General features: G+C 43.1%; 2 protein-coding genes across 2 annotated transcripts; both read right to left on the bottom strand.

The window, feature by feature from the left end:
• Positions 1-5,887: 5,887 nt before the first annotated feature.
• Positions 5,888-6,858, bottom strand: LOC122620690. The gene is made up of 2 exons (XM_043798285.1): positions 6,269-6,858; positions 5,888-6,201 (listed from the first exon to the last, which is right to left on the bottom strand). The coding sequence occupies exon 1, from the start codon at positions 6,788-6,790 to the stop codon at positions 6,494-6,496; it is 297 nt and encodes a 98-aa protein (XP_043654220.1). The 5' UTR covers positions 6,791-6,858; the 3' UTR covers positions 5,888-6,201; positions 6,269-6,493.
• Positions 6,859-24,447: 17,589 nt separating this feature from the next.
• Positions 24,448-55,794, bottom strand: LOC122621105 (Down syndrome cell adhesion molecule-like protein Dscam2). The gene is made up of 34 exons (XM_043798858.1): positions 55,711-55,794; positions 49,828-50,122; positions 48,928-49,147; positions 45,592-45,734; positions 43,964-44,125; positions 43,546-43,695; positions 43,211-43,331; positions 41,725-41,842; positions 41,002-41,225; positions 39,260-39,387; positions 39,054-39,154; positions 38,471-38,675; positions 36,462-36,593; positions 36,240-36,389; positions 36,000-36,145; positions 35,428-35,563; positions 34,989-35,108; positions 34,457-34,609; positions 33,869-34,391; positions 33,310-33,520; positions 32,899-33,154; positions 32,666-32,809; positions 31,645-31,953; positions 31,413-31,568; positions 30,883-31,062; positions 30,235-30,609; positions 29,710-29,835; positions 28,719-29,034; positions 28,043-28,206; positions 27,051-27,299; positions 26,637-26,864; positions 26,229-26,502; positions 25,657-25,920; positions 24,448-25,498 (listed from the first exon to the last, which is right to left on the bottom strand). Exons 2-34 carry the CDS (start codon positions 49,865-49,867, stop codon positions 25,447-25,449), a joined length of 6,276 nt encoding a protein of 2,091 aa, XP_043654793.1. The 5' UTR covers positions 49,868-50,122; positions 55,711-55,794; the 3' UTR covers positions 24,448-25,446.
• Between the last annotated feature and the right edge of the window lie 4,914 nt (positions 55,795-60,708).

The raw sequence follows: 60,708 nt of genomic DNA, 5'->3' as shown, positions 1-60,708 counted from the left end.
GTGGGCGTGGCACACCACCGAACGCGCCGTCGAAGAGCAAAAACTTTTATTAGTTGCAGCGTTTTCCCCTTCCCAGTTTCGCCTTTTTCCCCTTTCCCCTTTTTCAAACTGAACAGCAGAGCGAGTAAATCAGTAAGCGATTTTCTTTATAGCGCTGCATTTTCGAAAGCAATTTCTCCACTCTTTTCCGGCGACGGCAAGAAACTTTTATTTTAAACCAAGCCAAAAGTCGAGATTTTCGGACGCTTTATTTATGAACTCTGCCCGCAGAGTCGATGCGCCTCACATATCCCTTTCATACATTGCAATCGCATCCTTTGTGCCTCGGTAGATATTTCAGGCACGTAAGCATTAAATTTTTTAGCCACACAATATGCTCATTGTGCCACTGATTTTAGCTCCCAGATATACGACTATATATGTTGCCAGCTTCTGCCGGGCATGACAAAAGAGCAATGAAGCCTATTTTGTAGCTGCAAAGTTTGCCAGGTCGAACAAAAAACTTTATTTAAATATATACCTACAGTGGTGATGGAAATAATAGCAATGATGGACCTGCCGGTTTTCCTTCAGCCAACAATTTTATGAAAACGCCTTATTACTAAGCATTAAACTACTACTTATGTATGTTTCTCATATATACTAACATGCTTTAGTACTGAGTAATTCATTTAAAGTTAAGGATTGCTAGTGGAAGTAGTGAAGCTGTGTATCTGTTCAGTCCACAGTCCTGCTTAATAGAGGCCATCAGCATTTAATATACTCTCACTTGTTTATAATATACTTTAAAGTATTTTTAGCCGTCCCCGAAAATAAAGGCTAGCCATGAGTATAATTAGTGTAGTAAGCCTTTTCACACGGCTCGCTGCACACGGGGGCAAACTAAAGAACTAAAGGCCTCCCGCCCGGCATCGTGTCGTATGCGTAATGGAGCTTGGGTTCCTGAAGTTGCCGCTGCTCCCTCCTGTTCGCCACCGGCATGTGAAAAACGTGTTAATCCACGAACTAATTTGATGTTAATGTGCAGGGCTGGTGGGTCGACAGGTCGGGGGATTGTGGGACTGGGCTTCTGTGGGCGGGCTTCTCAGCTGACTTAATTGTTTTTCAGCTCACTTTACACTCAACCGTCGTTTTTGTGGGGCTTTAAGAGCCATTCCAAGTGGCCGGGTCATTAGAGCGTAAACAAATTATTGTTGTACAGAGAAAAATATAAAAACGTTGGTGTCACTGCTGCAATAGTAAATACTATATATTTCATTTTCGAATTTTGCATACAGGAGATGCTATTTTAGTAGATAAGACTCTATGGATTAAGGCCATCAGAATTTGTTAGTAACTGGGCTAATAAATACGAATTTAAATAATATTTTACTGATGCTACATGCTTAACAATTGAAAAGCAAAACAAAACTTAAATTCTACTACAAAATATTTAGAAATTTTTTTAGTCATACATTTTACTATTTCTTTTAAATAATACTTTAATTGTTTTTATTTGGATGTCTGATAAATTTATTTGTCTCGGAAGATGTACGTCTTTCGCGCAGTGTGTCGCCAAGACAACAACCTGGACAGAATTAACCGAGCTGCGAATTAGTTGCGTCCCAAGATCCTCCGTTCTGCATATACAGCAGGTTCGAATGGCGTCGGGATTACGGAGTGACTTTCTCCAGAGTTTCTTATTTTCCGGCCGGGAAGGCGACCGCCCGTCGCGCTCGATGTGCTCAAAATGAAATCAGTGAAATGGTGGAAATTAAAAAATAACGAGATAATTAAAAGCTACCCCCGCAGTTATTTGCGTGTGTGTCTCTTGGCTCACGTAGCGCTGCTTAAGTGGCGGCATTGAGACTGGATCCTCGGTGGGTGGTTCGGTGGCTGGCCATGCAATTGCTGGTGGGTGGCTCTTCGGTTGGGGAGTGGTCATGGAAACCCACACGAGCACACAAATATACACCCACACACGGCAGGGGACAGAATGAGCCGTTTTAATCCTGCATTTACTTTGTGCCACAATGCTCGTTCATGTTTAATGTCCTTTCATTTTGTGTTTGACTCGAAGCTGCTTTTGTTTTTTTGTTTTTTTGATTTCCTGTTTTCGTTTTTGTTTCTGTTCGGAATTGTGTGTCCTGCCTTCAATTCAGCTCATGCTGTGCCAAAGATGCCTTGCTTTGCTTTATTTCATAATTGCTTTTTGAGGTTTTTGTCAAGTTTGTTGGCAGGTCTTCTGAAAAACAAACTAATTAGGCGGGAGATAAGATTTTCAAATAAAATTCTAAACAATATTGCAACATATCTCACCTTGATTTTAAGCCTAGTAGAATTGCCTAGTTTGAGTTCGACTCATAATCCACATAGATTAATAGGTCACTGCTTTAGTATCTAAACACGCGAATTAGTATTGAATTTCGGTTTCACAAGTTCAACAGCAAACTGATTAATTAGAGCAAATGCATGTTAATTAAATGAATTAGTGCCTATAAGGACTCCTCAACATTACACTCAAAAAAATTGTCATAAACGAAATAAGACGACTTCAAGATTACTCCTCAGAGTTAGGCAAAAACATGAAGAAAATTCATTGACACATTTTTAAAATATCATATTAGAAAACATCGCTTAATGATTATATAAATAAGAGTATACTAATACCTCAACTAATGAGCATTAATTACTATGTATTTGGAAAATAATGCAATAATAGAGTGTAATTTAGTTTTACACTTATCCAGCTTCAATGTCAGGAGAGGGAAACGACAGTCCGGTAATTTACAACCAGTAGTTATTGCAGTAAATGTCCATAATTTATATTTATGTGAATTTAAACGCTTTAATTTGTATGATTTTTTGCTGCGAGCTTCCGGCAGAAAACTGCCTTTCCACGGCTAAAACGATGAAATAATTTCAAAATAATTAAACTCCCTTCATTGTGTTATTCAACTACTGCCGCTCAAAGGCTTGTAATGAATTTTGAAATTTAAATCAGCTCGCATTACTACAAAGCGCCAATAACCTGCGGGCTCACAAAGAATAACCTTCTACAGCCATGAAATCAACGAGCTGCGGCATTATTAAATGTAATCATTTTTAAACTTTTTGCGCACACTTTACTTAACAATTTTTTATACGAATAGTGCTTAATGCTAACTGTTTAAATAGAGCATTTTACCGCTGCCTGTGAAGTGGACTATCCGTGTCACTTCATTACGTCGCGGTGTAATTAGTCAGTTTGGCCCACAAAAAACCGCCACTGGCCGGCAATGAGACCAAACGTTTGTTAATTAGCAAACGCAAATATACACGTGCGTTTGCCGGGATGTGTGACATAAATCGAACTGACGGATGGCTCAACTGGGCCGTGAAAAGTGGGCGGACGACGAGGTGGGCGTGCCTACATTGGGAACCCAGCCCTGACATGCACATGGCCAAAATGCACAGCTCGACAAAATGTCAGCTAGCCGAGCATCCTTCTCCCCTCCCCTTCCCTTTCCTTTCCCTCCCCCTTTCTCTAGGTTCGGAAATGTGTTGAGCTCTGCCGTGTTGCGATACGAGGAAAATTGGGTCGCATTTCAAAAATTTTTCGACTCCTGCTGTCCGCTGAAATGCAGGTCGACAGTGCTGAACGCAGGTTGGCCAAAAAACCCATTAAGTCGGCAAAAACAAAGTTTAAAAAGAATACGTAAATAGAGTGGGTCAAAGTATCGTTTGAATTCGCTAAACTTATTTTTCTTCTAGTGGATATTAAAGGTGTATTTTTAAATACCTAAAAAAATGTTCATTTGAAAGTGTATATACATATATATTCTAGACGGTGGATTTATTCTAAAAAGTCGCATTTTCAAGGCTCCCGTTGTTTTCAACGTTAAATAAAAATAGTGATTTTAAGAAAACATTTTCTGTTATTTTTAGGCCACAAAATCGCTGTGATGTCCAAAAAAATGACAACACAATCACGGTAGTCGGAAAAGTGCACAATTCGCATATTGCTCGATGAATGTGTGTGTCATAGTATGTGTATCTGTGTGACTCTGCGTTGACATTTCAACTTTGCTCCGAACAGGCTAATGCAATGAAAACTTCCAGTTTGCCGTAGTTTGCAGCTCTTTTCCGTTGCTCTTTGCGATTTTTCCCGGTGCCTTTAAGTCCAGACAAGCCAGATGAAGCCGAAATTGCAATTAGACGTACAGAGTTTCATAATCGGAGTTCGACAAACTGTGGTCCAGCAAATCGACCAAACGGATGGCTATAAATGTCCAGCTGCCGGCCATTCGCAATCAAAATTTTCGCTGACTTCAAAGAGCTGATGTCGCAAAAATAAATCCTTGCATAGCCTAAGGCGCAACGTTAATGCTTCAAAGGCTCACAACAAACTGCTGCAAATGCCCCCATTATTTTGCAGAAAATCCTTCTTATTTTTCGCTCAAAATAAAACAAAGTTAAAATAGCGTTTAGCGTTCACAAGATCCGTCGAGTTAGTCACTTAGCATGTATTACTCCAATAAACCAATGTATGCCTGTAATGCCTAAAAAAATTCCTTTTTTGCATTTTGTTACTATCTTTATTAAAATCTCAATCATTATTATTCTTAAAAACATTACATTTTTTAGGTGTAATATTGTATATATAAACAAACTACATTTTGCCCCTTAATTTAAATCCTTTTATGAATTACTTTTAGCTCGGATTATTCCGAGTAATAAATCATTTTAAAAACTTTGTTTAATTCTTTTGTCAGTCGATAAGTCGATTTACTGTGCGGAAATTACCTTTAAGGTCTGCAAACCGTTGGTTCATTGAATCTGAGGCAGCTTGAAGTTTTCCGATGCCCGAAAATAGCCCGACCTCGAGTTCCTTTCGCATTGTAAAAGTTTGCTCCTTTTTCGGGGTGCCCTGCCATTTTTATTTGAGTTTTCACTTACCTGGCCCTTAAGTGTTTCTTCTACCAGGCCATTTGCCATTTGTTTCGTCGATGTGAAAAGTTTTTGCGAGAGACTTGTGTGCGGGCTACTTTTATGATTATTGCCAGCCGCCTGCCGGCTCAACCTTGGCGAGAAAGTATCTGCTCTGTGAAGTATCTCGTATCTTGTATCTCGTGCCTCGTATCTGTGCGCAGTGGGTCCACGGCATACTTAAGCCTTAATGTTAATTTTAAGCAGCTTGCCCATAAGCTTGTGATTTAAGGCAGCCACAAGGACGCCTATACTCGCTTTTTTCTCGATTGAGCTCCAGATTCCTTGGCGTGCTGCCATACCACAAAGTACACACCCGACATGGACGTGGACATGGCAGAACACTTGCCATTGCCATTGCCATTGCAGCTGGAATTGCAATTGCAATTGCACCCGCAAACCCAATCCCGATCCCATCCCCATCCCCAACCACCAGCCCATGTGCATCTGCTGCCCGTGTGGAAGTGCACTTCACTTTGTCTAATTGTAAAATAAATAAATGAGATAAAAACGCAAAGTGGCAGGGGCGCGTAAAAAATGCAGAGGGAAATGAAAAACTGCGCTCGGGTTGCGTTCTTCCCAGAAACAGGATTCACTGAGCGAAAAATATGCTTCATATTGTTTTACATATTTACAAAGAAAAAATTGGGAAACCTACCAACCTATAAAACTCAGTAAAAATAACTATTTTATTTTAACAAAGTTGTGCCTTTTCGTTTATGTTTGTAATAAAATAGTAAATAAGAATTCAAAGCAACGACATGAACGAGCCATTTTGAACGGGAGATTATACTCTTTAATGATTTAAAAAAAAAACTATTTGAGTCCCAAAATTCTGTAATAAAATAAATATATAATAAATACATAAGAAATTATAATACAGAAATAAAAAACAAAAAATATTTTAAGCTTGAATACTCGTATAATGTTAGTCCCTGAAACTCACGTCAAGTATCTTTGTTTACGTGAAATATACTGTGTTAGAACCATTTTTTGCTTCTGGTGTATTTTTCTGTTGCTGCTTAGACTCACAAGTCCTGTAAGCGGAGTTCCGTGGGGAGGGCTGTCGAAAATAATAAATCAAAGTGACACATTGAGAATGCAAAGGGCCGTGCCAAGGGCCCCCATTCTATTCCATCTTCGCCCCACCTGGCCAAAAGATAAAGCGAGCGGAGCTTTCAATTTCAACGCTCCACAACGCCAAGACTGACGTTTGACAGACACAAGACGTTGCAGCAGCAACAAGGAGTGCACCTTTGGAAAAAAATGTAAAAAGAATGGAAAAGGGGAAAATGATGTGGACTGGGTGCAGACACTTTACTTTGCGGGTAGGGCTGGCATTCACATCAACCCTTTCGTCATTGTCAGAAGAAGGCGGGCGAAGTTGTTCAAGTACTTTGCGGATAGAATAGCTTGCTGTCGCAATTTAGATAAATTTTAATTTTAATAAAGTGTTTGCTCAGCTCTTCTCGGCCACTAGAGCGGATACTCTCGGCATTATGAATTAATTATGGCAACAGTCATTCCCCGTCTTTGGTTGCGCTGTTTAGCATTTCCGACGTCTGGCGGGCGTACGAGGCGGTTTCGGTGGTTTAGGTGGCCTAGGTGGTTTTGGCGGTATCTCGTAGAAGAGTCCACCCACTTGGCGAATGGTCTTGCAGGCCATGGCCTCCTCGAGGGCCTCCGCGATAACCTTAAAGCAGACTTCGCCCGGAAATCCCGTCTTGCGCGTCACAAAGGTGGCCAGATCGCGCAGGGAAGTACCTGTGGTGGCGTCCTTCAATCCCGCCAGGATGAGCTCCTGCGGCGAGTTAATCGTGCGATCGAAGTATACGAGAGGCATGTTCGACTAGGGGGAACGTAAATTTTGAGCTCTCTCTAAATACAGTTGGTTGTCAGGTCTCGAAATATAACATCTAATATTCTGAAACAATTATTCCTAAAATAGAAAAGCAGTCTGTTCATTTAAATAAGGTATTATTTTAAAAAGCTGTGCGTTGAAGTGAGCTGTATAAACTTAACTTAACTCTGGTTAGGTTTATTAAAATGTACCGTACATGAGCTTTCAATGCGATTTTTAATTATCTTTCCCAGTGACTGGAAGCTATAGTATCTCCCTGCCGTTGGCCAAGTTTAGGGAATTCAATCGCAGGCTTGGCACATGATGCGTTAAGTTGCTAACGCTGTTATTTTTTTGGCCAACGGCGACAACTCTTAACCCCTTGACGCCCCACACTTTCGCTATTTTCCACACATGCCCATGCACCCAGACGTTGCCTGTCAAATTAACGCCGCATTTTATGCGCCCCGTGGCGCTCCGACTTAACTTTTTTCGTTTTTCGGCTTTCGCCTTGCGTTTATTTCGCTGCCTTCAGTGAAATTGAAATTAAAGCAGCAGGCCGTAGTTCGGCTTAACTGGCTACAAGCTTGGCGATTTACAGACTCAATAATACAACGGTGGCGAGTGCCAAAAGGTTCAAAAGGCGACCAAAACTTTTGCATTTCTCTCTCTACTTCCCTCGGCGAACAATTTGAATGAAGCGCGCAAATTGAATAAAAGGCCATTGCCACAGTTCAAGCTGAAAAACTGCTGGCTGTGATAAAATCATCAGTTTTCGTCCTGGCTCCCCGTCTTCATTTTCATTTTTTCACTGCTGAAGTTTTTTACGGTTCAGTCTAGGTGGAATGAGCCGGATTGGGTATGCTGGTAATAAATTTTTATTGCCTGAACGAAATCAATGAAACGAGCCAAGGAGGAAGAATTGAGCTAGAGATGAAATCGCCGGGGCTTTGTGCTTCTTAATTAAATAATTTTTTGCCTTGTATGGATTTGAAAATATGTGTTCTCCGATAGAGGCCTTGCAAATTTAGAAATTTCACAGCCCGTGCATTCTAAGCCCAAAATGGATATTCATTTAATGCACCAATTTTTAATTGGAAAGGCGCCCCACTCTATACGCGTAAGCTTTTCAATTAAAATATATTTTAATGTTTCCCTCTAAGAAGGAGCATTTGTTCATCATTATGGCGTAGAATATACAATGCTATATTGTAGTGCCGTTTGATTCAAGCTCATAGTGGAAGAGCCGAATTAAAAACCAATATTTCCATTCCCAAACTGAAAGTTGAAACGATTTTATTGAAGCTGGCACATTTTTATCAATTTGTCGACACATTAGTGAGACATTCGTACAGCTTAGAAAAGCGCTTTGCCGTTGATTACCGACAATTATCCAATCAGCCACGTCTGAGTGTGATTTGCATAACCCGATCTCACCGAGGCATTCATATCGATATGCAGCCAGCATTAAATGCAATTTATGCAAATTTCTGCCATCATTTGCTCTAAGCTAAAAATAGTCACTGCATTGGAAGGGGATGGGCCACGTTGGGAATTACATTAAATCAAAATTGAATGCATTCGGAAAACTCAAAAAGGATGGGCGAGTGTGTCTATGTGAATTGAATTTAATTTTATGCATTTGCCGTATCAACGCATAAATTATGATAAAAGGCATAAAATATGCACGCTGGGGTTTGAGTGAGCCAGAACGGAAGTCCGAGTAAATTATGCTGATGGCGGAGAGCGGAGAGCGGAAATGCGAGGAATAGAATTGAATAAAAGCTATCTGTGGCACAGCCTTCCCTCATTCCCAATTTATGCCATAGTACGTACATTCGTACATTCGTATGCAGCGCCATGTCAAAGATCCGCTCGACACAGATGCTCACTGAACTAGCCAGCGCAAATATTTATGACCATCCCAAAGGCAGTAATGGCACGAACACTTTACGTAAATGTTTGCCAGCCACCTGTTCGCAGTTGTCAGCGCCCCTAAAATGCAGCAAAAAGGTGAAAAAACAGAGCAGTTGCAGATTGTAGCAAAAAGCAGCTAATCCGACTGAGCGCCAATTTGGGGCACATGTAGACAGTTTGTGCAGTTGGCAGTCGCTAGTTGCTAGTTGCCAGTTGCCAGTTGCTGGCATTCCACTCCCCGTTTACCTTTGAAACTCATTTGGCGCAAAGCTGACAAGTCCTGGAAGGATTGGATAGTCCGACGCTCGTCGTTCAATTAGCAGACGGTCGCAGGACATTCCCATGGCCGTCTGTCTTTTATTAATATGTCCCGGGCCTTTTTGCCCTCTGCGCAAATACAAGAGGAAGTAACCAAGCATACAGACTATTAGATACCGTGTCCATTCTAGTAGTGAAGCCCAAACAAACCATAGAAATAAATAAAGGAGATTGCGTGACCTCTCCATAAAAAATTATATTCATAAGTTTAGCCCTGTAGAAAACTATACCTCACTTTACCATTGTATTGCTATGTTGAATTTCCAACTACTTAATAAGACACAACCCTTTTTTGCATACAATTTTATTCAACCTTTTTACCATCAAATACCGGGCACAAAAAGAAGACCGCTGCAAGAAACCAAGTGAAGGAGTGAAGGAAACGACAAGCGAAATGCAAACTAATTGAAAACACTTCAAAGGACATCAATATCAAAAGCATAGACGTTGACAGAGGGCAGAATAGAGATAGTCGTAGTCAACCCGTCCTTCAGTCATCCGGCAAATGTCAGCTGAACAAAGCGAAAAATTGTCTCCAGCCCGCAGAATGTACAAAAAAATGGACGGACATTCTCAGGACGAACAGCAAGACTCGCCTCGACGAGGCACAATCAAATCAGAGCTATGCCAAAATTAAAAATATTTCCACACAGGAGATCAGTCATTCATGCAACCTTCGGACCGCCTTTCCTCGACCCGAATTTGTAATGTAATATATAAACAGCTGGAGTCATGAAGATATCAACTTCTTTTGTAAATTAAAAGTATAATCGCCTAGTTATTTAGCGTGGATAAAAATTAGCTGAGACTCCCATAAGCATTTTCAGTGAAGTTGCAACATTTTAAGAGAACAAGTGAAATAACATCATTCGTATTCCCCAATCATACGACTGCGACCTTAGCTGTATGCACGAAGCTGGGCAGTTGGGCAGTTGTGCAAACGAACTTGTGTAGTTTTCATTTCAGGTGGTGGCCAGGCACGACCCCTGGCAACAATAAGTGGATAAAATCCTTTTCATTTTCCCTCAGTGTGTCCGGCTTTGCTACAAAATCAATTTACAACGGAAGCTTACTTACATAACCCCCCGAGACACATAATCCTGTTTATACGAGTGTGCCTGTGTGTCTAGATGGTAACCGCCCACCCAATCTCCAGTCTCCAAGCTCCCATCTCCCATCTCCAATCGCCCAATGGCCGATGCATATTGGGGCTGTCTCGGTTTGGTCCTGTGTTTTCCTTTGGAATTTCACAAAATATCACAGGTAACTGTCTCTGGACAATGTCAGCACATCCTTTCGTTCAACTTTGCCGCTGCTGTGGTCGGAACTTTTGCATATCGGTCACATTGTCCTCGAGGCGGCACGTGTCCTGCCCTCTCTGCGAATCGTATTTTCCCGAAGTCCTCTAACATCTCCTCATTCTCGCCCATCACCCTTTGTATGTATGCGTAAGGGATTCGATTGCAGTTCATAATACGGCTGTGCCTGCAAGCATTTATTTGCCTTAGTTAGATTTTGTTTGTTGTGAAAATTTCATAAATATTTACGTGCTGTCAGCTGCAGTTTCACTTATTGTTTATGGCCCCTTTAATACCTAACTGAATAAAAATCCCACTCGTGTGTGACGTGTGCAAGTGTGCGCTGAAAGCAGATTTTACTGTGCATTAGGGCACTTAATTACGACTCCCTGCTGGGGCAACAGTGCGTATACGCAACATATGCAATCATCTCGTCGTGTGACTTGCGTGATATCGAGGCCAAAAGGATTAATGAATATCGACAGATGTCCGAAGGGAATTATTTCCATTTCGAATAAAGCTGCTTAAAAGCGCCTTTCATTTATATTTCGAAACACCGTTTGTTTAACTTTGCGCACTTACTTGAGCTGCAAATGAAAATGGCAAGGTTTGCTTTTCCCATGGTGATTATGATTTTTCTTAGTAGACAAATATTTTTAGTCAGCCTTGTGAAAAATTACTTAATCCTTAATCCCTATGCTAACGTAATCAAAGAGTTCCAAGTTATTTTGTTTACCTTAACGCATCTATCGCTTAGTTTAAACATATCTTCTGTTTTAGAAGTACAACCTTTAGTTACTGAAATCCTAATTACTTCGCAATAAATTGAAAATATATTTTTAATGTGGGTTTTCAGATGTCAGCAGATGAGACTAAAGCCTTGATACAAATTTGGTCTTAGATACAGAAAAGAACACCGGCGAATGTGCTTTTAGAAGGTAAAAGCATATTACAAATTTGGCGACTTAGAGTAGGCTTCTGGGTTAGCAAATTCAGACCTTTCAAAAGCCAAAGAGACTGCCCAACTTTTATGGCTTAACGAAACCTAAGTGCTGGCCAAAAGGGGGAAAACCAAATTGTTAAATCAAATGAGAGCCAGCAAAATGCATTTCAAATGCAAATAGCACATCGAGCAACTTTGATTTGAGTTTCAATGTAAACCATGGCCCATAAGTTCCCGCCCGTTGAATATGCGGAATGATTATGTCTGTATGTCTGTATGTCTGTCTGCCTGAACTGAAGTAGATTAAAGTCACCCAAAAGCCACTCGAAGCCAACTGGAGGGCTTGGGCGAGCTGAGTGAGTGAATAAAGTCGGATGGGCACTAGAAAAGTTTTTAAAGTTTGTGCGCAACAATGGGATCCTTGTGCTGCAGCTGCTTTGCTCCTTTTCCTGCTGCTGCACCTTTTATCCTGATTTTGCAGTCAAAGTTGCTTGGCAACATTGCGCCAATTCAATTGATTTGCTCTTCGAGCGCAGTGCGTTTTTAAGCGCAGTGCAAATAAAACTAATGCAATGTGCGCTCTGAATAGTTCAATGGTTACAGAGTAATCCAGGCCTTAATTAAACTGATTGGATCTCGGTTTTGCCGTGGCCGGGTGCAGCTTTGTATGTTTTCATTAGACTAATAGTTGGGTTTTGCACCAAATTTAATCCAGGCTTAGTATTTTATAAATAATTTATGAATACACTAAATGTCAGTTTGAGAATACAAAGTGTTATCGAATGAAAATACAATACCTATTGATTTTTGTAGAATAAAAACAAAGTTATCTGCCGTCTTAAATCGCATTTGTTCTCTTTTTCTTGGACAAGTGTAATTCCTCCTTGAAATCGCCGCCAAAAAACTCCCAGTTGAATTTGGCAACCGGGGGTGGAGTTCAATAATTTATTAGCCTCTGTTTTTCGCAACGCATTTTTTATTGGCATTTTCAGTTTGCGTAACAAGTTTGGCTAATTTATTACACCCGACGACTCGTAAATTGTGCGGAGAAGTCTCTCGGTTCCCCATCCATTATTTCCGCTGCCAAAATCCATGATACTCGTATTCCTGGCTTGTGTCCGGCAGCCATTCGCTGGGCAATGAGCCTGTTAATGCTGGAATTTACGCTCGGCAAACAACTCACGAATTTCATTTATTTTCGAGCAGAGCGTTTTCAACGAGCCGGCTGCATAATCCCGCTTAATTAGCTTCAATTGTCGCTGTCATAAAGCGCATCCTCCCAGGACACTTAAGTGCCCAATTTGCAAATAAGTCAGTCTGTTTCGCAGGTGTCCTGGTCCGGGTCCGTCCTGCCTCCTTGGCATAACCTTAAGATCATTGGCAAATTAATTAGCTGTCAATTTGCTGGAAAGTTTACTTCGGCTGCTTCGCTTGGCCCAAGTTTAATTGCGTTTTTGTGCTTGAAGTGTTGGGACCTGGGCGCCTCATTATGACCAACTTTGAGGAGTTTTATTTGCACTGACAGCGAGAGCGGGATGGGAATTCCCCCATCGAACAGACGCCACATGAATCAAACCATTAAACTAACAAGACCCGAAAAACACACGCAACCCACGACATTTGCTAACGAGAAACCAGGAAAACCTTCGGTGGCAGCGGGGCATTTGGGTTTATTGAAGCGTTATGAAATCTTGAAAGGCGGAAAATGTTATTTGTCTTCCAGGATGAGCTACAACAATGGCAACAACCACGACTACAAGCGACATGCTCCTGGCATGAAGGTGTCGGGTTTTACAAATCGGTGCGATATGGGATATGGGAATAGGCATCTGTTTTCATGCGGGTTACAAGGATATACACCACTGGGAGTAGAGAAGTAACCCAGGGACTTGAGCATCAATAAAACCAAATGGATGCTGAAATGTTCCCACACAATTTGTACTTTTATTTTTAAAAAGCCCCTAGGGCCTCGAAGCAAAGTTTGCGAAATAGTATCAACCACTATAATTAGAAAGAAAGGAAAATATGTATTGCAAATGGTTAGTGCGAATATACAAAAAGTGTTAATTCAACAAATTTAAGAGTATCGGAACAGCTCCACTTTAAATGTTATATATGTTTCGATTAAATAAAAATAAGGTAATACCTAAATACTTGCCCTGGGAAAACTTCCTTTGATCAGAGTAAATGTTTGCTTAATAAGGACTCAATCGAATCCTTTCGGAGCACAAACTTTTACCATCAGCTGCTCTACGTGCATTTGAACGATGTTTTTCAATTAAACTTTGGCCCAGAACGTGTCACATATTCGCCTGGAAAGCGAACCGATTTAAGTGCTGTGGCCCACATAAATATGCACATACTAATGCTCGTTTTTGTTGGGTATATAAACGTATTTACGACACGTGCTAACTTTGATTGTCTTTGCAGCAAACACTCGTACTTCTGTATAGATTCTGTCAATGCCGAGTGGCAAGTATCTCACGTTTTGTTCGTAGACGATAAATCAGACGTCCTTGCAGTCCGACTTTCCTGCCGTTTTCTTCTAGGCAACTTAAGTAACGCAATCAGCGTGAGTGCTTTTTCCAATTTTCCCCGGGTGCCTTTGGGTGCCTTTGGCCACTTGGTCCTTAGTAGGTCCTGTCCTGCTCGCTTTGCAGTACTGCATTTAAATAAAATACAAATCCAATTCATTGACCAGCTCTAAAAGCAAATTGAGTTATTTAATTTGCTTGGCAATTACTGAACTGACTTCACCGAACAATGGGCTGCAATTTGTTGCGTTGCACAGCGCTTTTATTCCATTGTAACAATAATTCATATCCACCATTGTTGCAGCTAATGCGATTTTGTTCATTAGGAGGCAATGAAGCGAAAAAATTTAACTTCGCCTGATGTCTTTTGTAGGCATTTTGAAAGTGTGCACTTAAATGTTATTTAAGTAGTGAGTTATGCCCAATTTAATGATGACTGCCGTTGTTAGTTTACACTTTTAAATATTTACCAAAAGCTCTTTATAGACCAGAATGGCCTTTATTCCCCAAATCCGCTATAAATAGACGAAAGTTAGATGGGCCAAATGCCCCGCTGCACAATTGGCGTTGCATAAATAATGGCAACGAATTTCGCCGACTCCCAGCCACTTCCACTGCCACACCCACATCCACTCCTACACCCACATCCGCATCCACTTCCGCTGCTCCAGCGACAGCTTCCGCTGCAGAAACGCAAGTGTGCATTTCCGTTTGTTGCTTATTGCTAAAAGCATATCACTCCTCGATTGACAATAAGAAATGAAATTTGCTGACAGCACACTGGCACACAAGCTCCGGCACAAAGCTCCATTTGCAATGCCATCAAAAATGTATGAATTTGTTGATTTGACGGAAGCAAATATTTGGCAAGCGGATGTGTGTCGTGCTGGATCGTCCTGCTCCTTTTGGCCAGGAGCATCTGGAAAATGTATTTCATTTAGCTCGGCAAGACGCAAGCATTCCGCATGCATAAAGCAATCGACTGCCAGCCCTTTGGCTCTTATTGATCGTCGGCCAAATGCCCATTTATCCAACCTCGCATGCAATTAGTTTGCACTGCCAGCAAAATGCATTGGCTTCACTAACGCCAGTATACATAAGTGTAAATCTATTTTTCGTAAATATATCTAAGCGTTATCGCCGCCGGCGGTCGTGGCCAAAAATATTCGAACGCATATGCATAGTTGGATGATTTTGCCATCCTCAACGAAATGCAATTTGCGGCGCAGCGCGTGCCCAATCTTTAATGTGGCATATTCCAATCGAACATTCAACCCATATGCTCGCTGAGAGCTGACAAAACGAGAACTCTAAATAAAATACCAACAGGATCGAAACGAGCGGAGGAGACGTTACATTGAGAGACTGTGTCCTTGTAGTTTCATGCGATGGTGACCCCGATGCATTCCTCTAATGAGGCTAATGTAGCGTCGTGTTTGTGCGTTTCTTAGGAATGGGTAGCCTCGGGGATATGTGTATAAAGATCTGGAAAGAGTCCCTTACTATTCTCTAAAATATGAATCTGTACGAATCTGGTCAGATGCTACTGGAAACTCTATTTCATTTTGTATCATGATCATTTATTTTATTGCATTTATTTATTTACCTAAAATGTTGCAATATCTCGGTTTCCATTATAAGTCTGGGTATCTGATAGTCGTGTTGCCCTCCACCGGTTAGCCTATGCTTTTTGGTTTGTGTGTCTGCGACTCGCACGCACACACTCTCAAAATGGCTGCTGCACACTGCTCAACTAAGCATATCGACGTCAATAAATCATCCAATAATGCGCTGATGCTGATGCAGTGCATGGCGCAAATGGCGCTGGAAACTCTCTGCTGTCTGCGGGATAGAAAAATGGGTGACATGCACTAGGGAGTTGGGAGTTGGGAGTTGTCGGTTACGAGGTGGGGCAAGGGCACCCAGATGCCGATCCCGATGCCGATGCCGAATGCTGGGACTATGTCTTTGGCCATTTCCGAGTAGTTACATACGAGATGCTCCTGCACGCGTTGAGTGCTTTTTAACTTCATGGTACAACTGATGCTGATGCTGATGCGGATGATGGTGCTGCTGCTGATGCTGATGCTAAGGCTGAAGCGACTGGCTGGCTGTGCTGCACTTATGTTTGCAGATTGTCAGCAGAAAATGCAAGAGCGCAGAGCATTCCACAGATTGAATTTTATTCGGTTGCGGTTATTGCAGCCATTACGACTGCTCCCTACGCACAGAGAAAAACTACGACATATTGGAGAGAAGCCCGGGAAATATGATTTAAAATCTGTAGATAATTCAATTATTTGAGATCATTTAAAAATATTGTAAAGATGCGTTTACAGTACACTATAAATATAAATTTATTATCGTATTAATATTAATTGGGGAATACAATGTATGAAAGAAGTCTACCCTTTTGCGGGTACGTGCAAGTATGTGAAATTCATCGTTATTTTTATAGAATCTCAGATAAGTTGTCAATTTTGTTTACTTACTCGCAGTTTTCTTATTTTTTTATGTTGGTTCTTACTTAGAGTGTACGCGTGCTCTATGCTTTTGAAACTCGCTGGTGGGTCGAGTTCTTGCATCAATTTACTGGATGGAGCTTATGTGCTGCCACTGCAAAGTGCCTGCCATTTGTTCGGATGAATTTCGCTGGCGTCAATTTTGTTTAGCCAGCAGCCACAACCCAGCCACTCAGCCACAGCCCCAACCCAACCCAACCCTATCACCACCCCAACCGAACAACCGCCCTCCCTCCGCCAAAGTTCATTAAGTTTCATTTGTTTTTTTCTGTGCAAACGCCCAGCTACTTAACAACTTGTCTTCTCCAACGACCCACATTGATGACTGCGAAAGGGGTGGTTGGCTGGCTGGTTGGCTGGCTGGTTGGCTGGGTGGTTGGGTGGTTGGGTGGCTGGGGGACTCGCTGGTTGAGTGGTTTGGTGGTTGGGTGGTGCGGCGAGGTGCTGCGGCAGCTAATCATTTTATCGTTAACGCCCCGCTGCATCGACTTGGCCCCATTGGGTTAGTCGCGTGAAAAATAGTTGCGTTATGGCAGACTGACTGACAATCTTCACAGATTTGCTGGCGCCATTAATGCGATTTTAATGCTGCGATTTGATTGAGGCCAATTGACAGTTTGCTAGCGCGCTCCTTGCATCCTGCTTCCTGGCAGGGAAATCCAATGGAATAAATAAGTGGCAATCGTAAGCTGTCTTGAAGCAGTTGGCTATATATGATTAGCTCAGGTAGGCACACCTCGGAAATGGGTCATAAGCTTTAAGTTATTACCTTGAACTGAAAGGCTACTGAAAATGGTGCAATTTTAACTAGAATTACAAGTATGCGAAAAAAGCCTTGCCTTTCTTTTCCTTATAATTTAAAGAAGTACAAAAAAGTATGCAAACAGGTATAGCATTTCTACCTTTGCACACCGCTCATTGTTGAAGAACGGAGTGAATTGTAAATGCATAACAGTATGCTTATGCGACTCTTGCTGCATCCTCAATTAAGACGTGCACCCAATATTTTCCAGTTGCATGCGCATTCCGCACAGCTTTGCACCTTCGGCCGTGCACTTGCTGACCGCAGCCTCTCGACCAGGTGGGTCGAACGTTTAATTAGACTAATTAAAGCCCGGCAGGGGAGCTGCATTAATCAGCTGCACTCTGCAGCTGAACCGGCCAACCGCATTGACCTGCAAATCTCCGCTCGACGGAGCCAGGACGGTTATGCAAATCAAGACAACGTCTCTGGGTCTGAATGACAGCGTGTGGCAGTGACTGTGGCCAGTGCCTTTCGGTTGCAGCCAGAAGTTGTCAATTTGAGATGCGAAATTCAGGGTGAGCTTTGGCAATTAACGGAATAATTGTCCTCCGGCTTTTGCATCCCACTTAAGCGTTTTTGTTTTTGTACAGCCCGACTTGGCTTGCGAATAATGCTTGAGTAATTGCATGCATATTTCATGCATATTATTAGCATGTAATGAAATGAGGACTCTTCAGAACGTTGGGGATAATCGGAGCCTGCAGAAGGGGCAGTCCCTTGAAGAACATTTTGTACAAAGGCCTTCTGCATTTAGCTTTTTCAGCTTTTAAAAACATTGCGACTCGTTCTCAATTTCTTGGAATTTGCATTTCTGCCTTTGACAACACTTTTTTTTCACTTTTGCCTCCGTTGTATTTCTTTGGCAGTCGCTATCTATTGACATGGGACTTTGCCCCTCCATCCCTCCGTCCCTCCGTCCGTCCGTCCGTCCGTCCCTCCGTCCGTCCGTCCGTCCGTCCGTCCGTCTGTGCGACCGACCTTCCCTAGGTCCACTCGTCCGGCGGAGTAAGTAGCCGGAGTCCTGGGCCCGGCTGTGAATTTCCGTTTCCGGTGGCCTGCGACACGCTTTGCAACAGCACTCAAGCGCAAAAAGTGCCTTTCAAGTTATTTTCCTGTTTCCACTGCGCCATCTTTATTCGATGGTCTTCTTCGGGGATCTCCGCTTTTCCCTCGGAGTGAGTGAGTGTCCCTTTGTTTCGCATTTTTTTCTGATTAGATTTTTATTCCCATGAATTTTCATTTCCGTTCGTGAATTTTTTATGCGGACATACGTCCATCGCTTTATCTGCTGTTGCTAAATTCGTTCACAGCAAAAAACAGCGACTATCTTGTTGATTTTTGATTTGTGAACTATATATTAGCAGGAAAGCATCATCATCCAATTAGCAATGGGGGCAACATAAATGAATTCTAGTATTCAAAATTTAATCTCATATAAATCTTTGGATAAAAGACGAAGGGAAAGGGATGGAGGAAAAGTTTTTCTGAGTGCCTTCGATTCCTGTTGATAAAAACAAGATGTGCTAGGCCAAGTAAATAAATAAGAAATGTTCGCTGGAAAGTGTATCTGCCGGATATCCCTCTTATCGATAACTGACTACGTATTTGTATCTGCTACTGCGTGTGTATCTGTATCTTTAGCCGCATTCAGTCGCTCCGTTTGCTTTATTCCCCGGCGTCCGACTTAATGCACATTTCAAATTACCGGGCAGTTGTTGACCTGATTACAAAGCCGTTCCCTCCGGCGCCACTTACCTCTTACATTTTGCTGCTGCAGCTGCTGCTGCTGCTGCAACCGTCTATTAATTTAGTGCTGCTTTAATTAAACAGGTTCAATTTTTTTCGATAATGATTTTGTGGGCAATATTATAATAACATTGATTGCAAAAGCGCCGCAGGATAGGGTCGATATGGAAGGGGCAAGCTGGCGTTTACAAAACATTCCACCCATTGTGCAGCTTGTTTATCGAACCGAAATTAATTAGGGATTTTAAAGGGCAAGGTAAAAGCATAGTTCGCCAGACCGTTCATGAAATTTAAGTTAATGGAGTGGATAGGAGGATAAAAGGGCCCGGCATGGGACTCTTGCCAAGAGTTCTTATTTTTGGAATCTATCTTTAAACGTCTATCTTTAAATATACCTAAAGTAAGTAAGTACCTAAAGTAACCCAAGCCTTTTGCCCTTTTCTAATAAACTTGGAGTACTGTGAACAATTCTTGGGGATAACTAAACCCATAGTCATTCATGAACCGTTTCTAAGCTGCCGTCATAAATGTTTTCAAGTTGAATTAGTCGCTGTACAGTCAATTGGCTTTACTCCCAGTTGAATCGATTTCCATGCGCCACAGGCAATCGAGACGACTCCCAGATGCGGCATCATCGATGACAACTGCACACAAGACGAACCCACATGCAACTGGGAGCTGGAAGCTGGGAACCGATCAACGTTCGAATGAGCAAGAACAATGGTCTCAGTGGAGGGGTGAAAAGTGCAGGACATAAAGGGAAAAGTTCAGGGACGTAAAAAATCTGGAACAAATTACCAATTCCTAGTTTGGGGGTGACAAGAGAGTTCCACTGAAAAAGTACACGCATGTGAACAATGGTAGTATGCGCAAGTGATTCAAGGTATTGCAAAACTTCAAATTATAAATTGATGTACTTTATATATTTAATATTTTTTATTAAACAGGGGTAAACATTTATTTTGTGCTTACGTTAATCAATATAATATAATTTATTATATTTCGGTTACCTCAGAAAACAATTCATTCCTGCATCTGATGCTGTTTGGTCATGATGTACGCACCAACTTTGAAGCACTCCAAAGCAGTTTCACTCCGAACGCCCCTGGGTCGCATCCCCATTTTTTCTGTGCCACTTGCAACAGTTTAATTCCATTGAATGCTTAAACGAGGACCAAACCAGTGCGACAAAGGCTTTTGTGTTAAATAGTTGAACGGTGGCAGGAATTATAATGAATCCAACACCGCACATGTTGCTCGCTGTGGGTGGATAAACCTGTGATAATTCAAATAATCAGGGAGCGGCAGCATCCGGCATTCCCATTCGCATTCGCTTTTGCCTCGCACTCGCATTCGTATCCGCATCCGCATCCGCATCCCGACAGCCAGTCAGCCAGTCAGGCAGTGAGGCAGTCGGCAGTCAGGCAGGCAATGCAAAAGCACTTTATTTAAGTGAGTCCCACATGAATTGCACTTGGCTGTGCGTCCCTCTAACCGCCGTCTGTATGTTTGTCTGGTCGTCTGGCTCCCCTGACTGTTTGTATTTGTAACACTTCTTTGCATTTTTTATGCCCTGTCTTTGTAAAGGATGCACACAGGCAGTCAACTCTTTGGTTCGTGGTGCTCCATCTCCACCAGCTCCACCAGCAGCACCACTGCCATCCCATATCCCCAGAATGCACCATCAAGTGCCTTTGGCAGCAGCTGTTTGGCATTTCTGTGGCGGCGGTTGTGGCGGTCTCTGTGGCGGGAGCTTCTGATTCTGAATCCGAATCCGGTTCTGATTCTCATTTCGCACCATGTCCCGATCCCACGGTCCACGTCGGCTCATTACGTTGGGTTAGCTTTGGCTGGACGACTGGGCGCTGCTGGCTGCCTTGAAAGGGACTCATTTGCTGTCCAGCGAATGGAAATGCATTCAACAATGGTTCAGCAACAAAGTTAACAGTAACAATATTAACCGCTTTAAGGGACCAAAATTAACTTGAACAATTGCGGCAAATGCTACCATTCAAACCGCTTGGGAATTCGTACTACTCGGTGTTACTAATGCAATTAAAAAAACATTGTGGCCCTTTCAGATTACTACTTTCAAATAGTTTTTTGCACTAAACATGCTTAAATTCATTATGCAATTACCATGGAATGCGTTTGAATGCCTGCATTTGCTCTGAGTGAATTCCATTTCGACGGCTGGGGGGCACATTGAATATGTTCGAAGCTCGAATAATATTTATGGTTAGTCAGCAGACAGTCAGTGCTGTCGTATGGCTATGTATTTTGCAATTTCTTTCGGGCATAAATCAACAGGATGTCGTCGGCCAGCCACATGCTACGAAATGCCCTGTCATTTCGTATTAAAACAGTTGCAGCAATTTATGACAAGACGTGCACTGGGTTTACCTTTAGTAATTTGAGAATTTTAATTAAAGGCACTGGTCAACAGCAGGCCGCATTTCAATCTACGCACTCGATGGGGAGTGGGGATTAAAGGAGCGATGGTAGGGGTCACACAGTTGGGCGTCATGTGCAAATGCATCAAAGGACATTTGCATTTGCCCGGCATTTGTAGATAATGCCCTGCGTCCAGAAGGACAGCCGAACTGGACTATCTCGGGCATACACACAACAAAAAACCAACCTACTATGTGTGCACTTACAAATTTATGAAAACTGTCAATGGGCTTTATTTTTAAAGTGTTCAGGTGGATTTATATTTATTTTACTTCGATTATCGAAAATCCCGTTCAAAACAACACTCCCGTGTTTTCTGAGTGCCGAAGACCGAAGGCCGGGCTATCGAGGTCATTATTAAATGCAAGTGCATCAGGAGTACGGTTGCCTAGCATCCTGCTTTTGTGTGCCCAGCTTGGGTCCTGTACACTGAACCAAAACAGAACATAATTTGAATGCCATGAAGAAAGCAGTTCAAAAGTTTTAGATACACAAAACTATTAAATGCAAGAACCATTTTTAAAGTCTGAAATAATGTTTTAAGTTAATTTGATGCGGATTGGTAATGGAAATGTTTCTCCAAGTGCATGTGTATCCGGCGAGTGCGTTGCAGTGTGGGTGCTTCCTGTGTGCATTACAACTACATGGGAGCAAGTGGGCCGCTTGTACTACTAACCTCTTGCAATTTTCGGTTTTGAATTTGCTTAAATTGCATTATTGTCCTTGTTGTTGCTGCTGCTGGTGTATCTGCTCTGTGTGCTATCGTTGTTGTTGTGGTCTTGTGGGTTGATGATGGTGGCGCCCCCACAATCTGATTGCCTTCCATTGTGTTTGCTGCTCAAATTTATCCCCTTGCAATTTTGTGCTTATTTGTTGTAGACTTGCCAGGCTTGCAGCTTTAACTAATTGAAATCGATTTTGGCCAAGTCCTCAGCCAGCGACGCATAAGGACACGGCCAGAAGGTTTCCGAGTTCGCTCGACGGGAATCGAGAATCATGTCAGCGTTAAGCCTAAATACGACAAACGCAAAGTGACTCTCAGGATTGCGGTTGCCAAATCGATTTTTGGGGATTTTCGCATTCGGTTGCAAATGAAGCAAGAGCGTAATAAAACTTGCATGTGCCTTAAGTGCACTTCAACTTTCAACTAGCAGAGTGGAATACCGCTCTACACGTAAAACAAAATCGAGCTTTGATAAAAGTACTGCATTTAATAGAATACATAAGGTTATAGAAAAAGGTGCCCAATTTAAATGTTCCTAACTAGGGACGTTGAATATTTGAATATTCTGCTTGCACAAGAATAGGGATTTCTAGAAATACTATAGTCTTTGAAATATTTTAAAAGTTTTAAAAATGTGCGTTTATTTTATTACACTTCCTTATGCTTTTATCAAATATAAAATGTCAAACATCCTGTTTCCAGTATAAATTAGAATATTCTAGATTGCACTCAGAGTGTACTCCTTACTGCAGAGCCGTGTGTTTTCATGCGTAATTAGATGGCAATCGAAGCCACAGAGCGTAGGGCCTTGCCATAATTAATAGCAACAGAGCAGAAAAGCAGGATTGCACAATGGCACAACATGCACTCCATTTCTGCTTTGATTACGAAAGTTCTTGTAAGGCATGGGGAGCTCCGAAAACTTTGCCTATCCAAATACACACGCCTCCAAAATGTGTGGACTCTATAACCAGTTCGATACGTGAACTGCAAGCTTTGGGATTGGCCGTATGCTAATTAGCAGAAGTTTTGCGCTTGGCTTAGATTTAACAATCTAGGCATCGAGTTAATTGGTTGGATTTCGTTGGGGAACAAATATCACTGGCATGAATAGAACCGTTCCTATTTAAACTCGGCTGTTCGGTAACTTCAACAATGAGCATTTGCCTGGCAACCCATTCCTGAATGCTATTAAAGCCTATTTGTCAAATTTTTCAATTTGCATTGATTCCTAAGCTGTAATAATTAAATGCCTATATCCATTTCTCATATTTAAAATGTTTACTATTATGTAAGAAGAGTGTTGTAAAGTGTTGTAAAGTGTTGAGTGTTGTAAACTGATACTTAGCTAAGCCCAGAGCTTTCCCTAAACTAATTTGAATGGCCTGCGCCTGAAAGTCTCGTTTTCATTGTTAAGTACCACCGATGCGTATACGCAACATCCGATGCAAGCATTGATGTTTCACCTCTGTATCATGTGCCCCGAACTATCTCGTATTTCCATGACACACCCACAGTCACACATCTTGGATGTTACCTTACTGACATGACTTCAAAAAAGTTTGAAAACATTTGTGAAAATTGACAAAGTTTCAGGTCGGCAACAAACAGATGGTAAACAGTGCAGCAGCCTGCCATGCATGTTTAATATCTCTCTGAGTGAGTGTGTGCACCGTAAAAAACGAGCCAGACCTCTTGTCGATTATTAGTCTTAAAAGTTCAGAAATTATTCTATCATATATGTTCTTCACTTAAAAAAATCGAGATCTATCTTCCGTACTTACTTTATTTCTGAAAAAACAATAGAAAGTTTTCTTTTCTAATAGTTTTCTGTCGTCCATGATCGAGTGTGGCCACAGCTTAATTGAGTGTCCTTTTATGCAAGCCTTTTTTGCAGTGCATCTGTGTGCGCGCTGGGCGGTATTGGTGTGTCTGTGTGTCAAAGGCATCTTGTGGTTGAGTTTACCTAGTGAAATTGAAGCCACATTGCGGCGGCCAGCGCCAACTCCAACTTCCACTGATTGCCTAAATGACGTGCGTTCTCCCTCGCCAGCCGTGTATATTGCATCTCCCAGTGGGGCTTGGGGCGGGATGGAATGGAATAGAGTGGAGTGGAATAGAATGGAATGGATTGGAATGGCGGAGTTTGTCTGGATGGCGACCACTGGCTTGTGGTTGGACTGCACTGTATTTGATTGATTTGGTTTGCTCTCATTTGCTTGCATAAATATTTGCACAGCTCTGAACCGGGGAGAGGAAATAGAATACTGACCAGATAAGTGGAGCATTTTTGCCCAACAGCCGGCTGGCATTGGCAAATTTGGTTTTTAATGAAATTACCACAGTTTGATTTTGTTTATTTTTACACTTCTTTTATTTAATTAATTTGCGTACTGGTTTTCGCTCTCTGCCGCACTTCATCTCCGCATGTATATTAATTTAGGTGTATTTCGTATGTATATATTTTACCTATGGTAGCAATACAATTTAATTGTTGATTATCTACTTTTAATTAAATTCCATAATTATTACTTTTCCAATAAATGCAGTAATAGATTTTTGTCAATTGTACAAATGAATGAAAAGGTCTCTCGAAAAAACCAAACGACATCGATTAAATAGCCGGCATTTATGAGTGCTGCGAAAGTGTAAATCAAGTTATGCAGTTCATTAACCTGACATGTTTTTTGCATCAACGCGTACTTCAGAACAATTTAATTTATCACAACAAATTGAATTAAATATATGCGTGTGTATATATGTATGTATATTGGTACTTTTACTAGCTAGCAGATACAGTTCAACTCGTCTCGCAACGATTATCAGTTTTAATATCAATAGAAATCGCTGGCAACATCAGTTGGGAGCATCAGTAATCAATAGTCAGTTGGATCTCTATAGATATAGTCTCTAGATATAGTCTTTAATTTGCTCGATCGAGTGTGCAAGAACTTTGGGTGCCATCTTACAGACTAATTAATACTATTTATACACCACGTTTATGCGCTTGACCTTCTTGCATTAAATCGAATTAGACACGATTTTGTGTGCCTATAAATTAGTTGTGACTTTTTTTATGACATTTCTAATTTGGCAACAAATCATAATTATTACATAATTATATATATAACTTGCTGGTATTTAAAGAACAATAAAGTGGGTCAAACCTACTGGTTAAAATGCTTCGTTTTTCTAATCATTCCTAATAATCATTCATCATCACTTTATTAACTATTTACAGTTTCGTATTTGCAACATGCCAGCCTCATAAACGTGGTAATAGTGTACACTTATTGAACAACGCTTAAGTTCTTAGCTAAATGCATTTAAATGCCACATTTCGTATGTCATCGTGTGTGTATTTTTCTGAGTGGCACTGCCATGTACAGTGAGAACTATTATACGTGTATCGTGTATTCTTGGCGCTCCTGCTCCTTCTTCTCGTGATACCTAGAGGTTCGCAGTACTGGTTAGTATTGGCTCAAGTTCAAGATCAAGAACAAGTTCAAGTTCAAGTTCGGGGTAGGTAGACGCTACAGGCATGCAACACAAGCTACGGTCAAGCACTTTTGGGCGGCATTGTAAATTCAAAGCGTCTTATACGTTACCTTGCCAACAGTGAGGTCAACTCCTCGCGGTCCATCTTGGCCAGCTGAGCGTCCCCGGTGCTCTCCATCACGCGCTGCACCTCCAGGTCCAGCGCCCGCTGTTCCCGCTCGCAGTCGCTGTGGTCGCCCGGCTCCCGGCCATCGTGGAATCCTGCGGGCGGGCGAAATCCACCGGAAAGGTCCGCCCCCGCCCCCGACCCCGCCATCGCGGCTATGGAGGCTGCCAAAGAGGCGGCGGTCTCCGCATCGACCTCACTGTCTAAACTACAGAGGGTCGAAGAATGCATGTTCATGAGTCTAGGATCGAGTGAGCGTCTTGTTTGCTAGTCTAATCTTCAGCAGGCAAGACATTTACTTGAAACCAAATCATTATTGTAAATGTAAATTTAATATGGAGCCTAGAGAATTTCGCAAACCCTATGCTTGGCTAATATAATTTAATTATATAAATTCCATTGCATTTATTAGATGCCCAAGTAAATATCTTGCCTTACTTAGCAACTACACATCTCGATTGTTTTTCATTTCGCTAATTTAATTTGGATTGGTTAGGGTTTAGGTACCTGAACTACCTGTTGCTACTACCAGGGCACTTTCTTCGCTCCAACGTTTGGTTGCTGGGCTGCTGTGCCGCGCTCCCGTGCTTCCGGCTGCGCTGTCCGGCACTCCGCTTCTCGGCCGGACCGCTGCCCCCACCAACGCCCCCTCCGCCTCCGCCTCCACCACCACCCAAGCCCATGGCCATGCCCATTCCCAGGACGTGGCGCGGGGTGTTGTGGCGACGCTCGGGCGCCGGCGAGCCCTGGTCATTGTTGGACTCGGTGCTGGAATCGGGTCGGAACATATCTACAAAGTTACAGGAAAAATTTAAAATATGTAAAAATATTATATTAACTATGAATATTAACTGTTTCATTGGTCAAATAATGTTGCCACTGCAACCTGAATTCATATGTGTGTCCAAAATTACGTATACGCACCCACGACCGCTCGTCCGTCGCTGCTGCGCGATGACTTGCAGGGCACCCGGTAGGTGGGCATGTTGGAGAACTCGGTGCTGGGACTGATGCTCGTGTCCGACTCCGATCCGGCCACCACTCCGCTGCAGGCAGCGCTGCTCTTGGCGCTCCGTCCTCCGTTGGATTTCTTCGAGTGTCCTGCCTGCGAACCGGCCACTATGGTCATCGATTTGCTCAGCGTAGACTCATCTTAAATTTACAAGAAAGCGCAACAGTGTTTATGCATTGATTACATTACTAGTTAAATTGCTTCCTAATATTTGCCGACTCTCTAAGCTGCATTATAAATGTTGATCGTACTTGGTAGTGATGTCGTGTAGTCAATCATGTCCCTCAATTAAAGTCAAATGATTTTAGATTTCCGATTCCACTCACCTTCCGTGTTGTAATAGCGCTGCTTGTGCCAGCTGGACTTGCTCTTCACGTGTCCGAATCCCGAGCTGGGCAAAAGTGGGTAGGCGGTGGCGTTCAAGTTCTCCCCCTCCGGGTGCCCGAAGGTTTTGAATTTCATGGTGTAATCGAGGGGCGTTTGGGCCGCGACGGCACGTGTGGGCGTCTTGGCAGGAGCTCCTGTCCGTCCGCCATTCACGCTGAAGGTGGCGTAGGGTGAAATCTCGTACATTTCTAGGTGAGACACGCAAGCAAATAGGATTTTATAGTGCACTCTGAGAAGATGGATTATTTTGAAAATATACAGTTCCGATAACATTTACTGCCTCAAAAGGCGATTTCCTATTTATACCCGTTACTCGTAGAGTAAAAGGGTATACTAGATTCGTTGAAAAGTATGTAAGAGGCAGAAGGAAGCGTTTCCGACCATATAAAGTATATATATTCTTGATCAGGATCAATAGCCGAGTCGATCTGGCCATGTCCGTCTGTCCGTCCGTCTGTCTGTCCGTCCGTATGAACGTCGAGATCTCAGGAACTACAAAAGGTAGAAAGTTGAGACTAAGCATACAGACTCCAGAGACATAGACGCAGCGCAAGTTTGTCGATTCATGTTGCCACGCCTACTCTAACGCCCACAAACCGCCCATAACTGCCACGCCCACACTTTTAAAAAATGTTTTGATATTTTTTCATTTTTGTATTAGTCTTGTAAATTTCTATCGATTTGCCAAAAAACTTTTTGCCACGCCCACTCTAACGCCCACAAACCGCCAAAAACTGTCAGTGCTGAAGACTCTCCTTCGCTATTCCACTAGCTGAGTAACGGGTATCAGATAGTCGGGGAACTCGACTATAGCGTTCTCTCTTGTTTTGTTTATTTTTATGTGTGTAGCAGGTGGTTGGTTTAATTGCCATCCTTGAGTACAAACCCCGTTTCGCACCTATAGATACGTTTCCTGACTCAATCGACTTACCCGACTCGTTTCCCTTGTCCACGGTTTTAACAGGCGAGGCACTGTACACCTGCTGATTCCGCCGATTTTCGTGGTCCTCCTTGTAGTCGCCGGGCAAAGTCCTGGACTCGTAGCCCTCGGCGATGGGTCCGCAAAGAGTGCGTCGATGTTTGATGGTCAGAGCTCTGAAAGGAGTAAGGAAGAGAAATTTGACTCCATTTCGACCTAATTGAAAGATGGGGATCCCCTCCTCTTATCCGGTTTCGCTATTTATAATTCAAAAGCTTCAGGGTAGAATAAATTGGTTAACTAAATGATAAACTCGTAGATTTATTTATAATCCTATTGAACTAGCTTTACTGACTAACTATAACTTTACTGACTAACTATAAGCTGGGCGAGTATCCATTAAAATTAAAAGGAAATCCTTTTGTGAAAATTCCTGATTCAATTCACTCGGGGATTAAGGGGTATCTTTGTATAATGCCTGGAGAGCTCACGCTCGTTACACTTTCATTCGCCTGCCAGAGAGTTAATAAATCCTTAATTAACATTCGCAAGCCATTACGACAAACGACTTCGTCCTGCACAGGCCTGAATTCCCAATTCAATTCCCTCTCTCTCCTCGGAAAAAGTGCAGGATCCAGAGCCACCCAGCCCAACCTCCCCAATTCGCTCAAGAGCCGGACGCACTTACATCGTTATGATGGAAACCGTGATGATGACGACGACAATTAGCGTTGCGAACCAATCACCGCTGGTCGGATTTGTTGAGTTTATCAGATTGTTCATCAAATCGTTTTCCGAGGGGAAAACCGATGGCGGCGGAATGGTGATGCCATCGATGTTCGTCGTGCTGAAATGATAATGCTCCGTCGTTTTTCCCGCATCGTTGGTGGCAGAGATTCGCAGCTGATACCACTTGGCTGGCAGAAAGTCGCAGAAGATTAAATTTTCACGGTTTTCCTCGGCATTCGAAATATCCGAAGTGACAACTGTCCACCGTATGTCGCCTAGGGGCAATGTCCGTTGGAAAACACACGCAAAGTACACACGAACACGTTCCGGAAAAAGAGAGATGGAAAAAAGGAAATTATGCATCATACGCCACGTTGCACGCGGCACGGACTACGGAATAAATTTGATAAATATTTATAAATACAAATGGCTGTAGATTGGTCAGTTAATTGAAAACAAAAATAATTATATTAACTGTATTTAATTTAAAGCCAATTAAACGTCAGCAACTGGGCGACACAAGGCCATTTGTGGCCGGAAGGATGACGCGTGGATACTCTTAATTAGGCAATTGCAAATTTTAATTAAAAGCTTGTCGCAGGCGCACATTCTTGAAAAAGGTGTTGCAGAATAGGTGTAAAAGATTATCGTCAATGAATATTTTAAAGTTTCTTAGATGAGGCATTATTAGTTTTGTTACATTACACCTCTTAATAAATATAACAGTTTTTTCGAATGTCCTATGACATTTAAAATGAATTATCAAATTCATTTTCGAATTTTAATAGAGTTTAGTTATGTCTGTCCATCTTATATATGGGCTCTTAAAATGTTGCTGTCTGTTTCTTCGGCAATAACAAGATATCCGTAGCTTATCCGTAGTTTTTAAAAACTTGGGGCGCCCAATTCAGAAATGGCCACCCTTGCATTCAATGCTAATTTGGACTCACCCAGCGGTCTGTGCTCGATGGAGAAATGATGAATGCTGCAGCCACCATTTTGCCACGATGACAGCTTCAAATTCACGCACGTCGCATTTGTGGCAATTAGTTCGTTGGCGTTCGGAGCTTGAGAGGCTGCGAATGGGAATCGATAATGTTAATGGAATAAAGGAAGGAAAATGGTCATGTTGGAAGTACTATTATAATCACAGTAGTACTAAATAATAACACAATGGCAATACTAATTAAAATAGTTTGTAAATGTCTCCGACTTGAGTTTTTAAACCTTTGAAAAATCTTTGAAAAATCCAAGAATATATATATAGTTTTACAAAAGTTCTAAGCTTGGATCTCCTAATAAAATTATTTAATGCTTAATAAATGTAATAAAAATATTCCAACAAAAATTCGGAACTATTCGTTTATTTGGCCATTTTCAGTGTATGCCCCTTAGCCCAGTGCCATTTGCGGTCAACAGACGAAATTTGAATTCAGGACAGGACAACTGGGAATTGCCATCCAGTTCCGACTCACCTTTACCCTTGGTCCAGACGTTAATTTCCTCACTGGCCACCCCGGAGCCCACCATGTTGTGTGCGGACATTTTTATAATGTACTGATTTCCGCACTTCAATCCCGAGATCGTAAAGGCATTATTCTCGGGCAGCAGCTCCGTGATGGACCAGCTCTCTCCGGCCGTGTGGTACGATATGGTGTATCCCTGCAGCGGAGCTCCCCCGTCGTCGGGGGCATCCCAGCTGACGCGAATGCTGTCGGCGGAAGCGTACTGCACGATGATTTGCGGTGCGCTCGGTGGCTTCATCGCAATCACCTGGTACTGGATCTCATCACTGCCGAACAGATTGTTCGCCGTGCATGTATAATTTCCGGAGAGGCTGCCTTCGACGCCTGCAAAGGGTAACGAGGAAATGGAAAAATCAGTGGCACATGTTCAGGACGGAAGAACCGACCTGTTATTAACTTTTAGTAAAACTAATTTAATCAGATTTTAATAAACTTTGTCTTGACACCCCACCAAATTTAAACTTATCATTTGGATACTTATCATTTGAATGTTATTTGGTAATATTTGAAATTTCAGGATGTAGCATATTCAATTTCAAATTTCGTTATCAAGTACCAAGTATCAAGTACGGCATAATAACTGGCGGTATCACTTACGGTGAATCTTCAGGTTGCCCTCGTTGGTCACCTCGTAAAAAGGACTAAAGGTGACGGGACGATCGCGGGTTAGCCAGCGGGCGCGGGGCGTGGGATTGCCCACCGCCAGGCACTCCAACACCAGTCCAGTGCCCACAGCCTTGCGCACCACCTGACCAAAGGAGGCGATTCGGGCGGGAGCTGAAACAGGGAAAGCGCCGAGGAAAAACACAAAATGAACAACAGAAAGGCAGGACATTTAGTTAGGTGAGCGAAATTAAAATGTTGCGGCCGATGCGGCTTTCCGCCAGCACGCTGAATAAATGTCAATTTTTAATTAAAGCGACATTTACCGGCTCATTTATATACGTACACTCGGAAAAGTGTTTATTTCTTTTGTAAATAGTTTGCTCGTACATATAAAAATAATATTTTATGCAAAAGTTAATTTTATTTATTCCATTGAAATCGAACTTGTCTGGTTCTCCGTTCTCCGAGTGCAAGCGTGCAAACATTTGTAGGTATATTGTATTTATCTGGCTGCAACCTACCTCGCGTATTGGTGGCCTGGGCAATCACAGATGTGGGCTCCCCCTCGCCCACGGATGTCGACGCCGAAACCCAGAATTCGTACATTTGATTCTCGGCCAGGCTGCGTGACTCGAATGTCACCGGATAGCCGTTCTCGTCGACACGCACCATGTGAGCTGGACCGGGCGAAAAAATTAAATGACCGTATGCATTTCAGCGCCCCGCGTTGGGCGCCATTTCTTTGAAACTTACTCTTAGCCTGGCCTTTGCGACCCGCCTCCCTGGAATAAACCGTGTAGTGCGAAATGATCCCATTGCGATTTTTCGGCGTGAGCCAGGAAATCAAAATCGAATCTGCCGTCAGGGCTGCTGCCTTAATGGCCGCCGGTGCATCGGGCACGTCGTCATCCGTCTGGCAGAAGAGCGGATGACTGGCCAGGCCATCACCAGTGGCCGTGTAGGCCAGGACTCGGATCGAGTAGTTGCTGGCCTTGTGTAGTGTATGCAGGTACGTCTCCAGGTTCGACGTGCGCTTGATCTCCAGCTTGGCGGGAAAATCAACTGGCAGAATATAATAACAATTAAAGGAAAATGTTGCATTAAGGTACTGTTCGTAAAGATTTTATTTAATATATCTAGTATGTTTCCTATATTCCAAAGTCAAAAGTGATTTGTTTAAGCACTGATATACAAACTATCATCCTAACCCCCTTTCTCAAAATTAAACAGAACTATCTCTGCAACTTTCTTAATTTTAACGAACACTCCAATGCCGTGCATCGCCAGTTGGCGTTATTGATTTGATGAGATTTGAAAAATCAGTGCCAAAATCAACAACTTGCAGTGTCATCAATGGGCCCCAGCGCCAACCCATTGAACCCTACGCCAAAACCAATAAAGTTGAGCAACTCTCTTCACCCTTTCGCCTCCCTCGACCACTTCATCCTGGCACATCTTGCTGCCTGGATATCGTATCATATCCATAGCTGTTTGCACAGCGCTCTCAGGCTCTGGCAATATCAACAAAATCAGCGTCATAAAGTGCCAACTGCAAACTGACGCAGCTGTAGTAAGTGAGGGTATACAGCGGTGGCTGAAATAGTAGCAGCCAGAACTAAAATTGGAGTTTTTTCTTTGGCAATTTCTATAAATTCTTTTAAATGCCTTCGTAAGGTTCGAATGATTTAATTTCTTTTTTTACTTTTAAAGGAATATCATTTAATAGTTTAAACCTATAATTATGACCGCAGTTGTGCTTGCCACATATACTCACTTTGATGCACAATCGGGCGATATAAAATTTTATAGCCCTGTATAATGCCGCCGTGGAACTGCAGCGGTGGCTCCAGCCACGAAATCTTCAGACTCTGCGATGACAGGGCGGTGCAGTTGACGTTCTGAGGCGCAGCCTCGGGAACTAGAAAGAGATTGAGATACACATGCCGCGTTTTGCAATACATGTATGCACAGTGTCTGCGCATCGGTCTCATTAGCCACTCAACCCACCTCCCTCTGCCGTCGTTCCGAAGATGGCTGCACTCCAGGGACCGGAGCCGAAACTGTTCATCGCTCGAATGGTGACCGCATAGCGGGTGTACTTCCGGAGACCCCTCAACGTCGCCTTAGTTGTCGCCCATCCGCTGACAATCGTGGACTTCAGCGAGCTGTTCACCACGCTGATGAAGTTGATGTTCTGCTTTTCTTCGCTGCAGTTCACTGTGTAGCCGATGAGCTCGCCGTTCCAGGACTCCCGCGGCGGGATCTGCCATTATAACACACAGATACAGATACAAATTAAATTAGGAGACAATGGTATAACTATTAAGTAGTAGTAGCTAACAAATAACGTTCCTAGATCAAAACCTCGATTCCCAATCGACCTTTTTCCATAAGTACATCAATGGACACGACACTCACCTGCCAGGTGACAATCAGCTCGCTCTCCCCACCCGTCTGCACCTGCACATTGGAGGGGGCCTCGGTGGGCGCCTCCTCCTGGGTCTTGAGGACAATGGCCTCGGTGTAAGCGCTCCGCTCGATCTCGTTGATGGCCTGCATGCGAATCAGGAAGGTGGTCGCAGGGGTCAGACCTGCCACAATAGCGCTCTCCCGCAGGTCGCTGTCATAGCTGTCCCAAAGGGCAAACAAAGGGGCGATGCAGAGAAGAACGTCAGCTTAAGTGCCATATATTTCACTTTTATTTTTTATGAAAATGTTTTCGATAAAGTGGGAGTTTGTGTCAACATGTAATAATTAACTTAAACGGACGACTACTGACTTTCAATTATTGTGATTGTCAAACGAAGTCAAAATCATAAACATTTTTATTAAATTGTATGATTGTATATAATGATAGTTTGGCAATAAGGGCGAGGAGCGAACATAATAATGAAATACTTTTCATTGGCTATAAGGTGTCTATTTTTAAAGTGTAGGAAACTGCGATGCCAAAAATATTTCCAGCGTGAGCACATACCTGCGACTAATGCTCGTCGACGGCAGACTGACGTTGATGACGTTCTGCCCATTCCAATCCCCTCCTGCGGCGGCCAGGGAACCATGTGACTGCAGGTACTTCAGAGCCTGGTACTGCACCAGATAGCTGAGCACGGGCGAGTTTCCATCGAAGGGTCGACGCCAGCTAAGCTTCACTGTGCGCGAGCCCACCTCGAAGATCTCCAGATGGGAGGGCACATCTGGTCGCTCCTGAACAGCGAGGAAGATTATCTGCTCCGCCCTTCCGTAGGGATTCTCCGCTATGCAGCGGTACACTCCGGAGTCGTGGCGATCCGAGTGGCCAATGGTCAGCTGGGAGTCCACGCCCTTTTCCGTTTTCATCTCCGCTATGCTAAACCGGAAGTTATTCAGGTCGATGCGCCCATTATTCTGCGTCCAGCCAATTGTGACAGGTTCGTCGCCCTTGGCATGGCAGTCCAAGGTCACCGGATCGTTGCGACGAGAGCTGATGTTCCGGGCAGATTGCTCGAATCGGGCGGGTTCTACATGGGCGGATTTAATTATTAAGCCATTACTGCTCGCACTGAAATTTTTTTATTTTTATTACCATTCACATTTATTCGAATGGTCTTTTTGAGACCAGCTCCGATTTCATTGGTGGCCTGACACATATAGTAACCCTCGTCATTGTCCGTCGCCAGATTTAATAGCAGCGAGTGATTACGCATACTCAGTGGCTTAAAGTCCTTTGACCCTTTGCCTACACAGATGAAAATGTTTTTCTTTTTTAATTACAAGCTAAATTAAATAATAAATAGTTTATAATTGTACAAAAAATTAGCAAACTATTTTATGCGAATAAGTATTTAATCATTGCCAAAACTGAGAAAATAATTGTTTAACATTTTTTGGAATGTCTGAACGACATTTTAGACGCGTGAACTAATTAATCGATTTTTGGTTTAACAAATTTATTAATTTTTTCTTTTTGTATACATCTGTCAGCGTCTCGAAATTTTAATTGATTAGGCCGAGTGGGCGGTTCCTGGAGGAAAGCATCCACTTGGCCTCCTTGAACCCATTTAATGAACTGTATACCGAAGTCCCAAGCCAGCTGGGACTGCGATTGGCAAACTTACCCTGCCCTTTGAACCAGGTAATAGTCGGAATCGGATATCCTTCCGCCTCACAATTTATCGATATTGTGTTGCCCAGCATAATGGCCGTGTCCATGGGCTCGTAGCTCCAGCGAGGCGCCACTGAAACGTGACCGGGCCACAGGGCGAATGCGTAACGAAGGGAATGGAATGGAATGGAATGGAATAGAGAACAACGAAAACGGCAACAAAATTAACAACTCTCGACCCGTGTGCATGTGTATCTTTGTTTTGATGGCCCAAAAAAGGGGCAAACTTCGCAGCCAACGGCGCACAAATCCTGTGTGATTTATTTAGAAACAGCAGCGCATCGCTTCAATGGACCCAGGCACACACACCCAGCATCGCATTCCAACCCATCTGGAATCCGGAATCCAGAGTCCTGAATCCTGAATCCTCCCCAGGCTCCCCGCCCACTCACCTCGCACCTGCAGCTCAGCCGTGTAGTTCACCTTGGCAGCAGCGTTGCTGGCATAGCAGGTGTACTTGCCACTGTGCCTCGCACTGATATCCTTGAAGACCAGCAGCGAGTAGAACTCCTCCTTCTTCTCGGTAATCTTGTAAATTGAAAGAAACACAAGTAAGATGGGCGCTTTGCAGCTTACAGACTATGGGATACCCCGTTCTTAAAGAGTTCATGAGAAATAAATTTAAAATACAAAGCTTTATAAAACATTATTCCAATACGTTACCAATTTAAAGCCCTTTGTTCAAAAAAGAATATTAAATTAAAAAGCGACTGCTAAGCAAAGTTTTCAAAAAGTTAAACAGCTGAAAATAAAACCAAATAACCAAAAAGATAAAAGATAAAAGCAGAATGAGAACAGAAAAGCAACAGCTAATGAAAAGTGGCATTCAAATGCTGCAATCGTAAGCCCTTTTAAAAATCGAAACACAGGCTGGCAAAAAAAACACCAACCAGGTGTTTCCGGAGTAGCAAGGACAAAAATATACAGGAAACTTTTTCGTTGCACTTCAGAGTGACAGGCTTACCTGCAAACTGCTCGGGATGGAGCTGTCGTCCTTCTTCCAGCTGAAGTAGATGGGCATGTCGCCGGAGGAGACCGCACAGGTGATTTGGGCCCGTCCGCCCTCCTGCAGATTCTTGGGGAACTTGAAGGGCTCGATGACGGGCGGACCTTGATGAGCGATTAGCCGCCAGACATTAATGTCGCTCGAAAGGAGCAAAATAAAAGGGACGTCGCCAAGGAGCTGACAGTCCCCTCTACTTACTGTTCACATTCAGCTGCATGTCCCGGCGCGCCTCCTCGCCCGCTCGACTCCTGACGATGCACGTGTATATGCCCTGATCCCGACCCGGCTCCACGTTCTTGATGACCAGCTGCCCTCCGTCGGCCACCGAAGCCAGTTCGTAGTGGTTGCCTGGTTGTGCGGTGGGACAATAATGTGTTAGACCCTCAGGACTCTGCACTCTGCCCCTGCCATTTGTCTTACTCGTTGTCAATTCCTGGTGCGCCTTCTCCCATCTAATTTGCTCGACGGGATAACCGGCGAACGGACAGTGCACAATTATATCCTCGCCCGCAACGGCTTTAATCGGTCCAATGGCTCTCACATACGGAGGTCCTGCAAGTATGCAGTGGCAAATTTAATTATGCGCCTGTTCAAGTTAATTTCACTGAAACTATATAAATTAATAAATATTTGATTCAAAATGTGTATTAATATCGTTTGTAGCGAAGTATTTTTAGATAATTTATTATCCGTCCAAAGATTCCGATAGCCAGATAAGAAACATGCTATTAGTTTGTTCCTTAATTTAAATAAATTATTGTATTGGTTACTCTACTCCTAATTGGTGCATATTGCAGATAGTTTGTAGTCATCTAGTTCGATCATTATTTAGGTGTGTGTGCTGATTTAGGGGCATTGTGAAATTTATTAAATTAGTTACAAAATGCAATTAGGCGGGAATACGCTCCGAATGCTGAATAATTCCAATTATATTCGTTTGCCGCACATGCGACGCTAGTACATAAAGTGCAGATGCTGCGCATGTGTTTGTGCCTGTGCATTTTTAGTGCTGCTAATGCAACTCGTTGCATGGGTGAATGCGTTGCATAAATTGCAATATTCATAATTAAACAGGCGAGCCGAAGCCTGTGGCTTCATCAGTCCTCAATAGGCCGAAGTGAGTGTGTGAGTGGGCTGGGCGTTGTGGGCTGTGGGCGTGGCAGGAGTGCATCAGCTTGTGGCTTTAACTGTTCATAATCGAAATCATTTTATCATTATTACCCGGCAAAAATCGCGTATAGAAGGATGAGCTAAGCCACCAGCGCCAAAAGTACTATTGAGTGTCCATTATGGAGGATTAAATTTCAATATTTCTATACAACCCATTGACGGTCCTATGTACTCAATCACATATTCATCAGCATCTTCAACCCCTGGCCGTAGGTACCTAATTTGATTTTCAATTTGATTCTGGTGAAATCTCCTGGCTGCAGGGCAGCATTCAAAACATCATCATTTATCATCAATACGCACGCCCACTTAAATATCAAGTATACGCACACCGAGACTCAAGCTGCCTTTGCTGCATCATCAATCATTCGGCATATAGGGCGTATGATTTATATCTGTCCCACATCCACTTCCTTATGCATTATTAACACATTAAGATTACGCTCTCTGAACTGCTTACAATACGCAAAAGCTCGGCAGTCATGCGGATCTTTCAGACGTCGAAGCAAAAGTGGAGGGCCCTCTTATCGTCTGATAGTCGTATATTTGTGCAGTTTGTACACCGATGCGACAGTGATTATCCTGCGAGATACTCAGGCATTCGCCAGGCAATTCGCACTCCTAAACTTGTTAGCCATGCCTTCAGTTCACTCAGAGAATTGGTAATATTTGATTTTAGGTTGGTATGAATATCAATTTCTTTTTAAATGCCCTACAAGCCAGAATATTTGATGCAGGGAAAGTCATTTTGATAAATGGTGTCGCTTACTTGCCATAAAAGTTACGACAATAATAGCAATATAAATTTGGTGATTTTTCTTGGTGTATCCATGTGCTCCATATCTTGCGACTTGATTGGACTGAAGGCAACATCGTCATCGGGTTTCTTGTTGCTTTTGCCAATGTCTCTGCCCCAGGAGATTTTCTTTGACGCGCAGCCAAGCATTTTCCCCATGAATAGCGGAGTTATTTTCCCCATATCCTGCACTCCTTTCGCCGCGATGTTTTTGTTTCGTTGCCTTGGCATTATTTCCAATCAGCTGCCGTTTCGATTGCCGATTTTGTAGCTTCTTGGATGGCAAAGTTCGCGGCCCAGAGACTCGTCGTCTTTTGTGATTTGCATTGTTTGGCCAGCACACAAAGGACGCCTTTCGGCGGCTTTTGCGATAACAAAACGGACGCAGAAACCCATTTTGTGGGCCACAATTAAGGCGGCCGGGTGTGGGTAATTGATTTTCCGAGCCAATTTATCAACTCACCGTAAACATTCAACCTGGCCGAGTGCTGTACGCTGCCCATCGAGTTGCTGGCCACGCACTTGTAGAGACCCCCGTCGTCGGGTCGCACGTGCGAGATATTTAAATGGCTTATCACATCGCCAGACATATCGACAAATTGCCCGATCGCGAACCGATGATGCAGCGATACGTCCATGATGGGCTGCGAGTCCAGCAGCCAGGCGAACTGCAATGAGATGGAGGGGGAGGTGGAGATGGTGATGGTGATGGACACCGCAAAAATCAATAGCAGCACGAAGAGTTGCTCCTGCTGGAGGGCAATAATTTCCGGGCTTAACCGGGGTATCAGTTTGTGTACATAAGCAGCCGGAGAAAAACATACTCAAATAAATAAATACAAAATTAAAATGATATGAAGAAGAAATGAGCTTCTTTAGCTAACAGCATTTCTTCCTAATATCTTGTTCATTTTATTTTTATAAAACAAATAAAGTTCAAAACAATGCAGTATCATATTATGAATGCGTTTCTCTCAGTGCTTGCTTGTGCGTTACAATGATGCATAATAAGGCCAATAAAGCATTGGAGAGTGTGCTCTACTCACTTGCGGTGGCGGCGAGCCGCTGGCGGAGCACTTAAGCGATATTAATGGCCCGGGACGAACGTTCTGCTCAATGAAGGTGTAAATCAATTCCGGCACAGTGTCTGCGAAATAACGTGAAAACAGGGGGGCGGGGCGGGGGGTGAAACGAAGCCGTGATAAATGCCAAAACTCCGGCTCATAAACTATGCACTCCGTTGTCAACTTACCACCCAACTTCAGCTCAGCCATCGCCTGGGCACTGGCGCGTTGGTTCTCCACGAGGCACTGATAGACACCGCGGTCCCTCCGTCCGACATTTTGCACCAGGAGCGAGCTCTTCGACAGGAAGCGTATGCTGCCGGCGACAACAGGGGTTAAGGTTAGCGCAGGGGTTAAGGGTCGCAGGAGTAAAAGTGTTAAAAATGCCGAGCTTGGCAAGCAAGCCTCAACTGCTGAAAACTGACAACGCTGCAAAAAGGGCAGCGGGCTCCACAATTTGCCATAAACTCACTCCAAACAGGCACATGAGTGCACTGACAGAAAAACATGGCAGGATCCTAAAAGGCCCCTCGTGAAAAGGCCTAAATATTCTGTAAGTTTGTTAAAGCTTGTTAGCTTGAAAGGATGGAATACCCATCAATCTATATTGAAGTTTCCACCCAAAAAATCTCGTTTGACGTTAAGTTGACGAATGAATATCCCTTGTTTTATTTGAGTGCAAAGCATGCTTGTGTGCTTTTGTGTTGGATCGTTCAGGCGAAATTTGTTATTTATTTTATTAGCATAAGCATAAAAATTTCTGCTTGATTTGTAATGCTGATTCGCTCGGTCTCCCATTACCCATTCTCGATTCGCATGCTTATCCTTTGGGCGGTTTTCCTTGGCCAACAGCTGGCCAAGCTGATATATTTACATATGTAGATATGGCTTTATATACGATGTTAGGTACACATGTATGTACATATATAGAGATGTATGTATCTATGTACATGCGTATGGAGCATGCGATGTTTGTTTTTGCCGGCCGAATTGTTTGCCAGCTGCTGCTGTACAAATTTTGCGTGCGAATTTAGTTTGCCTTCGGTTTTGCTTTGGCCCAGGCCCCTGCCATCGTATTATGCTGATTTCGTGTAATTTGCATTAAATTATCAAGATGTGTCCAGGCCATTCGGGCGAAAATATGCACAAAGCAAAGGATTTCCCAGAGGCCTAGGTAAGCAAGGCCAGGATTTGCATAAATTAGTCAGAAGGGGCGAATGGGGGGAGGGCGGAGAGCGGAGAGCTTGATTAAAAATAATATAATATGTATCTCGACAGCTGTGAGGTATGCTGCACACTAATTGCAAAACCAATCGACGCAAAACTGTGCACAAATATTTTAAATAATATATTACCAGCGCCAACAATCAAAATCTTTTGAGCACTGACCTCATACAGACTTTTTGTATGCTGGTATGGTTTTCCAACCAAACAGCGCAAAGCTTTTAAACAATAAACTGAGCTGAACTGAACTGAGCTGAACTGAACTGGACTGGACTGAACTGAAATCTGAACTGCGGTTAAGGGGGTGGCGTAAAAATACAGAGCTCCACGCTCGCCGCCACCCACGTTCATCAATAGTAATAATAATAACAGTAACAATAAAACATTTTCGCCCGTCGAAATGCCCTAACAACGGAGGAGTGTAATCTATGGATTTTTCCACGCTCCTGTTTGTTTTCCATTTTTTATTTCATATTTTCGGTTGGTCGGAAGGCTTTTCGCAACTGGCGAAAAACTGATATAAATCGAAATCGGCAATACAGCGTTGCATGCCAGTCCGTCCGTCTTTCTGTCCGAAAGTCTGACTGTCTGTCTGCCCCGTTGTTCCTATTTCGCACAATCCCCGGCGGAGCTCGCCCGTAAAAGCCCCAATACCCAATACCCAATTCCAGATGTATGTATATTTGCGGGCTCCGGCTATACTTACTTATCCCTGCCGGTGGTGAGTGCATTATTCGCCTGCAGCGGCTTGCCGTTGTGCAGCCAGTCGATGGCATCGATCGCTGAACCCGTTGTCGTACAATTGAAATTCGCCGTTCCGCCCGAATTGACAATTTGAACTTGCGGCAATATATGCACCGACACATACGAATTGACACTGAGTCGGATCTCGATGCGCTGCTCCCCAAACTGATTGGAGGCCTGGCAAATCTGCAAAGGGGCGCGGGTATTCAGATGCATTAGGGGAAAGTCCCGGAAAAGTAGGGGAATACAGTCGCACCTCTAAGTCAAGTAATGTCTAGGGATGAGGCAGTTGCCTCATTTTTATATTTACGGAAATAACACATTTAAAAGTGCATATACGGTAATATTTAGAGAATAATTAAAATCGAACTTTAAATTCACAGGAATAGGGTGTCCAATTAAAGACACCTTAGATTACAATGTTTCACTCTTGACACATACAAAACACACTAATTGAAATAATATAGAAAGAGGAATTTCAAGGAATAATCAGATGCACTTCTTAATACTGAATTCAAACTGTGTGGATGGGGAATCAGTCTGCCTAATCTGTAGGCTTTTCCATTCAATGAATATTCTTTTTGGTATTAAGGCAAGAGCCAACTGTTCGGCTTTGCGAGGCTCGACTGTATTCAGTACCCCGCGTTGCGGATTGTCAGCGGTTGACAGTTGGACGGTTACTTACCCACTTGCCCGCATCGCGCTCGTCAGCATTTTTGATGAGCAGCAGTGTGCGCGAAAGTATCACTCGCTGTGACGAGGGTATGGGATAGAGGGCTGCCGAGTCGGAAACGCGATACCAGCTATAAATCAGAGTGAGTATATATGTAAAGCTGGTTGGCAAAGCCTCTGCGAAGCACGAGCTCTTTATTGATTTAAATTTGGGCGAGCTGTATCTGCAAACAGTATCTGTCTCACATGCTGGCTAGCTCAAAGCAGTAAACTTGATTTTATTTGCTCAGGAGCACTGCACTTCAATACTTCCCTCAGGTATGCTTACACTAACGTGGCCTAATTGTAGCCAGATACTAACAGATTTCGAATTGAAAATAATAAACATTTTTATTCCATTTGCCGAATGCAATAGGTAATCTAATCTAAAATTTAAATGAGTTTCTGATTTCCTAAAGAGAAAGACAAACTGCATTTTGGCTTACTAAATGAATGTACTATTTTGGACAGAGACTCTTTATTTGCCCGAAACTCTGTTTCTCTACAGCAAACACAGGCTGGAAACTCAATCAGTTACAGAATCACACACGAAATCAATAAAACCAAGGAACCTAGTTTGTTATTCCAGCCACGCCTGAACTTATGCCGAAAACAAAATTATCGCCCTTCTTCTGCGATTATAGTAATCAGCTGGGAATTTCCTCCCCTTTTCCCTTGCGAAGTATTTCAGCCACTTTTCCCGTCTGGCTCAGCATTTAGGTCTTCCCACCGAGAACTTTGCTCCTCGCTTGTTTGTCTTGTGTATTTTGATTTTCGAGCTGTCTGCGTCCCGGCTGCGAAAATGTCCCTCACATCCCACACATACACACGAGTATGTATGTACTTACATACATATATTCGTGAGGGGCTCATCAAGTGTTTAGAACTGCGTGAAATTTTAATAAGCCCTGCTAAGTGAAACAGACTGTTAAGTTATGCTACCCTATTGAGGTGCTTGCAAACTGTTTTATTTTGCTAATTATCTGTGAGGAGGGCTTAAGTCAGGGGATACTTGATATGTGTTATTGGCCCAACTTCTGTGGACCAAAATAGCTTTTTATTGTTTGGCCAACAAAGTGTTGGGTCCTCTAAGTTGGGTCCTCTAAGTCAATCCATTGTGAGTGGGTAAACAAGATCAAGTTACTTGAATACCGAGTTGGTGTCCGGATTGGCTTTCCAGTCTGTGCCTTTATTAGTTTGTTTTTTTTGCCCGCTATTAGCACATGGCCTCGTTTCATCCATGAAGTCACCTAATTAGCACTAAAACATCAGTCCCTAATATGCAATAAAACCAGCATCCCCAGGCAAACATTCAAATGCACTTAAGGGCTGTCTATAATCTCCAAGCCGGAACCTCGTGATGTTATTTTATTGCCAGCTGCGTAGACACTTGGATACAGATACTCCCACCCCACAGAAAGCACACCAGGCCATTTCGGCCTGGAAACCAGTGGACTCACGTAAATATGGGAAATGGGTTGCCCTGGATGTTGCACGGCAGATGAACGTCGTTTCCACGCTCCACGTGAATCTCCATCACCGGTTTCTGGGTGGTCCGAGGTGCCAGATTCTTGCTTAGCTCTGTGGAATGTTACGGCATGAATAAAGCAGAGAATTATCACTTAAGACTCGGCTCGAAAAGATGTTGATACTTCTAACAAATACACAATTATTGCCGAATTATTAAATAATTTGATTTTATTCTTCGTACTGGCCAAAAAGTGTAATTTTACAGGCCATATATACAGGTCAGGATCCTAATTAAGCTCATGTGCAAATATGGTTTGAAACTCACCTTTGACCTGCAGCATCACCGCATCGCTGCGCTGTCGCTCGCCGTTCAGTGTATTTGTCACCAGGCAGCTGAACTTCATCAGTCCGTCCTCCGAACGCACGGAGCGCACATAGAGATCCCCGGAGGCGGCCAGGACCACATAGCGACCCGCTGTTCGGAAATCATACACTCAGGTCACATAGATGGCAGATGACAATAGCAAGGAAAAATCAAAGCTCGCCGCCCGGCACCCGCTGCGTATACGCAACATTCGCCAATAAATGTCATCCGCCCGTTGTCGCCACCCGCCACCCACCAGCCGTGAATGCTGCAGCAAAAAGTGCAGTTTCATTGCTGGCGAGCAACAAGACCGAATCGCTGGCACATAAATTTCAGCTGCCGATAAACTCCCCCGCCGTTAAAATGTGGCAACACTCACCGACATCCGACAGATCCGGCAGGAGTATCTCCTCGCCGCGATGCCAACTGGCCACGCGCACATAGGGCCGCACATACTCCGGAATGGCGCACTTAATCAACGCCGAATTTCCCAAATAGACTTCAGTGTTTTCCACGTGCACATGGAATTGACGACGCACCACTGGAAGAGCGAAGAAAAAAGAACTCGCAACAGTTACAGGAGTAGTAGCAGAAATCAGAAAAAGACTGGGCGGAATCTATAGTTGCGTTTGTCAAAATAGAGATAGCTTTCGTTTCACTTTTTTGAAAGAATAATATTCAATTTATTTATATGTCATCATCTCATGAGCCTTTAAATCAATGGCCCAAAATAGCTTGATAGCTTGATATCCTGTCTATTATTTTGCTGCTATTCTGTTGACCACAGCTGTGTGTGCTGGATTGGGGAACTAAAGTCAACAATCGGCAGGACTGCTGTCTGCTGTCTGCTCTCCGGCGCAAACTGCGCATACAGATGAGCGCATAAAACGCTTTCGGGCAGCGGAATCCATGGCTGGCAGCCCCGATGGAGCTGGGCCCAATAAACGGGGAACAATGCAGAATGGCTGCCGTTTAAATGAATGAAATTGCTTGAAATTACATGCAAAGCGGAAGTTGAAGAGCAGCCAAAATACTCGAAGGAAAAGCGACGGCACTGGCAGAGTGAAAAGCGGAGCGACACAGATGATACACATGGAAAATGCAAAGTGTAAATATTGAATGAGATTTTAAGCGACTATCATGCAGCGTTGGTTTTTTCTGTGGGCCCCGCGGGGTATTGCGCTGGATTGCCGGGACGGGAATTGGGTTTACTTAAGGCCAGGCTGTGCAAATTCGACCGACGTGCTGCGTTTTCGAGGTCAAACACTGAGAGGCAGCGCAAACAGCGAGTGCATAAAATAATTAAGTTAATTTTGAGAGCCTCGAGAAGGTTGCAGCTGTCCAAGTTTGGCGCATCGATCACTGCTCACTGGCAGGACTCAGGATATTAATGCTACATGAAGTGGAAGAGAAGGGTGGAGAAAAGTGGCGCACAGGTGACATCCCAAGGGCTGCCAGAAAGCAGAGCCGTAAAGAATTCCAGCACAACGAACGTGAGCAGTTTTAAAATGTTGTCAACACAATGCACACTATCTATCTGTCAGTAAGTTTTGCCAATTTGGCTGTTTTCCAGCCAGAACGTATTCTTTAGAATTATAAAACTAAAAACTACACCACTCTCAACAGTTGAGCGTGTGTTTTACAAAATACAATATGAGACAAAATATTATATGAGACAATATAAGAAGGCACCTTATAGGACATTCTCTTTTTCCCTAGAGGTTTCCAGGGGCGTATAATAAAATAACCGATATCCAAAACCGAAATAGTGTTTGGACTTTAATGCAATGTGTATTTGGGTATATATTTAACCGTTGTTTGGCTACTTCTTTGTATAATCCATAGCTGGAAGCACGGCTCTCCTCAGCCCGAGGCTCCAGTGTGAGTAATGTAACTGATGGCAGCGCATTCCGCACTCCACGCCAATGGGCGTTTAGCCACTTGGCGCTCCGCCCGCTCCCAGGCCAGGATCCATTCCATGGCTCCACTAAAGTACATTACACTCACCTGCATGCACCTGAACATTTCGACTGAGGACGGTGCCCGCCTCGTTGCTCGCCCGGCATCTGTAGGTGGCCTCGTGAACATCCGTGCGATAATATTGGGCCAGGAAGGGGGGGAAGTGCAGGGTGCCGTTGCCTGATATTTTCCTGCAAGTACAAAAGCATCGCCGGCGAACGGCGAACGGCGAAATGCAATATTTTAGTGGGCACATTCTTTCGAGGTTTTCTTCTACATATTTATTTATTTATTTGCATTTGGGAATGGCGAACGTGGCGCACAAATTTGCTCCACAAAAGCGACAGCAAAGTGGCTGCCATTTGCTGGCTTGTATTTTTATAGCAAAAAGTACGAGGGGCGCAAAGTGTGAATTTACATAAAAATGCAATAAGCTTAATGCCGGATGTGTGCATGTTGATCTCAAATGATGCGAAACGGCCTATGGTAAGCTTCTAAGCATTGCACCTGCATTCTTAGGAATCCCTTCTTAGTTCAAATAGTTGTAGTAGATGAAGTTGCTAAACAAAACTTGTAGAACCAACTAAAATTAAAAGGCTCTTACTTGCTGTTAAACTAAAATAATTAACAATGCTATGAGAAGTTTCCACATTACCTCAAACTGACGTCAAGAAATTGTTGCTAAAATCTGTTTAACTTGTTTGTAAATTACATTCCGTCAGAAATTTCTGACATAACTCGGTTGCTCTGCTGTCATCCAGTTGCCAGTGCATTGCGGCTTGCTTCTGACTCCGAATGCTGCCTAACATCGTTTTCGAAATCAAACTTTAAGTCCCCGCAGGGCTTAAATGCGTTTGATTAGCTCTCTGGCTTTGGATCAGCCCAAAACACATCAACCTCCCATCACACAAGTCAGGAAAGTCGCCGCAGAAACTCCTCATTCCTGCACTGCTCTGCACTCTGAATGCAGATGCAGTCTCAGTGCCGCTAATCATCTCAACTGCAGTTGCATACGGGCTAACAAGCTATGACAACGATGAGTGCACATAAAGAAACTCCAGTTTCCATTTCAAATTCCTTCAAATTAATATTACCTATATTACCCATGCAAACGAGGGTAGCGCCAACTTTTCCTAAGAGTATGCTGCAGCTTTTTTGAAGTCCCAGTAGGGCAAAGTCAAAGATCTGTTGTGGCACCTTTATCATAATGTTTTTTTGCTTTTTTTACATGATTCCAAATATTTAAAACCAAAATGTATTGCAGTGAATACGAATAATGTTTACACCGTTCAGCATAGATCATCATAAACTAACACAATTTTTCCTGGTGCAGCTGGATGGGATTCTGGCTGGCTTGTCCTGGTGTGGCATACTGAATGCTGATGCGAAGGACAACGAGCAAACCAACATCAACCGAAAAAGGGAAAACTTCATCAAGCGCTGTTTTCAAAAATGTTTAAGTGCCAGCAATTTGTTTACGTCTATTGCGTTTGCATGGAGCACACTGAAAAAAGAGCCAGATAACTCCGAGCTCTATGCTCCATACTCCGGCTCCATGTTCCCTGCGCTGTCCGCTTTCCATTTTCCGGAGCCAGTCCATCCATCCAACCGTCGGTGCAGTAGATAAGTACACGTCCTATATACTCGTCACTTGAACTCAGCCATGCTCTTTAGTAGCTTAAAATAAATTTTGTTTCATTTCTATGCACTGCCATCGCAACTCAGTTTTGTCTACTTTTTGGCTTTTTCGGGTTTGCCAGACTGACAGTCCTTGTCGACATATACCCGTATGCATATATAAAAATATATATACATATATATATCGTATGGTTGTGTGGAATCCCCGGTTTTCGGACGCGGCTATGTGTGCGAGATCACGTATTTGGAATGACATTTCATTTTGCGAAACATAAAAATTCTTTTAGTAAATTTGTTGCCATATGCGAGCGGTGAGTTTATACATTTTTATCTCCGTATTTATTTTTGGGTCGTGCGCTATTTTTACGATTTATCTGCTTTATGTGTTTGTCTGTTATTTTCACATATTTGATTATTATTTTCTCTCGTTGTGCAATAATCTGTTTAAGAGCCCGTTCAATGGATCAGCGCCAATTTGTTCAAAGAGCTCTAAACCAAACAAATAGTTCCCATATATTCATTTGAGCAAAAATCCGTAGTCCGGCAAAGTACGGGTAAAGTGCGTTAATTTTTTTGCCTCGACTAATGGATTTCAACAAAATAACCGCAAATTAAGGCTTACTTGTGCGAGAAACTAATGTACTCTCCGTGATTAATGCTAAACGCGTGTGTACTTTCCCATTCAACTTGTCATCCGCGAACGTCTGCGTTTTTAATATTTTAAATGCTAGCGCACATGTCACTAGCAGACGCAGTATATAGAAAAAGTCACAAGAGGGATAAACACCCAAGGACAAAATAATAGCTCTTATAAGTAGGCCTTAATGTATATACTTTATCCTTCAACTAAGATATTAGTAACTACTTTACGAAAAGGATGTTTATATGCGTAAAAAAACTTTACAGAGGTAATATTTTTAATAGGTAAAACCACGAGGACCTATACCTTACATAAGATATACGTTGCGAAAGGAATATTGAGTGCTAATTGTTTGACCCCGCCTGTGTGTACATGAGTATTGCTCTGTCGGCAACTTGCTTGCATTACTTTTGTGTAATTCTTTGGCTTTTCCAGGCAGCAAAACCAAAAGTGCATCTTTTGTCTGGTACCCCGCAGTGCTCCTCTTGTTGCCTTTCAAGCATTTTCATTGAAAATGTTTCCACCAAATGGGATGAGGTCCACGGAGGAAGGGGAGGGGGAGACGAATGTCTGCTAACATTGATTTTCACAGCTTTTCGCGACGGCGTCTTTGCGCAATGTCAATTAAAACGAAGCAATTCGGAAAATATAACATTAAGACAACCCGCAAAACTGAAGCCGCAGGAGTGTGACTTTCGAAACCGCCGCCAGGAAGCCAAACGACACATACTTGTAACCGCCAACTCGCAGCAATAACGGTACACACAAAGAAATTGTTTAAATATATTCGGAAAATTACTTAGGTTTCGCATTCACCCTTTTAGTTAAAATAGTAAGCCCTTAAACTATGTAAATGTAGTTGGTAAAAAACTCAACAGATACTTTAAACTAATTTCTATATATATTGTATTTCAGCTTTGATATGTATTTCCAAAGACACTTTCTGTTAATTCAGGGAAATATAATTCCTAGTTCTAAGTGCTAATTTTGTTACACCAAGCGACCATTAAAGTGGCAAGCGGAGAGCCACACTTTTTCCCCCAGTGGAGACTGGCATCCGCTTATTACTTGACAAGTGCATTGTTGGGGAGACCGCAGGAACTTACCTGAGGCCCGGCACCTGGGTGGCCAGCGATCCGTCGCGGAGGACCCACGTGACGAGGGGCGGCGGGCTGCCGTGGGCGGTGCAGGTCACCTGGGCGCCCGTGTCGTTGCCGAAGAGCAGCCGGGGTGCGGGCTCCAGCAGGAATGTGGGCACCCGTAAGCCGCTTGTGGCCAGAAGTGGTGTGGCGAGGACGGCCAGCAGCAACGCTCCCAAAAGCAGCGCTAGAAAGGGGAAAGGGGGTGGGGCAGGTTAATTACCAACATTGTGGCTGTATGGCTTGTTTAAAACTTTAATGTCGCCGCAGCTGCCGGCACTCCACCGCATATGTGTATATGTATATGTGAATATATTGTGTGTGTGCGTGTGTTGCAGTGCAGCTCGAGTGCATCTCATAAATGCGGTTAATTTGGATTCGGTTTCATTTACCCGCCGCCAGCGAGCCCTTGATTCAGATTCGGATTCAGACTCACATTGGGGCGCCACTTGACTGCTGAGCCGAGCCACTTGGAAAGCGGTTTAGCGGCTGCAAGCTGCAAACTGCAGCAAACTTTTTGATAAACACACGCAGTCTCTGCTGTTTGCTCTTGTGGCTGGTTGGAGACTGCAGCTGGAGCAGAAACAATAATAATGGCCTTGTAATGTGGGACACAAGGAGCGTATTCGACTAATAGTCAGCCACTGCCTTAATTAATAGCTCTTCAATTTGTTTCTTACATTTTACATAGCTTCTTGTGTCCTTCTCATACATCAAGATGATGTACACAGTTGAGATATATGTTTTTATTTTGTTTATGAACTCGCACATTTTCTTTAAGTATTTTAAAGGTGCAGTGTAGCCATGCATATTAGTTTTGTTGGAGTAAATAACCTCAGTGTGAGGTGTGCTTGCTTTAAAACTTACCCTTTTCCAGGACTAGACAAGGAGGCTCTAATAAACTCATTTCGTTGCATGAAAATTCAATGTGTGGGTGGTAGAAAATTAAATTTAGGTTCGTTTCGTTTCGTTTAGTTTAGTTCAGTTATGCAGCAGCTTCTTCTTGTTTCCGGGCTTGTTTGTTTATCCAATATGAACGTACACTGCTCTTTCTACGTGGCTTTGCCTATATTTGGCCTTTGTGTAAGCCCTTGCTGCTGTTATTATTATTTCTGTTTCTATTTGGAAATTTTCAGTTCAGCTTCTGATGTTGTTCAGCCACCTGAAATACATGGAAGATGAAAGCCAACAGTTTAATTTACATATGCATTATGAAAATGTTATCCTTTCCATTGTTTGGCTGCCGAAAATGGAAGAGCTTGCATTTTTAAAGCAAAATAAGTTAGTTCGGGAATTATATGTTGCACAAGTCTGGATGGACTTCCAACTTGGAGTCAAATTAAAATAAATACGCTCAAAAGGATTTCGTTACGTCGAATTTCGTTACGTGTGTGTTGAAGTTGTTAGGTACTTTCAACAATAAAATATGATGTCTACAATAGAATACAATTTGTTTCATAATTAATTGCACATTGGAATCGAGTTCGCAGTGTTAGCTGCAATTCAAATTACAAATTTAAGGACGTCAGACATTGTCAAAATCTAATTTACATTTCATGTCAAGTTCAAATGATTTTCGCTGCAGAGGCTCGCCCTTCAGCGATTCCCCACTAAAGCTGAGTAAACAATGCAAAGGACAATTACAACAATTCGACGTACAGCATACACAAAGTGCTATATAAATATGCCGAAAGTGGAAAACACATGACGACAGAGGCGAGAAATCAACACGAGTCCTGTGAATTGGGGAGCTCCTATCCTCGTAATGCCCCCAACAGAAGCAACCTTCGCATACAGAAACATACACACATCCGAAGTACACATAAATGGAGAGAAATCCTGCGTTTGCACTGCTGTAGAGCTGTAGAGCTCTTGGCAAATACATTTAACGTGTATTTATGAGCGAGCATACGAAATGAATGACTTTTGCCATCATTAAATTTTATTTCGAATGGCACGGCCCAAGTTTCCCCTCGCACGAGCTGCCGACTACAATGAAGAAGACATAAACATGTTTTGAGGTCGAGAAGCAGGGGTTCAACAGCCTGGCGAAAAGCGCCGAGCAGAATCCTTTGCCGCCCATCTCGATTTTCCTGTTTCCTTAGCCAGTCGGGCACTTAGCCCAGCGACTAAATAAACATCATCATGACACCCATTACACACAATCGACAGGCATTGGGTTCTACAGTGCGAGAAATCCGAGTAATAGGACAGGATTTTATAATGCATTCAAGTTCGTTTTCGGATTATAAAAATGTGTCTATCGAGCTTGACTAAAAGAATTTAGACTCGAAAGTGATGCTTGGCCACTGATAGGTTAATTTAGATTTGATGATCTGTTAATCCTATTAACAAAAATCAAGTGCAGAAACTGCTATGTAAAATTAATGAGTTTATGTAAAACTAATAAGTTACGTAATGGCAAACCGTAATTTGCTGTGCATTTTCGTGGATGGAGCGCGCCTGGGACATCAGAGGGGCGGGAAAGTAGGCGTGAGGGTCATACTGAAGAGTTCTTTGAATGTTTGCAACTTGACACCTTTTTAGCCGGCACATATGGGCGGAGGCAGCGCTGTTTGCATTTAATTGAGAATTTGAAATGATTTGTTTATTCTGGCAGCGTCTTTTGTTGAGCGATTTGCCACGAGCAATTCGTTTCTTTGCTCAGCACTTGGACGGCATCCTTCCCCGAGTCCTTGCAAAGCACACACACACACACACGCACCAACACACACACACACACACACACACACAGAACAGGGAAAAGACTGTGTGTGCTGGTGTTAGCTCTTTATTTTTAATGAGTTTTTATTTTCCACGCCTTTGTGCCGTCCAACTGTCTGACTTCGCGATCCTTTTGCCGGCGGAGGTGGACCAGCTTCAGCTGACAGGATACAAGCCGCATCCGCCCCACATCCTGCACCCTTCGTCCCACGTCCTTCATCCTTCATCCTTCATCCTGCGCCCTCGCAAAGCGATTACTTTGGCTTGTGTGTCGGGTGTCATAACTGCTAACTGTCAGCAAATTTGACACTAAATATGTGGACGGCGCTTTAGTTGTGTCACTCTGGATTATATAAGCTTTTTGTAACTGGGTGTTGCCGTTTGGCGCAGTTGAGCTCTTGTTTATTTTACTTCGGTGTGATGTGTGGCATTATTATAAACCTGTTTATTTGTTTTGATAATCCAGTTATGGGAATTCGGCGGTTGTGCAGTTGCGTGCCGGTTGCTACCAACATTTCGCTAATTGACAATGAATAAAACATTTGGAATCTAACTTTTCAAGCTTATCCGTTTCCCTGTTTCGCAATTTTTTCGACTAACATAAAATCCATTGCAAAAAATTAAAATGCTTAAAATTAAATGATTTAATTAAATATCCCCGTTTCACTACTTACTTGCTAATACAAGAATTTAAAGTACATAGCAACTGACTGTAAGCAAATATCTTTAAAAGTGAATCGAATCGGTCATAACTAAACGTACTAACAATAAAGTAGTGATCTCTTAAAAAGGAAACATTGGTTCATCAATGTTACATTTAAAGCCGAAAGGTGCAGACATTTTCCCTTAGCCTCCCCAATTAGGTGATATAAAGCTCCTTATTCCCCGTCGCATTGAACTTATCCATTAGGAACATTAGGTTCATCTCCGCCAACGTGGAAACAATTCGTAGCAGGCAATCAATCCTGCACAATGGAATCCCCGAAAACAGGGCACTTCCCATTGCTGCAGCTCGCCAATGCAACTGAATCTCCTTGGGAGTCCTTTGCTCAGCATGCACCTTGAGCTCACGAGTGGATGTTTTCATTTTTACTTCACACCTCCTGTTTCCCACTCCAGGATTTGTGTGGCGTGAAAGGCTTTAAGTGCGGAACGCCACAACAAACAGCAATAGCAATAGCAATAGCGACGGCAACAATTCAAAGGCAACATGGCCATGCCTTCATGTGTTGCCGAGGCAGTCGAGCGAAAATCACCCCCTGATCCCAAAAACACTGAGGGAAATCAGTGCGCATATGGCCACAGTATGTAATACAAATCTGAACTGTAACCGGGCTTGTATATTTCTTAATTTAAGTCCGGGGGACAACCACATTGGTTTTTTTCAGTGAAGCTCTCATGTCCTGGCTGAGGTTAAACGTTGCTGCATCCGCCACTGCCACGCCCTTATCCGGTGAGAGGAGTGGGAGTTGGTCCTTGCAACTGGAAGGTGGGGGAAAGTGGTGGGCTGATGGGTGCCAGTGGTGCAGGCGTTAAGCAATATAATTTTTCTTGCTTTGAGACGGAGCTGTTGAATCGTTTTAATGCTCGTCACCTGCAGTGTTTGCTTTCTTTTTGTTCTCGCATGCAAAAGGTGTTGCATATACGGTCATGTATAAGTAGAGTACATATTCGCAGCACTTTGGGGCGGATGTGTTTGCATTTAGCGCTGGTTGACAGCTTGGCAATTTATATGCCCGACTTCCTGCCAGCCGGGGTTTAAAGGTGACTTAAAGCCGTGCCCCCCTCCCCCTCCTCGCAGCGCCAGCAATTTCCTGTTGCCAGCACCCACGGCTGGATCCCCGTGCTCCGGCCTAATGCGAAATGCCCGGAACAATGGATCCATTTGCACTCGCCGAGACTGAAGTGCAACTCTTTGGTTATAGCCAACAAAGGCTCCTGGCCGCAAGTCAAAGAGCATCCGTCGCGGACCACGGCACTAGTAAATGGCCGGGCTGTAGCTCCAAGTACGGCTGCGAAACAAAACGGACTCTGGAACAACGTGCTCCCAGCCTGGACAATAGTTCAGGATGAACTGAAACGAGGCTAAGACTACACTCGAAGCAAAATACAGACTGACTGGTTTGAAATGTTCAATACAAAATGGATAGGGCACGAAATGGAATTCAATGAAAAACTTACATATATATAGATTGTGTACAGCGCTTTTTATTCAGCTTATTCAATTAACAGCTATGGTAAATTTTGATATAATAAAGCGGTGCCAGCAAATTGCATAACAAACAGCTTTAAATATACACAAAAAATAACTTTTAATTAGCTTCTGAGAATATTTAATTGCATTGCTAAACAAAAACCATATACAATTTAAAGCCCCGTTTTTTTCTCAATTTAATTACAATTTCTTTCAATGTGCTTGGGGACGGGCCACCGGAAATGCAAAGGCGACGAGCCACCTAATAACATTGCGCCCTGCCCGGCCCATTGAAAACGCCCCGCTTCGTCCCCCTTCCGTCCACGATATCGCGTGCCCCTACAAATGTTTGGCCACCTTTTATATAACATCAATTCGGGCACAACAGCGGTTGTCTAGAAGGCCAGCAAGAAAAATGAGGCACGGCAACAAAATGTAATGGGCGCGCATATTTTTCCTGCCATGGCAACTTTCTATTGTTCGCCGTCTGGCGCTGCAACCGTCCCCTGGGATCCGGATTCTACAGATACCCGTACATATATCTGCGATGCGATGGCTCCAACGGCTCCAGCGGTTCAGCGATGCTGCATTGTCACATTGACAAACCCCCGAGCTTTCTGGGCTGTGTCCCTCTATCTTTGTTCTTGGCCCTCTGGCGTTTTCGAGTGCCTTTGTTTAGTCGCTGTTGGATGCACAGTACAAATTCAGGTGTTCCAGGCGGCATTGAGATTTGCATACGACAAGCCTCTTTAGCATTTAAGTGAAAGGCATTAGAAAGAAAAAAAACATATCCTGGTCCGCTACTAATAAAATTACTTAAATTGTCGAGAATTTTTGTTGCTACTCTTTTTTTCAGTGCACTCGGGCTGCTGTCGTGCAGCACGGGGTACTTGTTGTTATTATGAATAAAGTTGACTTGAGTGTATTGCGAGGACGTTGGCCATGGCGGTGACATCGCTGGCTCGTCTGACAAATAAATTTAATTGGTACAAGCGCTGCCAGCGAACTCCGCTCACAACTCTTTAAAATTTTCCGCTTGATAGCAGTTGGAGGTGTCGAATGAGGAAGTAATTTAGCGTGAATGTGGAAGACATAAAGACGTAATGAGACCGCTAAATGCAGCTGTAATGACAGCGACGATTATGTCTTCTGGGAAGTTCAGTGGACTGGATGAAAAGTGAAAATCTGACTCCTCTGAATCCTTTGAATCCTCGGAGCCATGCTTTTCAAAAATATGCAAATTTGTATCCGCTTTCAGCACTGCAGTCTTTAATAAATGCTAGAATGCTAGAAACCCAACTGGCAGCAAACAGAATTGCAGAATGCAGTAGCACTCGGGTGAATGGGAAAAAAGGTGTGTTTTTTTTTGTGAAACTCAACCGAATCGAATAGAATTTCCAATAAAATGTAAATTTTTCCCTTGACCACATTCCTTTTCCTTTGTGCACCCGCTATCCCAGATAACTCTTCAAGATTGGCTACACAGTCGCACCCGCTGCATACAAATATTTTCCGAGATTAAAATTTAATGGACACCCCACCGACAAAGCCACAGCCGCAGCCAAGGTCTCCGATGGCCGGTCGAACTGAAATTGGCAGCCTTGTGCAACATTTCCAGCTTATCTCCGGGCAATGCATAATTCAACAGCTTGCGGATCCCAGAAGCAAAAAGCAAAAAGCGAAAACCAAAACCAAAAACCGGAAAATGCGAGAAAGCATGCCGAAAAAGCAAACCAATTTTTGTTGGCCAGTTGGCCAAGCGAGCAGCTCAATTTGCTTAGACTAAGCAACAAAACAAGCGGCGAAAACTGCGAATCATTCAGTGAAATTACCTCGTTATCTTGCAGCTCTGAAATCCTTCGTCCTGGCTGCAGTAGCGGCAGGATCCCTCGCTCATATGAAGTCGTCTGACATAGGATGGTGATTTTATTATTTTTGGCAGCTTGCCCGGAACACTAACACATATGTCTGGCAGCTTACACATGCTAGACGGCGGAAAAAAACATCATGGCAGATTTTGCGGCTGCATTCAACAATTGCCAAAAGGTGGTCCGCAAAAAAAGGAAGGCATTCCAGCATTCGCTGGAGAAAGGAGAACGAATCGCGGCCATAAATTATACGCAGTGCATAGACGGTAAATTTTTATGGACTTGTGACTGGGTAGCGATTCTGGACTCGTTTCTCCATTTCCCTTCCCACTTCGAGCGTTTTTCCACCTCTCCTTTTGGCCATTGTTGCCGCACTTTTATCACACTTTGATAATCGCAAGGCACATGCTTCACGGCACGTCATCGCTGACAGCTCAGTGGCCATTCGATTCAATTTGCCGCTCCATAAATTTCCGCAAAAAGTCACCGCTACATTTGCATTTTTCCCAACGAAAATACTCGCCGGTGTTTTCCCGGTCTTCTTTTTCGCTTGCTTTTTATCGGGGTTCACTTGGCCAACCTTTTTCACACTTTTCCATTAGCCAGCATTCGGCCTGCTTAGCGCTCAAATTATTTCACCTTTTATTCAATTTACTTTATCCACTTGCCGGGGGTCCTTTTCGGGCTTGGGCTTGTGTGTAAGTGTAAGTGTATGCACCAGCAGCTTCCGTTTCCGGTTCCGGCTGGGATGTTAGAAGCCCGCGTGCACACAAAAGCGTACGCGTTTCAGCCGGCCCAGTGAAAATCCACTTTTGTTACATTTTTTATGAACACATTCGTGCGGACAAATAACCCGTGAAGTCAGTAAAATCTACGATAAAACCAAACACCACTCACACCAACACACGCACGTATAGAAGCGTATAGAAGCGAACAAACAAAATGTCAGCTTCAAAATTGCGCTGCATAGTTTTAGGCAGCGCCACACATACACATCAAAATCTCGCAGTTGCCGAAGCATTGACGTATGCACTGAGAGAATGTTTGGGGTATAAATAATCCATTTGCGCATTGGTCAACACAAATTTGAAAACTGCATAAGCTAAATTTGGTTATGTGTGAAATGGAATTTAAATGCCCGTAGTTCACTGATTCCTTTTTATAACATTATATTTTATATTCATTTGTTTTAATTCTAGGATCTTTTGCTGGTTTGGTTGCGGTTTTTATTTTGTATGAATTTTTTTAAGTCATGATTGCTTGACCTCTAATCTTCAAACTGATTTAAAGATTTTACTCAATGCGTTCTTTCTGTGTACTTATCCCTTTAAGCCCACACATTCTCCCCCACACACTCGTGCACTGGCCACTATCACCGTTGGCACTATAGTCATTCCCCGAGGCAGCATCCATTAATTCTTTTTCCATTAAATCCCCAAATAGTGACTAACACACACGCACACCCGCTGGATAGTTCATCCTGGTGTTAGTGGCTGTGTGTGTGAGCCGATGCTTAACCAATACTAAGACACTACCGCTGGCAACTATTGGCGATTTCCCGATCTCATCCGCTTGACACGTCCAAACAGTTCGAAACGCCGGCAATGACTGAATCCTGAAATCGTCCTTCGCTGACGACGTCGCTGCGGCGTCGCAGCGCTGCCCTCATCCTGTCGCTTGGGCTTATCTCTGTCAGCGTAATCGCTTCACACACACACCGCCCCCCTTATTGCCCGAGCAGCCACCCAACCACCCAGCGCCTCCCAATTTTGGGGCCGTTACTGCAACTGTTGCCACTCTTGGCCCACAATCGAACGACGCCGACTGCGACGCCGGCTGAGCAGTCGGCACTGCGCCGGCGTCAGCGCATCCTTCGGCATTTCTCTTCTCTCGCAGGACCTCCATTCTCTTTGCTATCTGTCTGGCTACGTCCCTGGGGGAAGTAAAAAGAGAGAAACAAAGTAAGAGGTCCTCGAAGAGAAATGGAACAGAGCAAGGGGGTGGTGGGTGGCCTTCACTTGTTGTTGCTCTGCGGTTGTTGACATTCCTGCAAATGACCAATAACCAGGGATATCCATGTACTCTTTCTAACTTATGCTACAGTATCAGGAATTCCTATTCGAAATGTAGAAGAAGATAATACATTAAGTATATATTGAAAAATGTACAAAGATAAAAAAGTCATTTTTATTTTGGCACCTTTCATATATTGGTTAGAAACATAATATTTAAATATGTTTTTCCACATATTTAAACTTTAGAAAAAAAATTGTAGTTGCAAAGCTAAACAAACGATACAAATTCTTTCATATAATGCTAGATTTCCAAAGAATTTAAAGCTAAATAAATATCAATATAATTTTCAAAACATTATACTTAGACTGCGCCAGCTCTGAAATATTGAGACGGGAAGTATCATAAATATGTAACCGAAATATATGATTCCACACTTTGACAGCAGTGAATGAAAAGCCAAATTTGATTTAAAACTTTTCAGCCTGGCACAAGTGGGAAAATAAAATAAACACAGCGTGTAACCCGTATATCTTGCATCAGTCTTCAATTCTGTTGTATCTCGCTGAATTCCCATTGAATGCTAAATCCGCGTTTGCTGCATTCCGACTGCATTGGGCACTTCATCACCTCTGCGGCGACATGTGACATCATAAATCACGCCGACTGTCCGCTGCACGAATGCCACTTTGGCGCCAAAAGTTATGCTACATAAAGCATGATGCACATGCCAACGAAATGGAACCACCGCACAACCCATTAAAAAGACCCACCACCACGGCACATTTTTTTTACATATTTTACTACGCGACTTTTAGCGTAAACTGTCATTCAGTTTTGCGCTCGCACACTCAGTTGTTGTTTATTTATTTGTTTACCCTTCATTTTTCCCACCCAAACACTCGTAAAATATTGGCAGGCACGTGTTGCTTCCCTGCGATTTTCTCTGCTGTCAACAAAATGCGTGCGCATGCGCGCTCTTTCGACGTCGGCGACGGCAGAGAATTCAGCTGGCGGCTATTCGAAAGTTTTCAAAAAAATACTTGACCTAGGGCAAGCGGAAAGCGAACGAACCATCGCGTTGCATGCCACCTATTTACACACAAATGCGTCCGATTGAGAGGCTCTCGAGGGTTACGGCTGTCAAAGCGCATTATGATTTTCATATATCATGTCGAATGTGGGCGCTATTCCGATTTTGCCGCTACATCGTAATAGCCGAAAGGTGAAAGGCATTACGATATGCCCTGCCCTGTTCACTCTGGCCAAAATGATGAATCAACTCGATTTCCATCATTGCCTCAGGCCAGGCGGCTCTGAACTCAACGAAAATTCTGTTACCCATTCATATTATTAATGAGTGACAGTACACTTAAGTCAACTTGAAGCCCATTTTCAAATATGAAGGTGTATCTATACATATGTATATTTATAAATTTACATAACCTTTATTATTTATAGATTTTTGCAAGCTAATAATAAGCATTTGCTTTGTAACTTATCTGTTAAATTCATTTTCAAGAGCTGAAAGTAATTTTAAATCTGTGCCATGAATGTGAAATGAAAACTTCCTCTATTTTGTTCGTTAAATTGAACAGGGAATGTACAAACTTATATTGAGATTGATAATGTAATAGAAAAACATCCCCAAGAGTAATATTTTTCCCAGTACACAATTTGGCCGATAAATCATCGCCGTGCGGCAAATGAAGTTGCATATCTTGATAGCCTGGCAAACATATTTGCCGTGTCATTAATATTTCTGCCAAGTACTCGCAAGGCTATGTTGCTCGCATGTTCTTTGCTGCTTAGCAGGGATATTAAGTATACGCCCCAGTGCCGTGTGGGTAAAATGCTTTGTAATTAAATTTAAAAGCATTTCATGCAACGGAGCTTAAGTGAATTATTAGCTGACACCCATAAACAAGAGTCAGGACACCAGTTAGCTTATCCCATAATGAATGTATGTATGTGAGTGCAGGTTTAAACAAATGACTTTGGCCATTTATGAGCCGCTCTCGGATAAATGGCGAAATTGTTATAATTTGGCGGCGCAGCACATTGGCAACAGCCCCAGAGACCCCGTCGCACAATAGAGCTATTGGAGCTGTTTTTGCCGCATTCCTGTTGCTTTTTGCCAACTTCTAATATAACGCTTTGTGGCGTGGTGCGTGGCTTTTTGCGCCTTTACGGCTCGGAAATTGTTTGGTGCGAGCCCGGGTCTTAGCGAATGGCATAATTTACGTAGTCTGCTTATCTGGGCATTTAATTTTAGATTTACGAGCCTTATGGCCCCTTTGCGAAGAGGTCTTGTTGCCTTTTAATGAGTACGACTCAAGTTGGCATACGTGAGTTTTATGGCTAGCAAACGAATTATTTATCTTCTGCTGGCAGACGGCCTTCTAAACGAGTTTAGCATAAAGTTCAGTTGCAGACCAATTGTGTAGTATGTTCGTTTTATGGAGAGGAGTAAATTAATGTTTGCTTTAACTTTATAAGAATAGGAAATCTTAAAAGAAATGTGTGCCTCAAAAATATAATGACTAACTCGCCTTTAAATAGATTTGAGCCATTGCAGTAAACATAGTATGTATTGCATTTAAATATTTTATTACTCTTTGCATTCAGCCCCAACTTTTGTTTAGTTTCTGTGGCTTTTCACACCAGAAAAGTTGCGGAGTCAAAAACAATTATCTCCAAATAGCTGCCACCGCTTTCGGGTTTCAAAAGTTTCTCGAACTCATTTAAAGTTGATCAACGCGCACACTTTGTCCCTGGAGCTGTCATAATTTGCTCTTAAAGTGTCATTAAGACATAATTATACCACAACAATAAAGGAGACCCAAAAATAAGCAAATTATTCAAGTTGCCATTGCAGGCAGGCACAATGCTAATACCAACCACACCCACTTGGATGCTTATCCTTTTGACTTTTCACGGCCCCGCAAA

This window comes from Drosophila teissieri, chromosome 3R (genome assembly GCF_016746235.2).
Source record: "Drosophila teissieri strain GT53w chromosome 3R, Prin_Dtei_1.1, whole genome shotgun sequence".
Classification (NCBI taxonomy): domain Eukaryota; kingdom Metazoa; phylum Arthropoda; class Insecta; order Diptera; family Drosophilidae; genus Drosophila; species Drosophila teissieri.
Note: the sequence above shows the minus strand (reverse complement) of the source record. Positions and strands in the feature narration are given on the sequence as shown.

What these genes read in the sequence shown, in the direction of transcription:
- LOC122620690 (XM_043798285.1), bottom strand. Translation starts at nt 6,790, where the DNA reads ATGCCTCTCGTATACTTCGATCGCACGATTAACTCGCCGCAGGAGCTC.
- LOC122621105 (XM_043798858.1), bottom strand. Translation starts at nt 49,867, where the DNA reads ATGAGTTTATTAGAGCCTCCTTGTCTAGTCCTGGAAAAGG. An exon ending in TCGCCCGATTGTGCATCAAA is followed by an intron (nt 31,954 to 32,665) that starts GTGAGTATATGT and finishes ATATTCTGCCAG; the next exon opens with TTGATTTTCCCGCCAAGCTG. An exon ending in CGTCTGGACCAAGGGTAAAG is followed by an intron (nt 29,836 to 30,234) that starts GTGAGTCGGAAC and finishes TCCCATTCGCAG; the next exon opens with CCTCTCAAGCTCCGAACGCC.